The 66,103-nt window shown below is 44.4% G+C and overlaps 1 protein-coding gene across 1 annotated transcript; it reads right to left on the bottom strand.

Moving 5' to 3' along the window:
• Positions 1–29,159: 29,159 nt before the first annotated feature.
• TMEM19 (transmembrane protein 19) lies at positions 29,160–58,459 on the bottom strand. The gene is made up of 6 exons (XM_065415851.1): positions 58,333–58,459; positions 43,334–43,447; positions 37,165–37,302; positions 36,542–36,796; positions 34,141–34,350; positions 29,160–31,969 (listed from the first exon to the last, which is right to left on the bottom strand). The coding sequence occupies exons 1-6, from the start codon at positions 58,457–58,459 to the stop codon at positions 31,806–31,808; spliced, it is 1,008 nt and encodes a 335-aa protein (XP_065271923.1). The 3' UTR covers positions 29,160–31,805.
• Between the last annotated feature and the right edge of the window lie 7,644 nt (positions 58,460–66,103).

Below are 66,103 nucleotides of genomic sequence, written 5' to 3'. Positions count from 1 at the left end.
CCATTAATGTGCAGCTTGTAGGCAAGTATGAGGAGTCATTTTTCTCTGATTTTACACTTGAAAACACTGGTTTGGGTTATAAAATGTTCTTGGGTTTCTTAAAATAATTACCCTGTAAGTCAGTAGTAAGTAACAAGATGATAAAGAAAACAGGTAACAAGAGGAGAGTGAGCTCTTGTCACCAAGGGCAAACAAAGTGTTTCCTCAAATAAGCTCCTTGGGGCAGGAACCATGTTTGCCCGGTGTCTAGACAACTGGACTTGGACTTCCAGGTTCAAATCCTGCTTTGACCACTGACCTACTGGGTGATCTTGGAAAGTCAAGCCACATTCTTGTGCCTCAGTTTCCCTGTCTCTAAAATCAGGGATAGTAATGCTTCCCACCTTTGTAAAATGCTTTGAGTTCTACTGCTGAAAAGAGGTAGGTATTATTACTATGTGTTTGTACAGCACTTACAACAGTGGGGTTCCATTTCTTATTGGGGCTCTTTGAATGGGTACTGCTGTAACAGAGATATTGGATTACATATTAAAAAACTACATTAAAAGAACCATCTTTAAATTACAACATCACACAAGTGAAAGTTCAGCTTCCTTGCGCATATGTATTACAATGCAGTCTTTAATCACGTACTTCCACCCCCCATATTTTTTCCATTAATCCTACACCTGGGTAGAATTACAATTCTTCAGCCTCGTAATTGGCATATGTTTAAGAAATGACATGATAAACAAGACACGCCATGCTGTTGGCAGAACATATAGAGTATAGCAATAGTGGTGATGCAAAACCTGGAGTTAAATGAGAGGTATTTGTTATCACATGCTGAGTTCCTAGTTGCTAGATGTGCTGATTAAAGTACATTTCCTGGACAGTCTCCACTACTGTGACTCCCATGGAGCCTTGGCCAGAATTTAGGGTTGCCTCCCACAGTGGATCCCCTGGGAAAGGGTGGCAGTGGGAGAAGCACCTGTTTAGCCCTAGGGGTGAATCTTGTGCTGGTGCAACTGCAGAGAGTCTTATGAGACCTCCTTTAATAATAATGCCAAGCTCTTACGTCTCTTGACTGGTCTCAGATTATGAGGAATACGTGATGCAAGTATAATTATACTCTTTGATAGTTGGTGAATGTCTCAGTACTTCCTGGATTTAGTCCAGCCGCTTGCTTGGCTACATGATTTACACTGCTTTCACCAGCTGAAGAGGGGACAGGGTGGAGCTAACTTTTCATGATATACGAAGTACCCTCAAACAATATGTTCTACTTGTCATTTGAAATTGCTCCTTAATAGTTATGGAAAAACAAGTATATGTAAGACAATTGCACATTAGACTTTTTCTTTGTGTTCTAAAGATAACTATCAATAGTTATTAACAGCAGTTCTCCCTTTAACTGTATGGATTCTTAGTGGTTGTTTCTATGGAGACCCTAATGACTGAAAGACATATTACTGTGCTTATTAGAAAACAGTCACATCTGTAAACACATTTTTATCAAACAACTATGTTTGCTAACTGGAACTGGGAAGCTGCAAGTCTAGTTGAGAAGATCTGTAGGAATTTGGTTTTTTTAAGTTCAGCCTTACAAGCTATAAAGTAGCACAGAATACTTCGTAAATATATTTGCTCCTTCTGGTTCCATTAGATGCCCTGAAAACAGGCACACATTTTGTAATTTCCAATAAACATTGCACAAGCAGAGATGTGGGGAAATGTTGCCCCACTGAAACTGACAGTAAATGTTTTTGTTCTGCATGTTTTGCTGAGGTCAAAGGGGGTTTTAACTTTTCACCTAGTGGAGGAGTTATGCAAGATACAGATCAAAACTGAGGCTGCAGGTAATTCTGGTAGCCACTGAGCATAGGGGAGTCATCTTCATCCTAGGCATAGTACTAGCCAGAGAGATACCATGGGATACCCTGCTAGCTAACTAGACCAAACAAATGCCAAGGTTGTCCAAAATTCCCCTGCCCAAGCGTGAGGGTTTTTTTTCTAAAATTGTCTCTAGCTTGAGGCCAAAACAAGAGCTTTGCAAAGCAACATTAGACAATATCCTCCCACCCCCCATCCTCTCAGGGTGCAACCTGGAACTGGGGTACCACTGAGCCCTCTGTCTTATCAGCCTGGCTTCCTCTCACTCTGTGTTGCTGTCAGAAGCTGAAGACCACTCCCGATTCTGCACTCCCACTAGGATTCACACAGGCGGGGCACAGCCAGCTGCAGTTACATGAGTGCTTCTCCTAAGCCAGTCAAGAATTGACAATAGAATGAAGCTCCAGCCAAAATACTCCAGCTCTCCAACCTAGGACCCAGAGCTGTATTATCCCACCCTGGTCAAAAGCCTGACCAATATATGAGTTATTACCCAGTCTGCCACTTCTGCAAAGGAAAGTGGATGTGCACCACCTCTTGTTCCTGAGCTGAGATTTTTCCCCAAGCACTTCACTCAAACCACACTGTTTTAGGTAAATTATAAAACAGATTTATTAACTACAGAAAGATAGATTATAAGTGATTATAAGTGATAGCAGACAGATCAAAGTAGATTACCTAGCAAATAAACAAAAACGCAATCTAAGCCTAATGCACTAGATAGGCTTTGAATTAAGCAGTGTCTCACCCTGTTAGATAATATAAACAGTCCACCAAGGTTTCATACACAGGCAGGCTTCCTTCTTTCCTTCCTGGAACCAGGACTTCCCCCAGTTTAGTCTTTGTTCCTCAGGTGTTCTCTTGTGTGCAGAGTGAGGCCAATTGTGATGTCATGTCCCCCTTTTATAACTTCTTCCATATGCGGGAACCCCTTTGTTCCAAGCCAAGTTCCCAGCCCAGTTTGTAGAAAAATACCAGTACCAAAATGGAGTTCAGTATCATGTGATCTAGTCACATGCCCTTGCATGCTTTGATGAGTCATGACAGCCATTATCCATAGGCTGACTGAAGGGTCCCCAGGACAGTTCATCAGGTGAAGATAAGCTTTCCCCATTGTCTTTGTTGATGGCCCATTCAACTTGAATAGGCTATTCCAGGGGTCGGCAACCTCTGGCACGCGGTTCGCCAGGGTAAGCACCCTGGCAGGCCGGGCCAGTTTGTTTACCTGCCACGTCGGCAGGTTCGGCCGATCGCGGCTCCCACTGGCCGCGGTTCGCCGTCCCAGGCCAATGGGGGCTGCGGGAAGTGGCACGGGCTGAGGGATGTGCTGGCCATGGCTTCCCACAGCCCCCATTGGCCTGGAATGGTGAACCGCGGCCAGTGGGAGCTGCGATCGGTCGAACCTGCCGACGCGGCAGGTAAACAAACTGGCCCGGCTCGCCAGGGTGCTTACCCTGGCGAGCCGCGTGCCAGAGGTTGCCGACCCCTGGGCTATTCACAATGTGCTGGCAGGCTGTATGGAAAGCTTTGTGGGTGTTACCCAGGTGCAAGCACATTTGAAATACAGATACATAGGGCTTGTCTACAGTGGCAGTTTACAGCACTGCAACTTTCTCTCTCAGGGATGTGAAAAAACACCCCCCTGAACGCAGCAAGTTTCAGCGCTGTAAAGCGCCAGTGTAAACAGTGCACCAGTACTGGGAGCTATGCCCCTCGTGGAGGTAGGTTTTTCAGAGCGCTGGGAGAGCTCTCTCCCAGCACTGCGCCGCGACTACACAAGCCATGTTAAAGCGCTGCCTCAGCAGAACTTTAGCGTTGCCAGTATAGACTAGCCCATAGTCAATATTCAAAACTCCAGATAAAAAAATGAGACATTCATACAAATAGGATAATCATATTCAGTAAACCCTAACTTTTCCATTGACACCTCATATGACACATTTTGCAGAAAATGCATCATAATTATGTCATAATCATATCATAATCATACCACTCTGATGAATATGGGGTACAGAGTGTCACAGGATGTTCACTCCTACACTAGCCCGGAAAGGGTTAATGTGGCTCAGGAGAGGCTAAGTAACCTGATAACCACACCTGAAGGAGGATTAGTCTTGATAAACAATCCCTGAAAGAGGATGGAGTCCAGATGAACAGGAGCAGACAGGGCTGATATAGGGCCAAGTAGTGAGAACAGGAGGGGGTTGTAGGCAGGAGCTTTGCTGTTGCTCCCTGGAGAGAAAGGGAATTGGGTAGGGCAGTAGGGAAGGAGTGTGCAGTTACTCTTTGGGGCAGAGAGAGGTGGGTAGGAGGAAAGCTGAGGGGAGTATGAGCCCTGGGAGCCTGTCCTGGCAGAAGATGTTTACCCAGAGGAGGTGTAGGGAAGCGAGCCTGTAGAAGGCACAGTAGGAAGAAGCCCAGGGAAAGAGAAGTGCATTCTCCCTCTGAGGGGAGCGGCAGAAGGGCGTGTGTGAGAAGATTTATAATCCCCATAAAATTTGTAATAGTGAAGGGCTTAGACTCCTACTCTGGTGAAATGAAAGGGAACTCTCATTTCTCTCAAAGGTAATGCATCAGCTACTAGGAATGGAGGCCCCAATTTGCAACAGGAATGCTCCCCTAGGTGAGGAAATACTGTCTTGCTATTAGGCAGATTGACTTAACCCAGCAATCATGCTTGGTGGGGATCCAAGTTGCTAATTAGTAACCAGTGTTATGAGCCTGAGATGAGGGTAATTTTTATGTATTTCATCTTGCTCTACCTATTGTTTTTGAGTAGCAGCCGTGTTAGTCTGTATCCGCAAAAAGAACAGGAGAACTTGTGGCACCTTAGAGACTAACAAATTTATTTGAGCATAAGCTTTCGTGGGCTACAGCCAAAGAAGTGGGCTGTAGCCCACGAAAGCTTATGCTCAAATAAATAAATAAATTTGTTAGTCTCTAAGGTGCCACAAGTTCTCCTGTTCTATTGTTTTTATGGACTGAAAATAAACCTCCAGAAATACACTCAAAGCCCTGAACTTTTTCACACAGTGACTTTTTCCAACAGACAGAAAGCCAACCAGTTAATGGCTGTACCTGGTAATACAGACAAACTACTTCTGGTGTGCTTAAAGATGAGCCTATTAATAAAAGCTTTACTCCTAATGGTGCAGTCAAACTAGTTTTAAACTTGCTCAGCCAGTTATTTAAAATATGCATGCTAGCCACAGGATGGTGTGTGCTTCTTTCTAAATTAATACTTACATATGTGAAGAACACCTTTGTTTTAAAGATTCATTAGGTGGCCCTATTTCTTGGCTAAGACACTTGGAGCCAAAATGGACATGGGAAGTAGTTCATCAATAAAAGTAAAATTACCAGAGAGTTCAGCTCTGCCGCCCCTACTCACCTTGAGTAATATCTTGCACCATCAGCATTGGCACTGACAGCAATGACATTTTTCTCCAACAAGATTCTTCTCCTTCCAGATTTCATGTCTTTGGTTGACATGAGTTGAACTACTTGTGGAGTAAGGAACTACACTCCAGGTGAATAAGGGTGGCAAAACTGGCCCAGGGTGACTATAGATTTCCAAAGCTGCTTGTGTAATAGCCACCATTTTAGCCATCATCAGAGATTGCCTAGGGGGGATCTCTAGAGCGAAAAGCATTAGTCTCTGCAGTTGGAGTGAGAGACCCAGGCTTTCAAGCCGAGATATAACAGACCCATCTCCTCTTGTGATCAGGCACAGGGGAGGATGGGTAACACACATTGACCAGTGGAAACTCATTCTGAGATCCACGCAGTTTGAATCCCTGACATATTTCCACAAGGGCTAGCCATACTTTTCATGAAGACTTTTAGTCAAAACCCCAAACTGTTTGACAGAAAATTATCTGCTTTCCATGGAAAACTTTGATTAATGTATTGAAAAAATGAACACCTCAAAACCAAATTATTTCAGCCAAAAAATATATTTCACTGTGGATATTTTGCTGTAATGCTGCGACATAACAGGGATACAGTTCAGACTAGTGGGGGGCTGTGTCACTCCTGCCCTGCAACCTTGGGTGCCTTACAATGTCTGGGCTGCTCACAATCTTCTAGCATGCAAGCCACACCCTGAGTATCTGTGTGTAACTGCAGCCTGCCAGCTACACCCTGGCTCTCACTAGTCTTGGTTATACTGAAGTGTGACCCCATCAGATCCCCAGTACCAGATCTCCCCCTAGAAATGCATGTCCTGTACTCCCTAGCCCGTTCTTGGACAGGCCCAATATATTAAGTCTATTATTCCTTTCAAGGAAAAACATGCCAGGTTATTACCTTAAATAATTACCTAGACACTTCTTTAAACACACTGGATTAGATCAAACAGTAAAATGAGTTTATTAACTACAGAGATTTTAAATGAGTATAAATAATGAGGCATAAATCAGAAATGGTTACAAGAACAGTAATGATAAAATGCTTACTAGTATCTACTTAAGAAACTAACTTAGTTGCAAAGCAAACTTTCTCACTACATATTTTCTAGCAAGGTTACTGACCAAATTCTTCAGGTCAGGACCCATCCCCCAAGTCCAGGGCAAGTTCCTTTTGTCCTTGGGTACAGAGAATGTAATGGGCAAGGGGAGAGTGGGGCACCTTGGGGGTGTTTGTCCCTCCTTTTTATAGTTTGTTCTCCTCCTGAAAAATACTTGCAGCTGAGACCCAGGAGATAAAGTCTATGTGGAAGGATGTTCCTTGTGGATTTCTTCAACCTGTTTGAACTTCCTTTGTTTTCCGTTCCTGCTTGATGACTCTCTATATGACTTAAATGCAAAATAAGGCAAGCACACATTCCTTCCTTTGTGTAGGACAGACCTGACTTCTGCCTGGGCAGGACTGTGGGGTTTGGAACATGTGTTAATAACATCATCCAGGGGGATCTTATAACTTCACATAAACTGTTGTCACAGATTTTACCAGGACAATACTGATCAGCAAATTGTGTTTTCAAATGATATATTACAAGGCATACTTTGTACAAAGATTTATAAGTGTGTAGGGTATGAATTCGGGGTGCATTCCATCACAAATGCCTCATGGAAATTAGTTTGCAGGATTGGTGCTAGGAGGGACTTCTGGGGGCTATAGACTTATTCCCTTTATAGCATTGCCACCCTTACTTCTGCAGTTCTGTGCTGCTGGCAGTGGCACTGCCTTCAGAGCTCATTGCCTGGCCAGTAGCTGATGCTCTCCAGCTGCCTAGCTCTGGCTGGGCACCCAGCACTGAAGGCAATACTGGCTAGGGTTGCCACCTTTTCAAAAGGCAAAAGTGGGACATGTGCAGGAGCCCCACTCCCCTTTGAGGGCCTGCTCCTCCTCTTCTCCTGAAGCCCCACCCCCCTTTGAGGGCCTGCTCCTCCTCTTCTCCTGAAGCCCCACCCCCTGGCCAGGCCAGAAGCTGGAGCGGAGCATTAGTAAGAGCTGCCCAGGGAGCCCAGGCCCTCCACACTGCCCTGGGTGGGGTGCCAGGATGCCTGAAAGTAGCCCCTGGCCCATTTCCACCCCCCCCCCAAGGTGCCGAGGAGAGGGCAGGTGCAGGGTTTGGGGCTTCCCCACCATCCTCTGCTCCTTGGGTAGCTCTTACTACTGCCCAGCTCTGGCTTCTCACCTGGCCAGAGTCAGGGCCTTGGGGGGAGAGGAGGAGCAGGGGGCAGGGCCGCATGGCAAGGGGGAGGTCTAAAGCCAGCCACAGCCTCCCCACACTAGGAAAGGACTGGCACTGCTCTGAGCCTTGGGCAGGCATGGAGCAGCACCACAGGGAATCCAGGATGAATGCTGTCCTGGAGTCATTCAGCCCAGGACCAGGGCTTGAACTCTGCATTTTGGGACTATCCTGCCCAATTCGGGAGGGATGGTCACCCTAGTGCCGCCGCTAGCAGTAGCAGAGGGGAGATAGCAAGAGGAAGTAAACTAAACCCAGTTCTGTGGAGAAGGCACTGAGGGAGCCTTGGGAGCAGCTGTGCTGCAAGTCCCATGCACAGAGCAGAAGGGGGAAGTTTGCAACCACGCTCAGAGGGCTGCAAAACTTCCTGGCGCCTGGAGGCTGGGTGGCATCTCGCCTCTGCTGCTCACAATGTCTGTGCCTAAGTGTGGGGTTTCCTGGGCTGCAGCCTGTCAGCTGGCTCACACAGAGGCACTCGACTCAGGGATTTGCAGAGCACAGCAATTGACAGGGGAGCTATTGGAATCCTCATGGTAAAACGTGCGGCCCAGCTCCGCTCCATCTCCTTCACAGTTCAGCCCTGATGGCTGGGTTTGTGCTCCTTCGCCGCCCCCCGTGTCATCAAAGAGCAGAGCTGGAAAGCAACACTGAAGAAGTGTTCGGCGAGTTGAGCTCTCCCCGAGACTGCAGTAGCCTTCCTCTGCATCCCCCCACCCCCAATTTTCTGTGTAGCCCACCAGAGGGTCCCCCCCCCCCCCCGGAACAGACTGGCACCGCCTCTGTTAGTTCGTTACCTCCTGTCCCCATTCTTCTCTCTAAGTGGACTCCCATGATGCACTGTCTCCCCTCTCCATTATGGGAGACCATAATGGGGGGCAGGGATAGCTCAGTGGTTTGAGCATTGGCCCACTAAACCCAGGTTTATGAGTTCAATCCTTGAGGGGGCCATTTAGGGATCTGGGGCAAAAATCTGTCTGGGGATGGGTCCTGCTTTGAGCAGGGGGTTGGACTAGATCAGGGGTCACCAACCTTTCAGAAGTGGTGTGCCAAGTCTTTATTTATTCACTCTAATTTAAGGTTTCGCGTGCCAGTAATACATTTTAATGTTTTTAGAAGGTCTCTTTCTATAATTCTATAATATATAACTAAACTATTGTTGTATGTAAAGTAAGTAAGGTTTTTAAAATGTTTAAGAAGCTTCATTTAAAATTAAATTAAAATGCAGAGCCCCCTGGACCGGTGGCCAGGACCCGGGCAGTGTGAGTGCCACTGAAAATCAGCTCGTGTGCCGCCTTTGGCACGCGTGCCATGGGTAGCCTACCCCTGGACTAGATGACCTCCTGAGGTCCCTTCCAACCCTGATATTCTATGAATGTGTCACAGGAGACATAGTCTAACCAGGAAGCCCAGCCTCCAGAGAAGATGGGGAGCACAAGGCATCTAAACTATAAGGCCCATGAGCTGAAGCTTTTCCTTTTTTCCTGAGCTTTTGCTGAAAAATTATCAAAATTTTCTATGGGTAATTAAAACAATTTTCCATTTCCTTCTAAATTTTCAACAGGGAAAAACCATTTTTTCAACCAGCTCTAGTTACCACTTGTGTGGCAGCCTCTATCCTGGTCAACAGCCAGTAGCTGAATTGGGAGCCTCCGGAGCTAAAAGTATGAATCCCTACAGCTTGAGCTAAAGAGTTGGGCTCTCAAGGAGCCCATCACAGATCCATGTTCTCTGAGCACAGAAGTAAATGCCCAGTACACTGACCACAGGGTTACACTTGCAGAAAAGCCAAGACTTTCTCTGCAGCCTGTGGGCAGAAATACATTTACTCGTTTGCTCAGATACGCTCATCCACAAGGCCCCTACCCTGTCTGTTTAAATGCTTGTCTACACAGGGCAATTTCCTTGGCGTAGTTATACTGGTATCATTCCCAGTATGGGCACTCTTATTCTGGAATGCAAGTGCCTTTTCTGATTTAGCTTGTCTCTTAGGAAGCAGTATATGCTAAACTGGAAAAGGCACCTTTCTTCTGGAATAAGTGTCCACATAGGGAACTATACCCATGTAACACTACAGTTTAATTATGCTGGTAAATTTTCCCCATGTGGACAAACATTTAGTCTCTCTCTTTCTCTCAAAACAAACAAAAAACCCTTCTGCTGCACTGCTTACAGTGAATAGAGCTGATTTGTGTCATTCCCCTTCCCTTAACCTCTGTGTTCTGGTCTGCCTGTTCTTTGACTGTGATTTCCCACCACTGGTTTAACGATTCGAAAGCATCTAGCACATTGCAGGAAGTACTGCTAATTAGCAATAATGGCAGTCACAGAACAGCAGTCACTTACCACCCACATACACGCTGAAGTCTATCACTGTTCCTTGCTACATTTACAGATGCAGCCACTACCAAAAGATCCTTTGCTTTACAAGATAGCAGGGGCACATGACAGTGGAAAGACAATCATGTAAAGACAAGATTTGGTACAGGGATCGGCAACCTTTGGCACACGGCTCGCCAGAAGAAGCACCCTGGAGGGCCGGGCCGGTTTGTTTACCTGCCGCGTCTGCAGGTTTGGCCGATCGCGGCTCCCACTGGCCACGGTTCTCTGGCCAGGCCAATGGGGGTGGTGGGAAGCGGCGCTGGCCAAGGGATGTGCTGGCCGCCGCTTCCTGGCCCACCCCCACCCCCCCATTGGTCTGAAGCGGCGAACTGCGGCCAGTCGGAGCCGTGGTTGGCCGAACCTGCAGACGCGGCAGGTAAACAAACCGGCCTGGCCTGCCAGAGTGCTTACTTTGGCGAGCCGTGTGCCAAAGGTTGCCGATCTCTGGTTTGGTATATGAAACCTGGAATTGATAACTGAGGCAGGGTTTGGTTGAAGAAAAGCTATAGTCTCCTCTTTTTGTCTTATGTTTCTGACTTTAAGATCAGGACTGTAGTGGTAAGACGTTACTATCTGATGACTACTCAGTGACCTGAATGTAGTGAGTTGGTAGACTAGGTTCAAATCCCATTTAGTACTGCTAACACTAGTTTTGCTTTTGTCCTTTGAGTGACTATGACAGAGGACTGAAGTGAAGTGATGCTGCTGCTTTTAAAAATGACGGCAAAGATGTACCAGGAGGGTAGGATGACAAAGGAGAACCAGTGCCACACAGCTTTTTTCAAATGGGCTTAGTGATTCAAGAACTGCCAGCTGGCCTAGTGGGTGAGGTAATGGATCAGCGTACACAAGAATGAAGCTCATGTAAATGTTTATATTTTACTTTAAAATCACCAGTTCAGAAGCAAATTTAGGGCCAAATAAATCCCTACTGTATATTTCTTTGGAAATAAGAGATTGCCATTTGATTGATAAATCCACTTGTTGGCATTAATAATTGAAATTAATATTAGTATGGGAAACTCCAAACACTAATTTAATCATAAATTCCTTTATTAAATCCAAAGGCTGAATGGTGTATTTATACAATTGGTGTAAACATGCCTAACTAATAAGCAATTTACTACAGCCAAAAAGTAACAAAACAGTTATAAGCATTTGATCAAGATACTCACAAATGGGCTAAACCCAGGGGTACTTAAACCCATATTGATTGGCTCCAATGTGGCCAGCCCAGTATTAGCAATGAACCCTTTAAGAGTTTACTTTTTCTACCCTTTAACAAGGAAATGATGTCATTGCCAATTAATCACATTAGCTAAAAATCAATTGGAGACAATCACCCTTTATTTCCAGTCTTAATCCACATCAGATTTACAGCCTCCTTTCTCCTCCAGGCCTTCCCACCCCTCCTTGCTGCCCAACAGTTTTTTTCAATTGCATTTGGGTTCACATAGTCTTTAACACTGGCATGTGGGTAGGGAAGGGCCACCTTGGCTCATTTTAAGACAGATTCTCTTTGTTTTACTTAAAACCATTTGCTGTCACCCTTATTAGTCAGAGGCCTTCTCTTTAGAAACTTCCCCTTATCTCATTAGCTACTCTTTGAACCAGACATCCTCCCTACTTCATTCCTTCTGGCCTTATAACTTATCAGTTTCAAGGCCTTCCTTCTAATTGCTAGTTAGGGGCTTTCTTTACAACCCATATATTTTCTTAAGATAACTCTAATTCAGACATCAGAGGGGTAGCCGTGTTAGTCTGAATCTGTAAAAAGCAACAGAGGGTCCTGTGGCACCTTTAAGACTAACAGAAGAAATTCCTCTCTTCTGTTAGTCTTAAAGGTGCCACAGGACCCTCTGTTGCTTTCTAATTCAGACTTCATATTTATCCTACACCACTCAGACATAAGGTGTAAATTAACTGTAACTGCTTAGGAAAGACCTGGGCATCATTGTGGACAGCTCAGTGGAAATATCTACTCAAAGTGCAGCAGCCTTCAAACAAAAACAAAACAAAACAAAACAAAAAAGGCAAACACAATGTTAGGAGACACATAGAATGCAATGACAAATATTACAAGGACATAAATCAAATGGTATTCTCTCTTAGAATATTTGGTTCAGTTCTTTCAGCCCATCTCAAACAAAGTTATAACACAGGGGTCGGCAACCTTTCAAAAGTGGTGTGCCAAGTTCACTGTAATTTAAGGTTTTGCGTGCCAGTAATACATTTTAACGTTTGTAGAAGGGGTCTCTCTATGTCTATGTTATATAAATAAACTATTGTTGTATTTAAAGTAAATAAGGTTTTTAAAATATTTAAGAAGCTTCATTTAAAATATAATTAAAATGCAGATCTTATCAATTTAGTGTGATCCTTGCCTGGGATCCTTGTCTGGGGTTCCAGCCACCAGCCCATCTCAGCCCGCTGCCAGTCTGGGGTTCCATTCACTCAGCCGGCAGCAGGCTGAGCGGGCCAGTGGCAGGCTGAGCGGGGCTGGCGGGGGGCTGAGTGGCTCAGTCCGCTGCCAGTCTGGGGTGCCGGCAGCACTCAGCCTGCTGCCAGTCTGGGGTTCCGTCTGCCAGCCCCTTGCCAGTCGGGGTCCCAGCTGCCGGCCCCGCTCAGCCTCCTGCCGGCCTGGGTGAGCAGAACCCCGGCTGGTAGCAGAACTGAGGGGGGCTGGCGGCCGGGATCCCAGCTAGCAGGAGCTGACGGACCGAACCTCAGACCGGCAGCGGGCTCAGCCGGCCCCGCTCAGCCCGCTGCCGGTCTGGGTGAATGGAACCCCAGGCTGGCAACGGGCTGAGTGGTGCCAGCGGCTGAGACCTCAGACCAGCAGCAGACTGAGCCACTCAGCCCGCTGCCAGTCTGAGGTCCTGGCCACCAGCCCCGCTCAGCCCGCTGCCAGCTGAGTGAATAGAACCCCAGACCGGCAGCAGGCTGAGTGGGGCTGCTGGCTGGAACCCAAGACAAGGATCCCAGGCCCTGCTCAGCCCGCTGCCGGTCTGGGGTTTTGTCCGCCAGCTCCTCCCAGCCGGGATCCCAGCTGCCGGCCCCCCTCAGCCCGCTACCAGCCTGGGGTTCTGCTCACCCAGGCTGGCAGGAGGCTGAGCGGGGCCGGCACCTGGAACCCCAGACCGGCAGCAGGCTGAGTGTTGCTGGCACCCCAGGCTGGTAGCGGGCTGAGGGGGGCCGGCAGCCGGCCCCGCTCAGCCGGCAGCCGGCTGAGTGAATGGAACCCCAGGCTGGCAGCGGGCTGAGCGGCTCAGCCCGCCACCACTCTGGGGTTCTGACCGCCAGCTCCTGCCAGCTGGGGTCTCAGCCGCTGGCCCCACTCAGCACCTGCTGCCAGCCTGGGGTTCCCTGGGGGTCCCCAGGCCAGCAGTGGGTGCTGAGTGGGGCCGGTGGCCAGGACCCCGGCTGGCAATGGGGCAGCAGCCAGAACCCCAGAGCGGTGGTGGGCTGAGTAAGCTGCCAGGGCAGGAAAGCAGGGGCAGAAGTAGTCTTGGCACATCAGCTGGCAGCCCCAAGGGGGTTTCTGTGATTCAACCCGTCACAGAGAGATTGAAAAGTTTGGGGTGGTTTCACTTTATAGCGGAAACACACAGCCCACCGCCGCGTGCCATCAAAAATCGGCTCACGTGCCACCTTTGGCACGCGTGCCATAGGTTGACGACCCCTGTTATAGCACATAGAGGCAGGTTCACTACTGAGTAACAAACTAGAAGCATGGAAAAACTTCTAAATGAAGAGTGTGATGTTGCACTCTATATGATTTTATGAAAATATGCTAATGTAACTGGAATATGCTTCATGCAAAAGGTCTCTTGTAAGGTATCATTACAAAGCTTATAGTCTACTGAGTGTGATCATCCCATTTGTATAAATGTATCACTCTTGTATCTGAAACTAGAAATATGAAATATAACTCTGAGGGCCTATTGTAATTTTGCAAAGTGTGGGCCATTAATGATGGTTTGGAATCTTGATGACTCCCATTAACCAGGACAATTGACTGCAGATGGCTGTGTTTTACCTGTAAGTCTTCCTGTATATGTGTGTGCTGGCAAGTGGGTAATGAAGTCTTACAGTGACATGTGATCATGTCACCAAAACTGGAATCCATCTTTAACCTGGTGCTTTTCCATTGGGGGGGGGGGGGGGGACCCAGAGGGACAAAGGATTCCCACCTTATGCAAAAGATATATAAGTGGGTGGAACAGAGAAAAGGGAGAGCCATCATGAGGAATCCCCTAGCTACCACCTGAGCTGGAACAAGGGCTGTACCAGGGGAAAGGACTGTACACAGACTAGGAAGGCATCCAGTCTGTGAAAGAGACTTATTGAAACATCTTTCAGGGTGAGATTTTATCTGTACTCAGTTGTATTACTGTATTAGGCTTAGATTTGCATGTTTTATTTTATTTTGCTTGGTAATTCACTTTGTTCTGTCTGTTACTACTGGGAACCACTTAAATCCTACTTTCTGTAGTTAATAAAATCACTTTTTACTTATTAATTAACCCAGAATATGTATTAATACCTGGGGGGGGGGAAACAGCTGTGCATATCTCTCTATCAGTGTTATAGAGGGCGAACAATTTATGAGTTTACCCTGTATACGTTTTATACAGGGTAAAACGGATTTATTTGGGTTTAGACCCCATTAGGAGTTGGGCATCTGAGTGTTAAAGACAGTCAAGCCTACAGCTGTTAGGGGACATGGTTCAGACCCTGGGCCTGGGTTTGCAGCAGGCTAGCGTCTGGCTCAAACCAGGCAGGGCACTGAAGTCCTAAGCTGCCAGGGCAGGAAAGCAGGGGTAGAAGTAGTCTTGGCACATCAGCTGGCAGCCCCAAGGGGGTTTCTGTGATTCAACCCATCACAGAGAGATTGAAAAGTTTGGGGTGGTTTCACTTTATAGCGGAAACACAAAAGAGGGAACATAGTGAACAGACGCACAATGAAGAGTGATAGAGAAGGTAAGTCATATGATCCTCTTTATACTTTCTCATAATAAAACAAGGGGGCATTCAATGAAATTGAATTTAAACTGGATTTAAAAGGATTTTTTTTAAACACAATGCACAGTCAACCTGTGGAATTCCTTGCACAGAGTGTGAGGGAACAGAGCTTAGTAGGATTCCCAATGTATTGGACATGTATATGGATCATAGGAACATCCAAAGTTACATTGGAAAGGATTAAAGAAACCATATAAACCCTCATGTTTTAGGGAATAGTTCAGCCACTAACCCAGGGGTGTTGTTAGTAAACTTCCCATATGAACAGATTACTACCTAAGGCCCATATTTTTAAAGGTATTTTTCAAGAGATTTAGGCACTTTTACTGTCAATGGGATTTAGGCTCCCAAGTGCCTAAATCCCTTTTGAAAATGAGACTTAGTCTCCTAAGTCTGCTAGGTGTTGCAATGTCTAAATACCTTTTAAAAATATGGGCTCTATTTCCCAGTGTAGGGTTTCTTGCACCTTCCTCTGAAGCATCTGATACTGCCTGTCTCCAGGACAGGATACTGTATGAGATGGATCGCTAGTCTGATCTTCTATTATGCAGTTATTATGGTCCTAGAAAAGTTGGTATAATACCTATAGTATGTTTAACAAACGAGCTCTAAAAGATCCAAGAAAGCACAGGATGGTAGCTGAGTAATTCCATATGTGAGAGCCAAGGGAGTTATGGGCACTGAGCCAGTGCCTTCCAGCATCAGGACCATTATGATGCTCTGCCCGGTTGTGGGGTGATGGACCCCTCTATGGTCTGCTCAGGAAATGCCCTGTTACATCTCAAAATGTCACTTCTGCACAGGGACCAGCATTCCTCACTCTCAAAGGGAGGTTAGATTTGCAGCCCTCCGGCCATTCAGTGTGATTTCCTAGCAGGTCTGACCTAGCTCAGACCCTGTAACTTCATTCTCATTCTGCAGGGAGGGTTACAGTGGTTTTCCTGTCACCAAACTGCCTTCACAAACCAGAATACATTTATTTTAAGACAATGGCATTATAGAGAACATATAAAACAATAAAAGGTCCAAACACATACTTAAGCTTGCAAGAGGTCCCTCATCTTTCCTATGGAGACCCAGGCAGGTTCCAGTCCTTCAAACCCTTCTAGTAGGATTTGCCCCCTTGGTCAGTTTGTTGGATCAAAGTGAGGGCCCTCAAGTCCACTTAAACTCAGTCTCTATACTCCAGTGGTTCCCAACCTGGGGTTCGCGAACCCCTGGGGGTTCGCAGAACGTTACAGGGGGTTCTCCAGAAAAATTTCACTAATGGCGGACAAAGGACCCTGGGCATTGGAGACAGCAGGTGAGACCCGGTTGCAGGACAGACACCCCGAGCCCCAGGGAGAGCGGGGCCGGGCAGTTGGGGCTGGCAGCCCGAGCTCCACCCCTGTCAGCGGGGGAGCCAGCAGCCCAAACCCCAGCACTCTGCGCGGGGCTGACAGCCTGAGCCCCAGGGAGAGCAGAGCCGGGCAGTTGGAGCTGGCAGCCCGAGCCCTGCCCCCCCGTCAGCGGGGGAGCCGGAAGCCCGAACCCCAGCGCACCGGCGGGGCTGGCAGCCCGAGCCCCAGGGAGAGCGGGGCCGGGCAGTTGGGGCAGGCAGCCCGAGTCCCGGCGGTCAGCGGGGGAGCCGGCAGCCCGAACCTCAGTGCTCCATGTGGGGCTGGCAGCCCGAGCCCCGCCCCTGTCAGCGGGGGAGCCGGCAGCCCGAACCCCAGCTTGAGCCCCAGGAAGAGCGGGGCCCGGCCGTTGGGGCATCCATCACACTGAGGAAATTTAATCTTAAATCCCTGAAAATATTCATTTTTAGGAGGAGGTTCACGAGCTTTCACAATTTAGTGAAAGGGGTTCGCGGGCTGTTAAAGTTTGGGAACCACTGCTATACTCCAAACCCTCTCTTCTTCCTCGTCTCCTGAAACAGGTAAAGCCAGTCGCTGCCCCTTTCCCCAGGGGGTGAAGCTTTAGAGAATGGGGAGCTGCATAACTGGCATTGGGATTTTGCATTAATTACCCCTAGATGATTGCAGATTCCACAGGAACACACACATACATATGTAACCCCTGCTGGTCCCCCTCCAATGATGGCAGCTAAGACAGCAAGCACTTGATGAGTCTGCCAGAGCTATGACTAAGCAAGAGGTGTCTTTTAGCTCATTCAGTATTTAGCTTGCAGTCCCAGGTTTGAATCTTGCCAATGACATCAAGGTGGTCAGTGTTACACATATAACCTGTACTGATACGAAGTTCTGCGAATATTCTACAGCACATATCATCTGGCACATCTCAATACAATAGCCTTTTAAGTTTTCATGCTTTTAAGGTCTGGTTCACAAACATGCAGATAAAATCTATAAAGTAGAAACAATAGTCTCAAACCTATGCCTACGTTCATATCTGACAGGCTCCATGTTTGGCTAAAACAGTGTGACTGGTTTTAGGGGAAGAGATGCCGAGAGGCAGAAAATGATCCCATTTCAATTTGCCAGATTTGGAATACTCTAGAAAATCAAAGCCCCAAGGCACTGAGTGATGCCTGGGTCTCTCCACTGAACTGGGGGTGGGAGGGGGAGTGTTGGATTATCTAATACAATCTGAACAATTTCTTGGCTTCCTTTTTTCAGACGGTCTGATAATTTTTTAAAGGCAGATGGAGTTGGGCCCCATCAGTGTCAACAGCTAATTTAAAAGGCAATTGCTGAAACTGGCTCAACCCCTAGATGAGTTGCTTTTCCTTTGACTGTATGCATTACTGTGAAGTACAAGTATACTTTAATTTCATTGACTTTCAACAAGTCTCCTCTGAGTTCCCTGAGATCTTAAAACATTTTTCACCACACACAGGCAGTTTTCAGGCTTCCTGTGTTGCCAGCAAGCAATATTAATCCCATAATTTAATCAGCAATGGTGCAGGGCCTCAGGGAAGTGGCTCCCTGGGACAGCTCCAGGTCCAGGAACTCTGATTCAGCACATCTGGAATGGTAACTATGCAAAAAGTTCTGAAAACCCCACTGTTTGTGGTTTTCACGGAATGCTGAAAGAAATCCGATTGTGCAACTTTTCAGGAGACAGTTTATACTTCAGATAATACTTAGAATAGTTTTTCATCATTGTAAAGACTGGGATTGAAAACAGAATGACTGACATTATAATAACCCAGCAGATGCACCTAAATGTGAGCAACCAAGTTTGGAGGATCAACGGCCTAGAGCGGCAAGAAGCCAGAGGATTCCGGGAGAGCTGGAGCAGTGGGAGAACACCATCTTGGCAAGGGTGGGAGCCTCGGTGGAAGGAAAGAGGACTCCTGTTGCTCTGCATGCGGTATGTGTGAGTCCAGGGAAAGGAGTGTGATGGGCAATGCTAAATGGGGGCTGGTGGTGAACACTTTGGACTCAGACTTGCATGTGTCCGCAGGGCAAGTGAAGGCCAAGTAGCCAAGGAGCAACATATCCCACCAGGCAGAGGTCCAGACTGAGCAGCCAGCAAGCAGCTACCTCACCAGCCTAGTGCATCTCAGCTCTGTGTGTACCACTGGTGGGATTAGAGCCCTTGAAGGTGAAGGGGGTAAAAGGTTTTGGGCACCGCCAGAGCTGGGGGAGGGATTGTGCTTAGTTTTAAAAAAAATGCTGTTTCATGGTTGCTGTGAATTCCCTTCAGTCCCCCATCCCCTTTCGACCCGTTGGTCATTTATATAAATGGTCTCAGAACTTCTCTGTGTGCACTTGGGTCTTTGTGTCAGGAGTTTCTGGCTCCACGTAAGCAAAGGGTGGGGGGAGAGGGGGGAAGGCTGTGCCCACCCTGAAAAGAAAGAGGTGCAGGCTCACTACCTTAGGACCTCTACCAGCAGCTGTGTCAGCATGGGTCAGGGGTTGGTACAATATTTATATAGCCAATTTCACTAACGTGCCTAAAGCTGTCTACTGTATTCGATTTGCACTTCTTTACAACAATCATGTATATTAACCAATTTTCCCACCAGTGAAATTCAGACACCATTAAGGTATAGTAGATGCTAGTACCAGTTTAATATTCTACACAGTTAACTAATTACAGAAAAGTTTAGGACAGAAAATGAACAACACTGCCACAAGTTCCAACTATGGGAACAATTTTTAGGTAATGATCCGGCTGGAATTTGTTCAGGAGCTAATACCCTGTCTTTTCACAAAGTGCTGTGAGATTTTTAATTACAACAATTTGCATATACCATCTCTACAAGATATTACATAACACATCGCTTTATAGTGTGCAACTCTCCCAAGTCCATGGTCCACTCAGCATAGGAGAATGAAGGTGCTATTGCAAAATTATTCATGGCATCAGTCCTGTCTGGGTCCTAGCATCAGTTAGAGCAGCCCACACCAGTAGGAATCAGCATAGCAGAGCTGTGCTCTGCCATGTCTCTGACCTGCTCCCTCCTTCAGCATGCCCTTTATACTGGGAGGGTCACCTGGTATAGGGGCCACTTCCACCAGGTTTACTGAGGTGGACAGCTCCCCTCTAGGAGGGGAATTCTCTACTGGTCATTTACAGCCAGAACATGGTGCAAAGTGGCCAGAGAGTAAAAAGGAATCTGGCCCCTACTGTTTAAATTCCCTGATCAAAGAAATAAAACAGTCAAGCTACTTGAGCTAAAACAAGGAAGCAAAGACCTTCATCTAAACTTCATATGAAGACTTTCAAGATTCAGAAAAGTTTGTATAGCTTTCCCCTTCCCCCATTATGTAATTTTCACTCTGCACTTCCTAATGCCTGCAGGATCAGAAACAGAAGTCTCTCTAAACTGTTATGAGAAAGGATGCTCTAGTCTCACGGTATTTTCCGTTTGACGTGAAGCAGGAAGGAAGTTGGAATTAAAATAGACCTATTGTGTCCCTAGACTCAGTCAGATAATGTGGCATGGGATCACACTCAAGTAGGTTTCTTTGCTACCAGAATTAGATGGCAAGCTCCTCAGGACAAACTGTCATATTTATTCTGTAAACAGCTGGCCTTGTACAAATAATAGAATATTTTTAAAATGCAAGTGTATATCTAGCAGAAATTGATAGGTTCACCACAGAACTGCAGGCACAGCACAGAACTATCCCAGTTTATAAAACTGGTGTGATATATACAAACTCTCCAGCTTGGGAAAAAAACCCTCCGTTTTTGAAGATAGAAAAACTTTAGCACCTGCTGGCAGGGCAGGGGCCACAAAGTGCTACCAGCAACAAAATGCAGGTGTTCCACATTTGTCACACACTACAACAACCTGCAGCGGATTTGTATTTTTTTGAAGGTCAATAAATATAAACACTGATGTCACTTTGCTGCAGAATGGGTTGGGAGGGAGTGTTAAGAGAGGCCACGTCTTTGAAAAAATGGTGGTTGGATGGATGTGTGTCTCTACTAGTTATTCATTTGGAATGGGATCATCCTTTTTCAAGATGAAAAGATAATCCTGCTGTGTTAGGCAACATCTTCTTTATCAATAAAACACCGTCTGCTATTGCTGAGCACTTAGCAGCTGCTTCGTTTGCCTCCAGTTGCTCTGATCTTCTTAGAAGATGTGAGTTATCTACGACAATGATACTGTACAATACTTTCCTGCACTATTGTTGCATGTCAACTAATTCCATGTTTAAAATAAAAAAGATACTTTAAACAGGAAAGCAGCAATATCAAACCAAATTCTGTTCTTTTCTACCGTCCCACCATAGAGGCAAACCAGAACCAAAGCACTTAGCATTCCAGATGCTTGGACACTTTAGTCCTTATTGAAGACTTAGAGATTTTTAAGTTTACTTATGGAGTCAAAGCTTGTTGAGGATACTTCTCACTAACTGCAGCACAGCGCTGGGAACGGTATTGTTATAAAGGGTATGGTTTTAGCAATGAAATTCTGTAACAGGTCATTCAATAAAAAGTGGTCTGGGTAAATTGTCTAAAAGATGGACAATTAAATAAAATTGACACAGAGTTAAAGCCAGTAGGCCTTGTTTGCAATGAGGAATTGTTACAGAAATTATTCCCATCATTAATATCAGAGGTTCAGCTCCATACATTGGAGAAACTTTGGGCACCGTAATGTACCTCTGTGGCTGACTGTGGTAGAAACATAGACTTGCCAGCCATCGCAGTAAAGATCTGCAAATTTTCCTGGGCCTGAAAGCCTTAAGCTAGTTAAAATTGTCACATCAATGCAATTTTGGAATAAATAATTGAGAGCAAATGAACCAGCTATGTCTAGCAAATGGCAAATTCAGAGTAAACAAATGCCCCTTTGGATGTTAAGCTGTATTACTGTCAAACGACATCAGATCAGGGATCAGCAACCTTTGGCATGCAGCCCACAAGGGTAAGCACCCTGGCGGGCCGGGCCAGTTTGTTTACCTGCCGCGTCTGCAGGTTTGGCCGATCGCGGCTCCCACTGTCCGCGGTTCGCTGCTCCAGGCCAATGGGGGCTGTGGGAAGCGGCGCAGGCCGAGGGATGTGCTGGCCGCCGCTTCCTGCAGCCCCCATTGGCCTGGAGCGGCAAACCGCGGCCAGTAGGAGCCGCGATCGGACGAATCTGCAGACGCGGCAGGTAAACAAACCATCCGGCCCACCAGGGTGCTTATCCTGGCGGGCTGTATGCCAAAGGTTACCGATCCCTGCATCAGAGGATTATTCTCTGTAAAGGGAAAGATAATCTTGACTCTTTAACATAGGAATGAAGAGAGGGCTATCCTGGAGTAGATGGGTATGTCTGTGTGGAAATGACAGGTTTCTAGGAGCTAATAGAAGTGGAACCAGAGGAGATTTGTAGAGTATTAAATATAATGTTTAGATTTTGCTGCTTATAATAAAATGAATCCTGTTATAACATACAGCCATTAAGCCATGTGACCCTGAATGTGAGCGTATAAGGGAAATCAGATGGGCCTTGCTAACCATTGCCAGGAAACCCCCACAGGTCAAATCCAAGTGCTTCAGAAAATTAGTTGTGTAGAATATTAAACTGGAGAGGTTGGAAGGTTGTTTGAAGACCACAGAATATGCTCTCAGGAGAAAGTCCAGAATATATACCTTAACACACTTAACACCGCCTTCACCAAATAAGGACACTCTACCAGAGAAGTAGATCATATTGTGGAATAGGCCACCCAAATGTCCCAAGAGTACCTGCTCAATACAGAAATAAAATCTCCTCTGACCACGTACCCCCTACCACCCCACCCTGGAGCTCAGACAGGGTATTATCAAACAACTACCATCCATACTCAATGGGGACCCCGTCCTAATGGAACTCTTTCCTGAAGCCCCACTTCTGCCCTTCAAAAACCCCATAGCCTTTCCTTATCATCAGAAGCAAGCTCCCCACAGACTAGTACATGCCAACTCAAAGCAGCACCAGACTCTGCCAGAACAACAGATGCAAAACCTTCAGGCATATCTCCACTTCTATAATGATCTACATCCCCACAGTGCACCTTTCAAGATCCATGGATCCTACACATGATTATCACATGAGGTCCACCTCATCCAGTGCACTAAATGCCCCAGTAACAATTATGTGGGTGAAAGCAGACTACGCTCTTGAATGAGCTCACACAGGAAAATGATAAAAGACAAAAACACCCTGTAGGTGAGCACTTTTCATAAGGCAATCACTATATCTGACATATCAATCCTCATCCTCAAAGGAAACCTGCATAACACTTTCAAAAGAAGAGCCTGGGAGCTTAAATGCATTACTCTGCTAGATACCAAAAATCATGGACTGAACAGAGACCCTAGTTTGAGCATTGGCCTGCTAAACCCAGGATTGTGAGTTCAATCCTTGAGGGGGCCATTTAGGGATCTGTCTGGGGTATATATTGGTCCTGCTTTGAGCAGGGGATTGGATTAGATGACCTCCTGAGGTCCCTTCCAGCCCTGATATTCTATGTTTGAACCAATTGCAGCTGTTTTTCCATGAACAGTGTGGAGAAAAATATTCTCCCTCTCCCCACTCCCACTTTTCAAACAAGCAAGATATTTAGCACATAAATATCTCAAAAACAGCAAAACTTTAAAGTTCATAAATGGCTAGTCTTCAAAGACAGCAGTTTGGGAAGTTTGAAATTTCTTTAAAAATGAATAAAGGCAGAAATTATTAAAACTTCACTTTCATGGCTGCACAGTAAACATTTTCTAGCAGGATGTTACCATTATGTCATTGGTGTATATACCGAATAGTGCAGTACAATACGTAGAAGCTGCACAAAACAAAGGCATAGCTTCATAGCAGAGCAGCTAGGGTGATCTTTCCAAGATTGAAAACAACACAGAAGTTAAATACAAAGCCATCTATAACACATGTGTAACACAAAATAATTTATTTTTGCATGTAACAGTCCAGTAACAGCATTGCACATAGGTGGCTTTTTCAATTAGTGGTTCTGTTCGTAAACATAGCGAAATGTGTAACATGGCTTGGTTAACATTACAGTTAGACCCTTAATTTTTGCATTTCCTACCTAAACACTGCTGTGTATGTATGGAAACTCTTTCTGAACTGGTTTGCAAGACTATTTCTCCCTCTTCATTCAACCCCCTCCTAAGATCTCTTCCTGTTGCCACAGGCACAAAACATGAGTCAACCAGACATTTATGTGTTATCAAGCATTTTATACATTTATTACATCCAAAAACTTATGTTAAAGGAATGTCAAGGTTACAAAGTCAAAGTCAGGAAATGCCAGAATTTGCCTTTAATTTCCCCCTCCTCTTGGACATGTGCATTACAATACTGTCTTTAATACCACTATTTTTTCCCCATGTGATCCCTGCCTCTTGGGCATTTCTGTGGTGCTCCCACCATAGTACCTGAGTGTCATGTTCTGAGGTGCAATGCAGACCAGGGCAGGGTTTTGTCATCACCTGCCTTCAACTGCTCTGCTGCTGTAGCTCCATTCTCTAGATGCTCCCAGTCAGCACAGAAGCATGCACTGAGGGTCTGGGCAATAAACAGCCCTGGACCAGCAACTCTGACTCCAGCAGCCTGTTACACCACAGCCACACTCTAGCTTCCACCAGCCTTGGATACACCTGGCAAGATGACTCCAACACACCCCAGTCCCAAATTTTCCCAAAACGGTATGCTTGGCAGTGCCCAGCCCTTTCCGGGACCATTCAGAGGAATAACAATGTTCATTTATTCAGCTAAAGAAACATACTGCACAGCTTATCACTTTAACTGGAATTAATAATCACTTCAATTCAAGCACAGCACTGGGGTGGTTTAGATTAAAACAAGTTTATTAACAAAAGGAGGCAAGATTTTGAATCCAAGTTTAAAGGATAGAGTTAGAAGTGGTTACAAGCAAATACAAGTAAAAAATGCTTCGTAGAGACTAAGACTTAACAAAACTACAGTCTTGGTTCAAGGTAAGATCCTTACCACACTATCTTCCAGCAAGATGGCTGACCATCCCTCTGGTTAGGATCTCCCACAAAGTCTAAAGTGCTTAGTCCTTTGTTGTCTTAGGTGAAAGACAACTTGAGGTTCTTTGCCCCTCTCTTTTACAGTCCAGTGAACTTTTGAAATGATTTTTCGGAAAGTTACCCCCCCCCAAAATAAAGTTCATTCAAGCTGTGAGGAAGGCGTCAGGTGGAGAAGGAAAGTCCATGCTGGTTTCTTTCCCTGCTGGTGTTTGCTAAAATGCAAATTGATCAGTTTCTGCCCTCTGCAATGCAAATGAATGACCATTTGTCATGTGGTTGTCGATCAACTCTGATGACACCTGGCTGGAGGTGTCAGCTTGTCCTTCGGGAAAAAAATGTTGGCCCATTCCCAAGACTTATCTGGTAAACACATTTTAGTTCAAAATTTCCTTCATACTTGTGTGATCCCTTGGGCATTTACTGTGCATACACCATGGAAGAATATTAATGATCAGTGTGTTATTCGTTTTCCATTGATACCTTATATGACACATATAAGATACAGTTTATGACATTAATGAACTAGGGTACACTGAACTGGTCAGGCCAGCAGAAGCTCATCACCAGATACCAGTGAGCCCCTTGCCCTTTTGCACTGAGATGCTGTTAGGGTCACACTGAGTGCTTCACAAACACTAGCAAAGTTATCTTCACTGCATCCATGTGAGAGCGGGTGGGAATAATATCCCTATTTTACAGATGGGGATCAGAGGCATAGAGAGATTAAGGCCAAAACTGTCAGACATGTCCACTAATTTTGGGTGCCCAACTTGAGACACTTAGAGACTAATTCTGCAGAGTACTTAGCATTATTATAACACATTATGTGTTCAAAGCACAAGTCCAGTTGACTTCAGTTGCAAGCATTCATCACTTCTGCAAATCTGGCTCCATACTCTCATGTTATGCACCCAGAAAATGAGGGATACACAATTGGTGGCCAACTGTGGACATCTAGGTTTAAATGACTTGTCCAGCATCACGTAGGAACTCTGTGGCAAGAGGCAGAGATAGAATCCAATTTTCTGGAGCAGATTTTAACCTCCTTAACCATGAGATTATCCTTTCTCTTTCTGCAAACCCCTGCTTCATTCACTACTCAACTCTGAAACACTGTCCATCTTGTGCACTGAATGAGGCAGGAGTCCTATAGAAAAAAATTAATTTTGATCATGTAATTACAGGCTATCATAATGAACACACACAAGGGACCCAAATTAAGGTTACAAGGGCAAAATGCATTCTGGCATTTCCTAACTGTTGAGTGCTTGACCTTGCAGCCATAATGTTCTTTTTAATGTATTTTTGATGTAATTTCTGCATTTAAAAAAAAAAGGTGCAAAAAAAATTTCCACTATGTGGAACCATATTTGGTCATGAGAAGGGTTCAGACCTTAAGATCCATACCACAATCTTCTATCACTTGACCTAATGGAGTAACTAGAGCAGTTGTAGGCTGTTATTTTCTATGCAGACCAGACACCAGAGGAGGCTAAGACACACACTTTGCCTGTGGGCTTCTAGCTATTTTCTGACAGGAGAGGAATGTAGGGATTCAGGTGTCTTGGGTTCAACTTCAGATTCTGGAAGGAGTGTACTGTAGTGGCTACAGAATTTCTTCCCTTGTTCTCCCAGCTTCTGTCTCTCCCCTTCTGCCCCTATCCACCTCCATACCTGCCCCAACTCCTGATCGCCTCTGCATTCAAGTTATGCAGCTTCAGTCTTGTCCTCCACATGCCAGTAGAGTGAATGTTGATAGCACAGGAGAGACAGTCACACTGCTGTCAGTTCCTAGTCCAAGTGCCAGAGCAGCCCCTCGGAGAGCTTAGAGCTATTACAGGGAAAGTCTAGTTAAATCCTGCAGCCTGGGATGAAGCGTGTTGTGTGGGGACTCCACATCAACAGTCCAATCAGCTCACAGGGTCTGTGAGGAGCTGGAGCATGCTCAGTGCAGACAGAATCTTCAGAGAATTTAGTAGCCAAACTCTAACAAGCCTCTACTGACCTTGTGCAAACTGCAATTTTTCAGAGGCACATAACTTGGCCAAATTTGGGTTAATTTTCACAGGGACAGTTCAAAGCACATCCCTGTCAGCAGGGCAATCTCCCTGCTAAGTTACAAATCCCCGCTCTAAAGAATGAAGGTGCTAGATCTTCCCAACAAAACAGTTGTAAGAAAATATTTTTTAACCTGGGCAAAAACGACATTTTCCCCCAATCTCATTCTTGGAAACTCAAATATTTCAGCTGATACTTTCAAAAATGTTCAGTCTGAGGGAGACACCCAGCATAGAAAATTTCAGCTTCAGTGGTTAAAGTTTGGCAAAGTCGTATGCAGCTAAAATTAGGGTCTTATAATGGAAAGTAACAGGCAACCATAACTATAGGTGGAACTAGCAGCTCCACCTATAATTTATCAAAAACTGCACATGAACAATTAGTTCAACTATGCTGTCTATACACATACCTTTGCTGAAAAAACTCATTGCCTTGGAACGTCCATGGCAAAAGAAAGCTCTAATTTTCCTTAGGGTCCCTTTTATGACACCCTCAGATGAACAAAGTGCACTCCAAAATAAAGAGATCTCTGCAGTGAATGAATGCCTTACAATCTGTTTTGAAATCTCTCTAGCCTCACTTGGGAAATTTACTTCACAACATAAATTAGCTAAAAGTTGAGGGTATTAATGAAACTGAGCCACAATGCTTTGGCTATCGCTTTTACTCTGTGGCTACAACACACCTGCCATGCAGGATTTTTTTTACCCGGCCTGTGTTGCCAACGTCTTGAGCAGGGGTGGGTGAAAGAGAGCAGGAAACAGCTCAGGAAGGGGATTGTGGAGGCAGCAAGTGGAACCAGTAGCGGGGATTTGATACTGCAGGGAAATAAAACTTCATAACTTTTAGTGTAGTGCAGTTAAAAGCTAAGCAGGCAGGGAAAGGCTCCTCGAACACGACAGCAGACAGTTAGTACAAGGAAAAACGTTATTTAACTCTCCCTGTACACTTGTATTGTAATACAGCACCAGGAGTGTACTGGTACAGCTCCCCTCTGTAGCATTTTCAGGCTCATTTTTGTAGAGCTCTCATCCACAGCATTTTCAGGCCAGCTATCCATACAATGTTCTTGTGTAATCTCTAAATCTGCTGTGTAATACCGTTCTTGGCGGCCCAGAAAAATCTCCTGTCAGACTTCCTGGTATAAATGGGGTCAAAGGGCACCTATTATGCTATCTAGGGTGCTTTGTGGAAAACTGTCCACCACATCATTCTTAAGTGCAGTGGTGGCTTTGATTGCAGAAACAGTCCAGGTCCTCATAGTACCGGCAAGCAGTGGGAGCTTTACCAGAGGTCCTGTTCCTGTCCCTTGCCTTCAGCTACTTCTGCTGGAGATCCTGTGCTTTGACTGCACTGGGACCAGGTATGGGAGTGCCCTGCTCTTCATTGGTTCTGTCAGTGTCTTGTAGAAGCTGCCTTCTGGTGACTCTTCTCCAAGCACTGAACATGCAACTCTCCAAAACAACAATCCAATCTAGCACCTCTGCAGGAGTTCACAAATAAATCTAGGGGAATGGGAAGCATGGGTCCACAGGGAAGTCTTGGGGGAAGGGAGGGGTATGGCTATAACATATGTGACTCCAGGTGTGTGAACTCACTATCTGGTATCAAAAAGAGGCACAGGCCAGCCTGCATTTAAACAGGGAGGTGAGATCCAGTCAAGATGAGCCATGGAGGTACACAGATAATCTGATCCAGGTGTGAAGCAATGCACTGGGGAGACTGCCAGAAGTATAGTAGTTAGGAGTGCGCATATGCAAACCTTACAGCAAACAAACTCATTGCAGAGTTGCTTCTCTTGCAAGGATTCATTACAGCAACGTAAGATGCCAAATTCACTTTTTAAAAAGTTATGTATAGATGCAAGGCACTTTAAGGCAAACTTAAGGTAATTGGATATAACATACCTATGTAGACAAGCCCTATTACCAATCCTGAGCCATCCAGTCTTAAACTTCTTTCATTTTAGAAAGGGCATCAGTCCACTTGATGTGTTAATCTGGCATCCAGATTCAATAGGATGCAAGCTTTCATTTTAAAAAAAAGTTTCAACCTTTTGTTGTAAAGACAACCATCTGAACATGAATTAGTGTAGTCCTATCCTAAACAGCAGATAGGTGAGAACTCTCCCATTCATCTCCCAGTGTTCACTATGAAGCCAATAATGGATATTTAGGAATCAGATTTGAAAATAATGTAGGTGTGCAATTTGCATACACAGTTAACAACTGTTCATACACACCAATTAACTGCATGCAGAAATTGCCAAACAAAAGGCAGAAGTAGTAGTGATCCAGAAAGGGCCATGCATCACTAAAACCATATTCTACCTTTTATAGCTGTTCAATGGATTATCTGGACTCAGAGTAATAATTTAAAAATCAAAGCCCTGGGCCACATTTTAACATGTAATTGGGCCATCTCCCCAGATTGTTTGACATCCCTTATTTAGTGGTTTTAGCTAACCATGTCTCAGTGAAGTGCTCACACACTTAACTACGGTGGATCTCTCAGGCACAAACAATGCTCATTTATGACACTTAGTAAATTAGTACAATTATAAAGCTGTATTCTGTAAATAAATGATTGCATTGTTGTATCCTTAAAAATGCTTCAGATTGAGATACCAGACCAAGTGAAAGTTTTTTCAGCCAGAGACAAGATTTAACACACAAAAACCAATTGCATTGTGTGTTTATTAAGAAAAACTACTTCATATTTATAGTGAAAAATAGTCATTTTCTTGAACATACACAATCTATAAAAACTATACAGATAAGGCTCAACTGACCTCCAACTGGAATTTTTCAGTTTAAGGAAATCTGATCAAAGTATTGGAGAGGTGATTTGTGAATTTTCATGCTGTTTCAGTAAGAAAAAATAAATTAGTGCCAGGTAAATGTCAAATTTTAATTTACAGGCACAGATTAATCTCAAATACTAATCCACATACAGGCATTGAGGCAAAACAAATATTCAAATATTTAAAACAAAGTGTAATGTAATTGCTTACTATGGAAAAACACTATGTGCGCTCAATTCATTTCTATTAATATCTTACTCTGCTTATTTTGCCTCCTTCCCTTTTATCACCCGCCCTTTTACTTTCATCTATTTTCTCTGTGCCTATCCAGACACCTTCTAATGATCTCAAGTGTTAACATTCCATCGGCTTCTTTCTGGTCCCAATAACTACACTTAGTGACATGCACTGGTTTACAGGCACTAAGTCACATACAGTTTCCCTATATTTCTCCTCCTCCTCTCATAAGGGCTACACTTTCTGCACAGCTATTGTGTAAAATACAAAAATCAAAGGCAACATAATCTGCACTACTATGTTCTGTTCAATTTAATAATATCTTGTCCAGTGTAATTGTATCCTGTCCAGAACGGATATTATTTAATAAAACTAATGCTACAGAAAAGGCGAGAATCATTCTTTAAATACGATTCTGTACACTAGAAATTTAATGGTGGGAAATTCAAAAGCACTCAGTGTTGGCCTAACTCTGCTCTCACTGACGGAGGTAAGCCAATACTCTACACTTTTGAAAATCTCACCCTTATCTGCTAAGTGCAAAATTGCTTGTTTACAATTTAATTTAACAGCAATGAAGGCATTTCATACTGCTACGCAAAGTGTTTTTTTTTTTTAAATATGTTATGGATATATGTTCAGTGTTGTGTGGTGTTTTAGTCTTGGGATCCACATTAGATTACAATGGAAACTTGGCTAAAAGCGTCCTTAATCCCTGAAAAGATACCTTTGATTCCTGCAGACAATACAAATATTTAAATTAAAAGCTAAACCCTCTCAAAGTATTTGTATGTTTTCACTTTCTTACCGAACTCACCATCATCTACTTTTTTCTTTCTAAGAGCCTTCCTCTAATGTCTAGTGGCATTAACAAAATCAAAAATGTGTTAGCACAAAATCCTAACTATATCATAAAGAAAAACTGATTTATTTACAGTTAAATTAAATATAATTAATCAGTAAGGGCATCTATGCCTTTCATGTTACAGTGCTTTTCAACAAGAACATTAGGATGCAGTGGTCACACTTAGTTTATTCTCTTTTCAAAGATTCTGCCAAGTCTCCTATACTTAAAACTGGGAATATCCCTGGAACTGGTAATCGCTCTCAGATTGGAAGAAACTTTTTTTGATGCACACATTATGAGTCATATCCTGCAAATGGATCCAGGTGGATGATCTCTATATGGCCAAAAGGATCCACGCATGCAACCCAGTTGCAGGATCTGATTCTATACAATAAATACTAAATTGTTAACTGAAAAACATTTTAGCCTGTCATTTAATGACAAAAGTGAAAACCCTGTAATAGTTTATCAACAATAAAGGACCCAACACCTTGACAGCTCCAGTGAGCAGTAATTTGTAAAGCAAAAAAGTAGTGTTACTGAGAAAGAACATGAAGACCACAACTTGGTGAACGTGCTATTAAACTCCGATTATTAAAGAGTAATTCCACAGTTACAGAACAAGTTACATCTTTTCTAACCAGTTGATTTTGAATTAAAAAAAAATGTAATCTTTACTTTAATATCAATAACTTAATCTAAGAAGTACCTTATGATGCTGCTTATATAAGCTTTATATTCTTGTTTTGCTTATTGGAAAAAGGATAGTTTTGATTTTAAATTTAGTCATATGCCTGAGACATTATGTTATAGCATTACTTTTTTTTACCCATCGTCAAAAGCATGGCAAAAAAGTAATACAACATGGAATAGGCAACTATGCTTATTAAAGTACAATTTTTTTTTAAAGACTTCAATACACCTCTATAAAACCTATAATATTGAGCAGACAATGGGAAATGTATACTAAACTAGAATTCAGTGATTTCATCGATACTACTATGATCTACATTACAGAAAATATATAGTACTTTGTTTGTGGCTTGGTGAACAGTGTTAATAGTAGTTGTATGGCAGACCCAGGTTAGATTTCTAGTTGTATTCTTTCACTCTTTCTTCTGCCAGGTGTTGGAAATGATTTGGAGGCCAACCATTCAGCTCCAGAAGTGAAAATGAAGTGCTTCATGTTACAAAGTAGCAATCTGTGTCCAATTAAGGAGTAGCACTGACAGGTTATTAACAGAGCCTCATCTGGTCCTCTTTCTCCAGAAAGATGGTGGCTGCCCATAAAACTTACAGCCTAAGGAAGTTAAGATAGTGAATCCTTCTGGCTCTGAAAAGGATGCAGAGGACTCCCTCAAACAAGCTAAAAACAGTGTTTTGGGGAGAAACCTTTGATTCATATTAAGTGTATTTGAACTATGTATTAAAAGACTTAAGAAGTTTCACCCTCTTGGCCAGAAACCCCATGCCACACCAGGAAGTAACAAAGCAATGACTACAGAAGAAAAGAGGTTCACTGCATTGTTGTCCAGTATAGGTTTTCCAGATATGTGCTTGGAGTCTTTTGTTTCGTAGTTGACAACCATGCCAATACGCTTGTCAAAACCTGGGGAAAGAAGTAAATAAAAGATAAATTTACAATACTATCATAGTTGAGAGGAAACCCACTAGTACCAAGACCTCAAATGTACATGACTGCCTACAAGTGCTTAGTATATGGCTGTTGAGTCAAACATATATAAAAAGGACAATTAACTAGCCAATAAAGTTAAACTATTATTCTAAACTAACACTAATAGCCTCAAAGAAGGGAATCTAGATTCTATACTTTTAATTACTGTCAGTGAGAAGCTTTTTTAAAAATGTAGTTACTATTTCTATGAAATCTACATATGCAGTCCTATAATAAGAAGCTAATAATAGGGCTAATCAAGAACAAAAAACTAAAGAGTTCTGATATGAATGATGCTGTTAAACAAACAAATGGTTAGAAACAAAGTATGTCTGTCAAAAAGAATTAGTTTTCAATGATAAACGGTGTAAAGAAAATGGTTACTCTGATGGCAAGTCTACTCCTCTTAGATCAGTGGAGGAACATTTGGGGAGGCACGCAGGGAGACCCCAGACGGCCCCCACAAGGGGGGAGGGGTGGAGAGAGAACACTGCCCAGCTCCAGCCCCGCTCTGGCTGCAGCTACGGCTCTGGCCCTGGCCCCAGCTCAACTCTGCCCTCATTCCCTCTCTGCCCCCCGGCCAGCTCCGCTTCTAGCCCCAGCTCTTCTTCCCCCATACACAGTTTTGCCTTCAGCCCAAGCTCCTCTGTTGAGCCAACTCTGCAGTAATGAAAGGGGAGGCACAGACAGATTCCATTACTGGTAAGGGGCGGACACAACAGGAAGTTTGGGCACCACTGTCTTAAATGCTGAAATAGCACTCACTAACATCTCCACTTCCAAAACAACAGTATTTACTAGCTAGCTGCATGGCTTTCCCTCCACTAACCTAGCTACTCTCTACTCTATGTTGTTCTTATGTTGTTGTTCTTACTCTACCTTTGTATTAGCAGCATTTTAACACGGTTTTTCATTAGCTATCCCAGTGCGCGCCTTGCCACTCCACTATTTTGTGTTCCAGGAGAAATGTACATTTCTAGAAAACTGGCAAATGAGGTGTTTGTGTGGGGAACGAAGGGAGGAGGAAGCACCTCAAAGCCGGCCAGACCAATATATGCCAGTATTTCTCTCGTAGCTTTTGAGTATCTCCTAATGCCCAGCATGTTAAAAGATAAGAATATTCACCTTGAACTTCTGTTTTATTGTAAAGAGATGCCTGCAAACACACCAAAGACAACATTTTTTTTTAAAGCCTGTTTGGGAAGCAAATAGCTGGCAGTGTTGTTGCCTTCCAATCTCTTACTAAACTTAGGCCAAAGCCAGAGTTCAGCGGTGAACAGGATGAGGCTACAGAGGCACTAACTTCACGCTGGGGTAGCCTAACTTTTACTTAATACGTGCTACAAAAAGCCAAGCCTCATGTTTATTTTCTAGATAACTTGCCAAACCCAAGAAAAACAAAGAAAAAGACCTTCTGCTCCCCATATAAACATCTTTAGTGAAAGCCGCAATCAAAACCCAAATGCACTGCACAAGTGCCAGATTCTGCCTCCCGTAATCACCACAAGTAGTACCTGACTCTACAACTACTTTCATTCCAATCAAGGTGACTATTTGCAAAGTAACGCATTACTCCACGTGGTAAGGTGGGACAATTTGGCCTTAACTTTACTATGTTTGTGATAGGATAATAGAAAGTAAAAGGAAAGTATTGTCATATAATATTACACACACTTTGGTTTGATAGCAATTCAGTGGAACAAGTAAGAAAAAAAGTACACAAAGCCAGTGTGCACAAGCCAGTGTGCACTACTAGGATCTGACATATTCAAGCAAGGCCTGATAAAAAAAATACCACAATTTTTCCCCTTGTCATACCATTTCATAACCATTTTAATGACTCAAAGATGATAGCAGCCTCAGAAAATTTTGAAATGCCAAAATCAAAAAGTGGGGAGAAGAACGAAGATGGCAGAGGATAAGGGTAAAGATAAATTGCCTTTTCTCCTATCTTCTTTCTGATCTCAACTATTCTATTTACCTTTCTTTGACCACTGTAGTAATCCCTCCATTCTTTCCCTATTTTCAAAACCACTTCCCCAGCCTCTCTAGAGTTAAAAGGGAGCTTTTAAGTTAAGCAGAAAAATAAGCAGAACATTTCTTACCGGTGTATTGCATTGTAGCTCCTAAATATGAATCAATAATTGATCCCAGTAAACCAGCCATTGCGCCAAACACAACGAGTGGCCACTGTGGAGCAGATATATCCAGATCACTCACAAAAACAAGCTGAGTAATGAAGTAAGCCACACCTACTAGCATGCCACCAATGAGACTTGAAATTAGGCCCACTAACGTAACACCTCCATTAGTACCTAAATCAAAGAAAAACGGAGTTGAGTTATAAACCATTTCGGAAGATGTATTAATTGGCTTTAATGGTTTACTTGACAGTAAAGACAGAACTACCTTCTCACTCCCAGAGGCTCTGTTACACTAGCCTTTGTTTCTCTGAAATTTCCAGTAGCAACCAACAGATTGTCTACACTGATGCTCTCACTGTTGTTACTGCTGATGGAGCTACAACCAGTGTTAGCAGTGGTGGGAAATTTTAGAGAAAAAAGGCTACTGTAGACAAGGCAAGAGCTGATCCTTCCTGACTGGCACTGTGCTGGGAAGCTTACCCTGCAAAGTTGCTGCCTATGAACTACCACTTCAGTAATCAGATAACTTCAGTCTCCATGGCTATTAATCCAGAAACTTTCACAAAGTTTCAGTATTACTTATACACTTCAATTTTAGGGGTAGACTGGGAGGAAGATAAAGATATCCTCCCAACCTGTACACGTAACTCTATTCAGCCAGAGTATCTACCATTCAAACTTTCAGAAGTAGTTCATCAAGATATGTTTTGCCCAAAAGATATTTAAAAGAATTATCTAAAAAAGCAACACGTTTAACTACTTACTCAAAAGGAACCCAGTAAGCATTTATGGTGAAAAATATATGAGGCAAACTACTGTCCTCACACAATTTAGAAATCAACTTACAATATTACAATCACCAACTCTCAAATTTAGGGATCCAGATTTCTTTGCTTCAAAAAAACTCAATACTATGAATTGTTTAAGAGTTAGCAATGTCATCAATTAATGGAGACAAGGAGTGGTAAGACAGCAAAGCAGGAAATGAATTGACTATTTGGTTTAAAAGTGCATTTTTGTAATCTTTACATTTAAAACACACATTCTGCTACTGATTAGAAATCTTATCTAGCTTGATTTTAAAAAGCTTTTCACTTCCCCTTTTTTAAAGCAAGTCAGATGACAGTTACCATTCTTTAAACTACATCTACTGCAATCTGAACATACTAATGGTAGTAAAAACAAGCAGTCTCAGAATTCTGTAAGGGTTTTATCTCACAGGATGCTATCTAACTGTAGCTACGTGAAGTTTTTTCATAGTAGTAAATCTGTCAAAAAATGCATTTTTCAGGTCACAAACTATTCATAAAATCAGGTCAAATTTGGTGAATAGTTTTGGTTCAGTGGTTCCCAAACTGGGGTTTGTGAACCCCTGGGGGTTCACGAAATGTTACAGGGGGTTCTCGGGAAAAAATTCCCTAATGGCGAACAGAGCTGTCCCCAGGAACCCCAGGCAGCACGAGGCCAGCAGCCTGGAGCCCCCAGACTTCCAAGAGCTAACCAGATCAAAGCAAGTTTATCTATCACACTGGGGAGATTTAAACTTCAAGACTTCTTATAAGAAATGGAAAGAGAGGTGGATATTTTTTGTTGTTTTTAAAATTAAACAGGCAGCTAGTATTGTTTTTAAAATTATTATGAAGACAAGTTTAAGCTTTGTTGTAACGTGTGTTGTTTGCCTGGACTGCTCAAGACCTGAATGCTTGTGTAGAAGGAACTCTTTGAGTTGGCTTCTTAAATACCTTCATGCTGTTTCACATCTGATACTACTTGATGAAACATAGGAGTCTTGTCTCATGTCTTCATGAGACTTGACATTTTAGTGAAAGGGGTTCACAGGTTGTTAAAGTTTGGGAACCACTATTTTGGATGAAAAAGTCAGAATTTTTTTTTAAAACGTCAAAACAGTTTATTTCACACCATTTCAAAAAACAAAACATTTTAATACATTTTATTTTGACTCTTTGGTTTCATACTTTAGATTTTTTTTTTAAATAAAGAGGGTTAAAAACACCTGAAAATGATAAGATTTGTTTTGGGTCAAACAAAATGTTTTGTTCAACCCAAAATGAATTTTTTTTTCTCCCCATTTTGGCAAGAAAAAGACTGTTTCAGTTTGAACCAAACCAAAAGGTGCTTTTGAATTTTTCTCTCTCTCTCTCTCCAAGCTATTTTTTTATTTACAGCCCATGACAAACAGAATGTGGTAAATACTATGTCAAAGTACTAATATTTACCACTCAAAACTTCACAATGCTAGCAGAATTTGATTTATTCTTTTTATGGATATGATTATATTAAGGGTCCCAGACAGAAATGACACAGTATTAAGACAAGAATGTGTAAATCAGTAAGCCCTTACCTACTGGAACCTTTTCCCATGTTGTTATTAACCTTGGCTCACTTTTACTCCAGACACTGCCAATCTCTGAAGCCCATGTATCTCCAGCAGAGCAGGCCAAAGCTCCCAAAAGGGATAAACACATCCATGATGCAGTGTACTGCTTGGAAAAGTCTATTGGAATTTCACCTGGTCCATTTTCTATCATATATAGCAGAGCCAGCTCCGTAGGGACACCACCATTACAGAATACTTGCACCCAATTCCTCTGCCCACCTCGAGTAAAAACAAACAAAAATATTTGAATATTTTCACTGTAGCAGAGAAACTTGACATTCAGCCACATCATACAGTAGCAAAAGCAAATTAAAAAGCGCAAAAAAACCCAAACAAACCCACACAAACTCAAAAAACAACATGAAAGTCTCGAGTCACAATCACTACTTTTAGTTTATTACTATTAAATGAACCACTAGCAAGCACATTGCAACTAGTCCAGAATGGGGATAAAGAGGATAAGAACGCTTTACAGTGTTCTCTATTCTGTGTACTACTACATAATATCTCTAACTTTCAAAAGTATCAGGTAAGATACAGTATCTATTCTTTACAGATTATCTGACAGTATAATTCTTAGTGTTTACCTTGTTTGAATTCTGAATCTATATGCTTCTTCACATCTTCTTTCCACTTAGTAAGTTTTGAAGAAGTAACAAAAAACATGAGCAAAGCAGTGAAGAAGCTGTAATTTGCAATTGTTAGGATAAATCCAACCACTAACCCTGAAAAAAAAAAAGGGGGGGGGGTAAATCAAGCAAGTTTAGTTCACGCAATCATCTTTTTAAAACAATTAACAGGAAATTATTTTGGAGTCTCAAAAATTATCAATTACTCTTTCATGATAAACCTAAAATAAAATGACAGTGCAATTAGCTAGATCATTACTGTAGTACCTGAAAACTGTCTACACAATTTAAAAAGAGCCAACCATTTAGACTGAAATTTTTTTTTGGCCTTTTTTGCTTTGATGTTTTCCTTTAACATTCCTGAATAGTCCACTAAGTATCTGGACAGTATATGGTTTCTGAAACAGCCATCTGATATTGCCAGGAAACAGTAACACTCATCTATGCAAGATACAAAGAAAATTAAACAATAAGATGAGGCCAAATGACATCTAAGTGAAAATCCCTGGATATACCCTGCCTGGAGTATTTTATTGTTTCTAGGCAGAAAGCAGACAGAGAGCTATTGTTATGTTTCCAGCCACTACTATTTGAATGCTGACCTTAAACACATCTTTTCATGACTTGGATTCCTTTGTTTTTTTTTTTAAATAGAGCCACCTCTTTGGATTATTTGACAGGTTGGGCATTCCCCCCATCCATTCATATCATGTCCTGACAGTTGCTAATCTCTCTCCTTTTTTCTGTTCATTTTCTCTCTTGCTTTTTCTTTTCTGTCTATTATTTCCTTTTTGCCATCCTTCTCTTTATTGCTTTTTCACATGTTAGTTTTGACTTTTCTTCTACTGACTATTTACTTCGGATTTCCCCTACTTACTCAACTGCTCATCCGAAGCCACATTCTGCTAGTAAAAGAAGACAACTGGTGCCACCTGAGGCTCAGCTAGCTCAATGTCACTGCAGTAGAGAAGCTTGCCCTGATTCTCTATACAAGTGAGCTACTCCTCCAGCTGGTTACAGTAGGGGTTACAAAGGGAGAAGAAAAGTGAAGTTGGTGGCTTTCAAGGTGTTGCCTGCCATTTTACCTGCAGATGAAGTACCATATTTGCAGTGTGATATAAAAGAGGGGAAGATTTGGGGTTGTGCTCTTTTACCCTTCTCCCCGACACTGATCCTCATTTCTGCCCTGTGCTTCATGAAATGGACTAGCACCACAGTTACAAGTATCAGAGTTTGGTAATGCTGCTCTACTGTACCTTGGTGTTTCTCCATCTAGTCAAGAAAAGCAGGCTTGAACAGATCATTAATTTCCTTTTTATTTTTGGGAGGCAAGAAAGGAGCACTGCCCATCCTTCAGCAAAGGGAATCACAGAGAACAGTCTGGGTCTGTACCACATAAACTGAAGAATCAAGCAGATAGGCTCCCTCTATGTCTCAGATTGAGGGAATTGCTTTCCAGCAGCCTCCTTCCCCATACTCTTTTCACTCTTCTGGCTATGCATGGATGGAAAGAGACTGCAACCATCAGTCTCTCCACAAAGACTACAGATACTGCAGAGTAAGATGGTGTATGTTATCTCATGTCTCATTGCCATTATTGTAGTGGATTTTATATCTAAAAACAGATTAATTTATATATTGTACTGAAACTTAAAATAATTTTATATATTTAAGTAAGTCTTATTGGCAATATTAACAGTGATTTGTAGTTACAGTAGCATAAACTACTTGCTTAAACAAGTATAAATGACATTCAACACTAAACAACATGAAGCCATGACAGATACTGTATGCTTACACTTATATAGGGTGACCAGACGTCCCGATATTATCGGGACAGTCCCGATTTTAGGGGACTTGTCCCACGTCCCGACCTTACATTGGTCGGGACGTCTGGTCACCCTATATGAGGGGGACCGCGGCAAGCCGACGCTGCCAGCACCATTCACCTTTCCTCCCTGGGCCCTGGGGCAGCACGCAGCTGAGCTCCCGGCGCGGCGGCGCCAGCCCACGGGGCCCGCCGCCCGGCCGGCAGGAGCCTGCAGAGCGCAGCCCTGCCCCGGGCACACAGAGAGTTAGCAGGAGGTCTCACTCTGCTGCGTGCTGCAGCGGGGCGGGGCTTGTAGACTCCGGCAGCAGGCAGCCCCCCTCTGCCCCCCTCCCCTCGACCCGACCCTAGGAAGGGGCCAGAGGGACTGGGAGGGACCTGCCTGCTGGATGCTTCCTGGGAGCCGCTCCAGGTAAGCACTGCCCGCAGCCCCCACCCTGACCCTGTTCCCTCAGCCTCCCCCGCAGTCCCCCCTGTGTCCCCACCCTCAATCCACCTCCCTCAGCCCCCCTGACCCTGTTCCCTCTGCCTCCTCCACAGTCCCTCCCCTCCCCCCGATCATCTCACCCTGCATGGATGTGGAAATCTGTCCCGAATTCCAGGCTGTCGTTAGCCCCTGGGGCAAAAGATCAGCAGAGGTTTCCAAAGGGAAGTTTGCAGGCTTTGCTCAGACCCAAACATTTTCACTTAAATAAATAAATAAATAAATAAATACCCAAACCCATCCTGACACCCATCTGCTCTGTCCAGATTTGCTGTTGAGGCCAAAGTGGTTTGAAAAATTAAAAATCCTTGACACCATTGTGTTGCTTCCCCCTGTGTTGCTCGTTAATCTGATGGACCTGCCGATAATGAATAAAGATGAATGCCCTGGGAGCAATGTGTCAGGCAGACAGTTTGTTAAGTAGGAAAGTGAATGCTGAAGCCCTCACAAAATGCAGAGGCTTTTCTTAACCTGAGAACTGAAAAAGAGCCAGATACCCTGCATGGGTTTGAAAGTGACAAGAGTCAAGCAACTGACCAGAGCAGCACCAGGTTTGAAGTGACGAGGAGGGTCTGTGTCATGAAGTCTGCATTTCCACTGAGGACTCTTCCATCGCCAGGGTAGCGCTGGTGCAGGTCTGCCGCCCGGCACAGCAATGCTGAGAGGTGCCAGTGTAGACCCGACCCACTGTTCCCTCAGCCTCCCCCGCAGTCCCCCCTGTACCTCCCACCCTGAACCCACTGCCCTCAGTCCCTGCCCCCGTTCCAACAGCCTCCCCCACAGTCCCCCTGCTCCCCCCAACCCACTGCCCTCAGCCTTGCCCTACCCCAAATCTCTTCTTCAGCCTCTCCCATCATCCCACCCCCATCGCTCCTCCTGCTGTCCCACCCCCTCAACTTCCCCCCATTCCAGTCCTGCTCCCCTGTCTCATCCCCTCCAGACCCTGTCCCTCTCCCCAACCCTCCCCAGCCCAGCCCCATTGTCTCCCCTGCCCCACCCCACTCTACACAGCTCTCTCTATCCTGTCCCATTCATGCTCCCCATAGCCCCTACCCTACTCCCCCCATCCCAGTCCTGTCCCATCCCCCTCAGCCCCCCCCCAAACTCCCCCAGTCCTGTCCCCCTCAGTTCCTCCACCCTGCTTCCCCTGGTCCATCCCCACACACCCACCGACTTCCTCGACCTCCCTCCCTCCAATACCACTGCCTGGACCCACCCCCGTCCCACTCAGGACATGCAGGAAAAAGAAGCAATAGGCTTAAATTGTAGCAAGGGAGATTTAGGTTAGACATTAGGAAAAACTTCCTAACTGTAAAGGTAGTTAAGCACTGGACAAATTACCTAGAGACGTTATGGAATAGCAGTCATTGGAGTTTTTTAAGAGGTTAGACAAACACCTGTCAAGGATGGTCTAGTGTTGTTATTACTCAGTCCTGCCTCAGTGCAGGGATTTGACTAGATGACCTGTTGATGTCTCTTCCAGTCCTACATTTCTGTGATTCACACTGAATTGCCTTGTGCCACTGTCTAGTAGTAGTGGCACACAGTTCTCTGACATGCAGGTTTATAAAACTGTAGTTAATATACAGTTTGGAGCATAGCAGTTTTAAAGCTCTGCATGTTCAGACCAACTGAGCTGAAAATTGTGATCTTGTATTCAAAACTATTAAGATGTGGGCTGAAATAAAATCAGCATGAATTGCTCAACAATATCAATGGAATCAGCATTGCGCTGCTATATATTGTAAAACATTACAGTGAAATCTTGCAAGTATTACATAGCATGCTGCCTTGCCCAAGTGGTAACTAAGCATAACATCTTCCTGTTTCAATGTTCTTAACTTGTATCCCATAGCTCCTAGAAGTTGTTTTTTTTCAAACACTGAATACTGCTAAGTTATGAGTTTTAACAGTTTTTTTTTTCTTTTAAACCACAGCACTGAATGTTATTCTAAAATTGTTTTCCAAATATTCTTAAACTCCCAGTTTATCCCCCGCTGATGTTCATTGTGAAAAGTATTGCAGGTCTAATAATAATATTTGGCACTTTTGTAATTCACTGTCCAACCTGTGTTTTGTGCCCTCCTCTGGTGGATTTTTAGAGGATAACTGTATAGCTACCAGCTAAGGGAGTTATATCTTGAACTCAGGTAGTAGAAGCTCATGCTTTTAAAGTCTGGATGGCTCGGGTTCAATCTTTGGTGACTAGCTATGATGGAGGTTGCTACACTTATAATCCCTTTAATCAGAGGTTCTGAATGTGCTTTGTTGTAGGCAGAGCTAGCCTATAGTTAAGCAACCGAAAATTTAGAAAGGGAAGTGTTGAAATGTTGGGAAGCCTTATAATTTTGCCAGTCTGGAACGAACATCCCATCTGAGGGATGGGGGCGGGGAGAGAGGAGAGTGAGACAGGACCAGGAAACTGGGACAAGGAATCCAGAGCGGTAGTGGGGGGCAGTTGAAATCAGATGAGGAGCTGGGGCGGGTTAGACAGCAATAGGATAGACATAGACTGGAGGGGATGGGGAAGAAGGGTCTTTGACTACTAGAGACCACTCCATTCAGGAGCCTGGAATAGACCCAGGATTCCTGAGTTTCACAGTTCCTCTTCTGTCAGCAGATATCTGTGAAACCCAGTGGCAAAAAAAGTGTCTCATCCCCCTATAGAGCTGATCTATCACATATAGGATGACAACCTACTGCCTCTGCCATCACTTACTCCATTAGCTCAAGTGGCAGAAGTCTGTGCAGTGGATCTAAAGGTTCATCGGCAGGGTTGGAGCCAGGCGAGTTTCACGATGATTCCACATGACAGAATTTCTGGGGCAGTTCAGTTTTGATTTTTACAAAAAAACCTGGGGAAATGCATACAGAAATAGGGTGACCAGATGCCTAAATAGGGGAATCTCAAGCAGGAGTAGAGAGGTTATTTTATCTCTGTATTTGGCACTGGTGCAACCACTGCTGGAATACTGTGTCCAGTTCTGGAGTGCACAATTTAAGAAGGATATTGATAAATTGGAGAGTGTTCAGAGAAGAGTCACAAGACTGATTAAAGGATTATAAAACATGCCTTATAGTGATCGACTCAAGGACCTCAATCTATTTAGCTTAACAAAAAGAAGGTTAAGAAGTGACTTGGTTATAGACTGTAAGTATCTACATGGGGAATAAATAGTTAATAATGGGCACTTCAGTCTAGCAGAGAAAGGTAGAGCATGAGCCAACGGTTTGAAGTTGCAGCTAGACAAATTCAGACTGGATAGAAGGCATATCTTTTCAATGGTGAGAGTAATTAACGATTAACAATATACTAAGGGTCACGGTGTTTTTCTAAAAGCTTTTTCTAAAAGCTATCTTCTAGGAATTATTTTGGGAAAGTTCTATGTCTGTGCTATACAGGCAGTGAGACCAGGTGATCACCGGATCCCTTCTGGCTTTATAATCTCAGAACTAGGTACATCAATTCACATGCAAAATTCTCATTGAATTCAATAGGTGTCCTTGCCCTGTGGCTTGTGGTGCGGGCTGCAGCAGGGGCCGTACAACCCCTCTCGCAGCTTCCTAGGGCCCCCTCTCATGGCTCTGTGCACCTGTGTCTGTCATTGCTGTCCTCTCCCCTCCCCCCGCCCCGCTCGCCCAACGTGTCCTGATATTTCACTCTTGCGATCTGGTCACCCTACACTTATATGTTAACATTATTATTGAATTGAGAGTAGGAAGCCCTTAAAAGTGCACAGAAATGCAAAAATTAAGAAAGGCACATTAGTTTATATATTAAAATAGTTCACTTAATATTCCCAGAAAATACATACCCCCTAAAGCTCCACTGTGATCCAGGCTCTTTTTCTTAAAGCCTCGTGAAGCAATCATTAGTGGAACCACAACTGAAAAAAGCCAACGCCATGGAGAAATAGGCCGTAAAGTACCTGAGGAGTTAAAATAAGTATTAAATAAAATGTTACATACTGGCCTTCTGAAGGATAGAAAATGGTCAGAATAGCAATCTTTACTAATATGTATTTACATTCTGAACGAACAAATCAGACCTGCTTTATTTTCCTCACCCCTTTTACAATTCAGAAGAGAAATACTTTAACTCTCTTTCAGAGCACCACATTGAAATGGACCATCATAGAGTTCCTTTTTCCTTTTGTTTAGCATTCACATAAATTAATCCACATAAAGAGAAAGTATTCAGATTAGTAATAAAAACTTTACCAATCAGAAAAAGAACCAAACTGCAGGGAAATGACATTATTTTTAAATTTCTAAAAGGGAATTACAGACAGTGAAAATTAAAATTCAAAATGCAAAACTAACTGAAGCCTGATTTTAATTTTGGTAGAATGGATGATGTAATTATGATTTTACAGCAAATACATAAAGTCACTAATGGACGAATGACATTATGGGATCTTTTTCTTCCTAACTTCAAGTAAAGACATACAAATAATACTTTGAAAATTTAAGTTTTCTAGGCTTTATATTATTTTATTACTTTTATGCAGAGATGGCAGGACTACATTTGAATAAATAAACTAATACACAGAAATCTTTCGAGTACCTTATATTCTGATTGGTTCTCTAGAACTATATGAAGAAGTTTTAACAATATATTTTATAGTACATTATGCAATGAATACAAATGATTTTGAAAAACATTTCACCTAACTAAAAATTGCGTTGACAAATAATCTTGGCAATTTAATGAAGTATCCTGAAGACTGGTTAAAACAATTAAAATTAGAATTATAAATATCTAGATGAACATAATGTGGCAGAGGTAAACCAACATGGTTTATGTAAAGGAAATTTATGTCTCTGGAAACTCCTAAAATTCTTTGTATGTGTCAACACAAGAGTAGATAAAAGAGAACACACAGATAAATGTAGTTGGACCTTCCAAGAGCCTTTGACATAGTCACGTACAAAAAGATTATTAAGGGAATGAAATATTCATGGAGTGGGAAGTAAAGTCCTATAATGGTCATGGATCAGAAATTGTCTAGATATAAAACATGTAGTAGGAATAAATGGCCAATTTTAACTTTTCCACTCAACATATATATGAACTTTCTATATAAGTATTCATTCATAGTCTATATTTATCTTCAAAACATTCATTTGTATTTGATCAACCTCTTATTATCTAGGAATTTATTTTCTTCAAATCCTGTGGTAACCCATACATTATAAAATCTACTTGATCTTAATATAAATCTATCATTTCTTCCACTGCAATGATTAATCATACTATTATTTGTCTATGCCAGTAATGTTGGGGATCTGTCCTTCTCCAAAAATGAGCTATCACACATCTGGCTGGAAACACTAATTGTATTAGCAATGAATTTTTCCCCAAATCAATAACCTCCTTTGGACTATTACATATATAGAATCATTGTTGGTTTTGTGGTTGGCCTAATCTTGAAAATTCTAGCATTTTCCTTCAAAATACCATTACAGGGGGGTCCCCGGTATAAGTCTCCCCCTTATCCGTTGTTTCGCCTATCCATCGCTCATCAATAGGGGAACGTGTTCCAATTCACGTTGGTCCCAATCCGCGTATCCATCATTTGCAGTACTGTACTGTGTAAGTTGCAAATGAGAGATACGTCAATCGGGACCGACATGAATCAGAACACATTCCCCTATTGACAAGGGACGGATATGTGACAGATATATGTAGCCATGGTGGGCCGTGGCTCACCCACTTAACATCCAGGCCCACCCCCCATCCTCCCCAGCCCTGCTCCCACCCCAGCGCTTGCCCCACACCACCCACCTGGCGCTTCAGCCAAGGAGTGGGGTTGGGGTACGGGGCTTGCCCAGCTCCAGTGCTTCAGCTGCAGAGCGGTGTCAGGGGCTTGCCCCGCTCTGCTCGCCCAGCCCTCCTGCCAGCGAGTGGGTCAGGCCACGGGGGCTTCCAAGCCCCTGACCTGCATCCCTGGCTGAAACACCAGGCGGAGCAGAACAAGCCCCCACGCACCGACCCCGCTCCCCCGCTGGAGTGCCGGGCGGAGCGGAGCAAGCCCTCGCTCCCCAATCCTGCTCCCCAGCAGAAGCACCGGGTGGAGCGGGGCAAGCCTTGAGCGGAGCGGGTACGCACATTTTTACGAGGTCCCCCCCCCTTTTTCTGGTAGCCCCTGGCCAGAGCATCTATCACTCTCCCTCTCCCACAAGGCCAGCTAGTGGAGGGAAGAGGTGGCCAAATTGCTCCTACCCCTCTACCCCCTGTCATAGCCCGCCCACGCAAGTGTCCCCCTCCTACCTATGCCACTGCTGTACCAGTGGGTCCCCGGTATACATTGTTTCGGTATCCATGGCCAGGGTGGATAAAAATCAATGATTTTTTTTAAAAAAAATCAGATTTTTTTTGATAAAATGCTTTTTGAGGAAAAAACCTATCAAGATAGTTTTAATTAAGATACATTATAGCTCAAAGACATCTCATCATGGAATAGGGATTATAAATTCTAATTCTATAGTATGAGACAATATATTCATGTAATGTTTAAGAAAAGTTTTGTAAATGAGTTCATGGATTAGGGACCCAATTTTATGGGGTTCCAGGAGCTTCTGTATAGATTTAGCTTAATCTTTACCCAATGGGACTCAGTGCTCAGTCTAGAAGATATCATCAGAGATGCTTAGTTTTGCAGTTCTCAAACTGTGGATTTGTGTCTCCAGAGATAACATGCTTGTTAACAGCTAAAAATGTTTTAAAATAAATAAATAATTAGTATATAGAGGTGAGAAATAACAGACCTCAACCTTATTGTCCCTCTGCAAATTTGTGTACACAGCGTCAATCCCTTACCTCTCTCTAAAAGTGCAAAGTTTCAAAACGTTCAATGAATAGAAGATTGTTTGGGGGCGGAATAGATCTGGACAAAGAGAAGAAGTCTGGAGATAAATGTGAGAAGCGAGGGACAGGCAGTAGAAACAAAAGTGAAACTGTTCAAGCAGCATATTCCAGAAGTCTTGAGATCTTTCTGAATGTAGACTTCATTGATTTGAGATCTACCATACCATTCTCTCACTGAAAGGGAAATGGCAGCAGGCCGTAAAAAAGACCCAGTTTGGGAATATTTTAATGAAGTTCCTCTACCTGTGGGTAAGACAGGCATGTGTGCAAAATGCAAACAGTGCAACAAAGAAATGCAGGGCCTGGTTACCCGAAGGAAACAACATCATGAGAAGTGTTCCTTCTCAGGAGGAAGCTGCATTGAAGATGATGAAAGGAATATGTCTGAACATGCAGGATCTTCAGGTTGGTAAACTTTTATTTCATACTTCTTTCTCAAGGACTGCCTATTTTCCTTCTGGACTATTCTTGAATTCTCATGTTTGACCAAAAAATATAGTTGTTACTCTATGGTACTATCATTTTAGATGCAGTTGTGATAAAAAATAAATAGCTGAAATAGGCAGATCTTTCTTTTACAATTTCACCTTTAAAGTAGTACTGAGTGTCAGTAAATGCACTGAGTAATACTAAATGAGCAGTATGGTAATAATAAAGTAACTGCTTTGACTTATTTTGTTTAGGAGAATCCATCCTCAACATACAGGATTCTGAAGACTATCCACCTTCAAGATCACCATCATTTTCTATCGTTTCAGAGTTATCTGCCAATGATAGTGTTTCAGTCACATCATGTATGTCACATAGCCACAGTATAACACCTGTAGCAAAAAGAAAAAAAAATCCATCATCCAGAAACAACCATACATAAGTTTGCGATAAGCAGATTACAAAAAGAGGTAATTGATGAAAAATTTGCCCGTTTTGTTTATGCAACAAACTCTCCTCTCCGTATGATTGAGAACCCACACTTCATTAACATGGTTCAGTCATTAAGACCAGGATACAGTCCACCCAACAGAGCAGATGTCGCAGGCAAATTGCTGGATAAAGTGTATGAAAGAGAAATTGAGCAGTGTGCAAAAGGTCTAGAGAGTAAAATTGTTAACCTGAGTCTTGATGGGTGGAGCAATGTCCACAATGATCCTGTTGTACATGCTTGTGTGACAACAGAAGAAGGGAATGTCTTCCTTACAGAAACAATTGGTACATCAGGAAATGCACACACAGCAGAATACTTACAAGAAGTAGCAGTAAAAGCTATAACAAACTGTGAAAAAAAATTCAAATGTCTAGTATGCAGCTCGGTCACAGACAATGCTGCAAATTTATCCAAGATGAGAAGAAATTCTTTAGAAGAGAGCAAAGAGAGTCCTAAGCTAATAACATATGGTTGCAGTGCTCATTTGATGCACCTCCTAGCCAAAGACTTCAGTGTGCCAGAAATAAAGGCTAATGTTGTTGAAATTGCAAAATACTTCTGTAACAACCATTTTGTAGCAGCTGCTCTGAAAAAAGTGGAAGGAATCAAGCTAACTCTCCCACAAGACGTGCAATGGAACTCAGTAGTGGATTGTTATGAGCACTATATCAAGAAATGGCCTAATCTGATGACAGTTTGTGAACAAAATCGTGAAAAAACAGATGGCACTGTCAGAGCCAAAGTTCTCAACATTGGGCTTAAGAGAAATGGTGAACACATGCTGAGTACCCTGAAGCCTATTTCTGTAGCCTTGAACAAAATGCAGGGAAATAGCTGTTTGTTGCTGTTGAAATTTCGAAGGAACTGAGGGGGATCTTAAAAAGAGAAGTATGCAATGACAGAGTTAAATTACAAGCATTAAAAAAAACGAATGGGACAAGCACTATCTCCAGCTCATTTTCTTGCAAATATTCTCAATACTCGGTACCAGGGTCAAACCTTAACTGCTGAAGAAGAGGAGTTGGCTATGACGTGGACATCCAGCAATCATCCCTCTAAGAGGGTGGTGAAGCACTGGAATGGGTTACCTAGGGAGGTGGTGGAATCTACTTTCTTAGGGGTTTTTAAGGTCAGCCTTGACAAAGCTGGGATGATTTAGTTGGGGATTAGTCCTGCTTTGGGCAGGGGGTTGGACTAGATGACCTCCTGAGGTCCCTTCCAACCCTGATATTCTATGATTCTATTCTATGATAATGCCAACTATAATAAACTTTAGAGGTAAGGGTGAACCATTCAATTAATATATGTTTGCTGATGATGTTTTAAAGAAAGTCACACCAGTGAACTGGTAGAAGTTACTTAAGCACTTGGATTCAGAGACTGTTGAAGTGATAATCTCACTTTTAACAGCAGTAACTTCTTCTGCCGTTGTAGAAAGAATAATTTTCTTCCTTTGGACTAATTCATTCAAAATTGAGAAATCATTTGGGACCTGAAAAAGCAGGAACGCTTGTTTTTCTTTTCCAGATTATGAACAAACAGAAAAATGAAGGTGAAGACGACTGAGTTAGCTGCAGAAGCCAATATTTTAAGTTTCTCATGTTGACCTGGCTGACAGGCGATTTAATTTTGGGGTTTTTTTTTAAATATTTCATTTAACTATTTTAGTTAACAACAATTTTAACAAAAACAAGCCTGATTTTAAAAAACTGAATGTTTAACTAAATTCAAAAATTCATATGCTTGTTTTGTTAAAATATTATATGTTTGCTGCTGAAGAAAAAAAATCCAGAATACATAACGTTGTTGTTTTAGTTAAATAAAACAATTTAAATATCTGTCTGGTGATGTTCTCCTCCTAATACAGCCTGGCAAGAAAATCCTCCAAATATTAATGGTTAACCTGTTGAATTGGAAATAGTTCACCACCCAATGACTTCATAAATATCTGCTTCAATTACCTTTGGTAAATGAAATAATCAAACAATCATTCATTTTCTGGTATAGCTGTAAAACTAATCTGAAAAGTTTTCAAAATAAATCATTTTAAAAATGTATAGTGTGTACCTTCTAAAAATGAAACCTACATCTATCTCTGAGTTGTGAAGAATATGTATTAAGGTTATAACAACCAAGAAGAATGCACTTTTATGTAGAAATCCTTGATTAAATCGAGTCTTCCTGACTAGTGATTTAAATCAATTTGATTTAAATCAAATTTACCCTGTCCATGGTCCTTTTCAAGAACACAACCCTGATTTACACCAGGGATCTGCTGTATCTTAGGACTCCCCCACCAGACATGCACCCTCCATACCCTTTCCAGCACTTAAGACTCCCTTTTGTATATATTTTCCTTATTTTCAAGATACCTCAGTAACAATTCATTATATAAAGCAAAGATCAGGCCCTTCAAGTTGGTCTTTCCCATAATCAATGTTTTTATTCTCATTACTGGTCTCCTGAAATTCAGGCTTTCTACATGGGATTAGTGCTTTAGTTGCAAATAAGACAAAACTGATATATTAATATTCCCCATGAGCTGATAGGATTAAATTCCATAATTGTATCATTATAGAGTAGCTGTCTGATGGTTACCCTTTTCCATCCCACATATTATATACTGGATTAGATAATTCCAGTGGAAATTCTGGATTGTATTTGATGGGTGTAAATGGGGAGGGAAAGGGACTACCTCTTATCTGTATACAATTCCAGATCCAAAGTGTCATGACACATGGATTGTTCTCTGTGTGTTGATCTTTTAGGTCAGTGTTTCCCAAACTTGGGACGCCGCTTGTGTAGGGAAAGCCCCTGGCAGGCCGGGCCGGTTTGTTTACCTGCCCCGTCCGCAAATTCTGCCGATCGCAGCTCTCACTGGGCGCGGTTCGCTGCTCCAGGCCAACGGGAGCTGCTGGAAGCGGCGGCTCGACCCTCGCCGCTTCCAGCAGCTCCCATTGGCCTGGAGCAGCGAACCGCGCCCAGTGGGAGCCGCGATCGGCAGAATTTGCGGACGGGGCAGGTAAACAAACCGGCCCGGCCTGCCAGGGGCTTTCCCTACACAAGCGGCGTCCCAAGTTTGGGAAACACTGTTTTAGGTTATTAAAAAAAACCCAACATGCTACATTTATCTTTAAAATTCTGTTATTCAATTTTCACCCAGTGTTTACTGGCACTATGATACCAGGCTAACAGTGATCTTAATTGAGCCACCAAATAATATTTTAGTGAATTTGGTACTGCCAATCATCCTTCTAAACTAGGTCTATATGAATTTTCTTCTTTACTCTTGGGAACTTATTGTCACATACAATTTAATAATTATTGTTTACATTTCTTTGAGTTCTTTTTGATACCCATACTGTTAGGGCCTGAGATAGGATATTAATTTTTGACAACATAAAGCCAAGATAAATATAGTTTTTCCCAATCCAACTCATTTTTCAGTTTTAAAATAATGGGAGGAAAATTAATTTCGTATAGCTGGCTAGGAAAAGTATTGACTACTAAGAACCGTATTTGTTTAGATCACACAAACTCAAATGTATCTTGCAGCTGTTTAATTACAGATTACTACAGCCCTGTATTTAATATTTCAGATTTAGTATAATTATATATATTGATAGACAACCGAATTCAGTAATCTATTTTAGAATGTAAATCCTAGATTGTACAGATTAGTAACCATTAACATCACATTGCTGACATACAGCACTATTTCATGTTCCATTTTAATTGGAATAGGTTATGCTATAATTCTAACATATTTTTGTGCCGGGGCTCCATAAATAGGGCAAACAATGGAGACAGAAGAAAATTTGTTTGGCTCCTCTTTGTAGTTGAAATACTTTGAAGTGTACTACATTGACTTTTATCCTAGCAGCTGGAAAGTCATAATACATTTATTCAAGTCTTCATACTGCTTCCAAAACCCATCTTCGATCATGTTTTTAAAATAAATCACACTACTTTATCAAAGGCCTTCTTAGTGGCTAAGGATAGCAGTAGACTTTCTTTTTTTATTTTGCAGGCAATGAAAGACATGGACAAATATTAGCTCAATATCCTTGGAATAAGCAATGGCCAGGGACTGACAAAAAGTGATTTAAAAATTAAAACAAACATAATATATTCTTGGTAGGATTTTTTAAAAGGATTAGACATTTATTATTCCTATTTATACAAATAATGAGAACATCCACAGTTGCAAAAGGATAAAAAATAAAGAATGTAAACCCTCATGCTTCAGAACATAAACAACCACTAACTGACAAGTGATAGAAAGAAACTTCCTGGTGAGGGAGATTATCTTATAATTTGCAATTTCCTCTGGAACATCTGGTACTGGCTACTATCAACAACAAGATACTGGACTAGATCCTGTCTGGCAATTCCTGTTCTTTTCTCAAATGGTACATTAAGATATATTTTCATATATATTTTTGAGAACTTTCATTATGCGTTCTGTATGCCTGCACTGTTTGAGAAGCAGTACCTACAACGGAACAATCAGTATCTCTAAAGTTTGTTTTTATGCCATCTGAACTGTCTTACATTTATGAACTTTTTTTTAACATAGTGGAGAATATAGAAGTACTCAGTTCACACAAAATCACGTTACAGGTTATAGCAAAATCACATTCGAAAGTTCCAATGACCAGCTCTTCTTTTCCCCTATTGTTAAGAAATGCATTCTCATTATCATTGCAAATATTTCATCTGACAGGAGTCTTTTCATAAGGCATTGTGACTTGTGTGGACACTCAGATTTATTTATACTTCAGGTTGAATAGTACATGAGGTATTTTTTGTGTTTGTTTTTAATCAGCAATGATGAACTTCCTTTCACTTTACCTTTCAGATCAAAAACTCCTATCAAATTAAACACATGACATTATTACCACTCAAACTTTTGGCCATAGGTTTACTTGCACCGCAGCACAAATACGAATATAGAATATTTCATTGCTTAATTTTGCTGTTTCTTTGTTTGGGCATCAAAGTGTTAATTCCAGAAGAATTAGCTCTGGCCACGGGGGCTGAAGCCGAAGAAGTCACGGAAGAAGTCTGTTAAAGTCACGGAATCCGTGACCTCTGTGACAAGGATGTTAAGAAAGCTCCAAACTCTACTCTTGGATACTAGAGAAGGAAAGAAATTACTCCTAGTCCTATCAGAGCAATTACTGTGTAACACTGTCTGATAGATTACCTTGATGATAACAAAGGGAAAATACTATATGGGGTAACAGTATTATCACTAACCAAAGTCTCTCAATATGAAAAGCATAAATACAATGCATTTAAGCTAATTTTTCAAAATATTCAAATCATTGCCCATGGCAGACGAATGTTGACCAGTTAATTTACAAAAAGGATCAACTTGTACCCATTCAGCCAAACATGTTTTTCTACAGTGACTACAAACATTTTATTGAAACTGAATCCATTAACAGTATTTAGCTATAGCACCCTGATATTCAGTCAGGATACAACCTCTGATAAGGCTACTAGATTAGCAGCAATATACCAGCAACCTTCATATTCTCTTATTACTGTTTTGTTTGGATATTAAATTGGAAGTCCAAATTCCATCTTAAACACAGTCAAAAAAATTGAAGTATGATAGGGAATCATGTTGCTAGTATAGCATGATACTATGAAGCAATTTCATAGTTAAGAATCAAGAGATTTGGCTTGAAATTATTTTTGAAATGCAACATTTAAAATTTTACTCATCAAAACTTGGCATTTAAAGTTTTGGGTCTCAGTCCTGCAAGAACTACTGAATGGACATAGGTATTTTTAGTAAAAGTCACTAGCAGGTCACAGGCAATAAACAAAAATTCACAGAAGTCTGCGACTTGTCCCTGACTTTGTTAGTCCCAGCCCAAGCCACTGCTCCAGGGCTGCTGCTTTGGCCACGGTGGCTGAAACCAAAGAAGTCACAGAGGTCCGTTAAAGTCATGGAATCTGTGACAAAACTGTATCCTTAATCATGACCTTTGACATCAGCTCTTAACATGAGAAAAAGCAGTGCATGGCCAGCAGAGCTCAAAGCTCTGCAGGTGCAGGGGTTCCTGATCCCCAAGGGCTCAGGGGTATTACAGAGCAGGCACATTCTTCAGTGATGTATCTGAAACCTGGCATGACATCAGTAGCATAGCTAGGGGAGGTGCAGGGGAAGCAGCTGCTTCCCCTTAGCACATTTTCCAAAAGCAGCGCCTTAGTTAGGGGTTACCATGGCGCCAGTGGGCGGGGCCCACGCTCCACTCTGAAGCTTGGCCTGCCAGGCCACTGCTGGGCTCCTGCAGGCAATGGGGGGCAGCACGGCCAGAGGAGCCATTGGGGGTGGGGGGGGACACGGGCACGGCCAGAGGAGCGAGGGGGCCGCTCCTCGGCCACCGTACCCCACGCTCAGCGCGGCCCCAACATCGTTGCGGCCGCCTGCGGCGGCTCAGGACTCAGCGGCCAAGCGCTCCCTGCCCCTTGCTAATGCAGCAGCAGCATCTCCCGGCAGCAGCTCGCAGCCCATTATACAGGCGGGGGGGGGGGGGGGGGTAGGGTAGGGACCGACCATCCGCTCCCTGCTCACGTCACGTCCGAGACTCCAGCCCGCTGTGTGTGGGGATCGCCCTGGGGCAGGGGTGCAAAGCGGTTACAGCGCGGCCCCGCCCTTCGGGCCACCACCGTGACCCCATCCCCCTGCATCACGCCCCTCCCCGCCCGTTTGCTTGGCCCCGCACCCCTGCGCAGACCCTCTAGCTGCCGGTTACATTCCAACCGCCTGGAGTTTCCCGTGTGCCTCTCCCCTCCCCCTCCCGCAGCAGCCGCCCGGCGCGGTGTCATGGCTTTCTCCGAGGTCACTCGGCAGCTGGTGAGTCCCGCCCGGGGGCACGTGAAACTTTCTCGCCTCTTCTCCCCCCCCCCCGACTGCACCCTGAAAACTTCCTCAGCTGGGCCGGGCTGTGCCCGGCCCCCTCTCCCCGGACCAAGCCCCTCCGAGGGCGGGGGCACAGCATGGCCGCAGCACAATGTGGCCGGAGGAGCCGGGGGGGGGGGAGGAGGCCCTGGCGCGGCCGAAGGAGCCAGCCAAGGGAGTGGGGCGCGGAGTGGCCAGAGGAGGAGCCAAGGGGGGCGTGGCCAGAGGAGGAGCCTAGGGAGGGCGCCTTTTTTATGTTTTCTCCCCCTGCACTTAGAACCTGGCTACGCCACTGCATGACATGAGTAATTAACATATGGAGGGAGGCCTCACATCTTGGAGGATAAAATTAGGGAAGTAAACAGATCATTACGCTGAAGTAAACAGGTCAGTATGCTAAAAAGACAATGTCTGGGCCAGCTACAAAAAGAGGGAGAACAGCCACTGAACCATTTACTAACAATGGACAAGATAAGTTAGGACTGTAAAAAGAGGAGGATAAGAGTGCACAATGCATGGTCAGAGCAGGCTGCAGAAGGACTGGTTCTTGCAAAATAACCAAGCCAATCCAAAAATGTATGATGCAATGTATAGTCAATGTAACGTGTAAATATATATAAATGAAGAGGTTTTTGTGTAACTTTGGATGTGTGGTATGCCCTATACCCACGCCCCCTACCCTTGAGTCTGATCAACTCTACATAGGTTTGCTGTATACCAAGTAAAGGAACTTGAATGATGAAATATGGAGTCAAAAGACGTTTTTGGATTCCAGAGAACTGAACGAGGTGTTGGATTCCAGAGAACTGAACGAGGTGTTCTCCCACAACTGGACAAATTGTTCTGGATAAGTAGGGCCTTTCATTTTTGGCTTTTATTGTATTTAATTTTGCCTGGGAATCCATGAAATGAATCTGCCATGCGCAATGATTTGAATATTTTGAAAAATTAGCTTAAATGCCCTGTATTACTATAACAACAAAAACAGGTGAAAATTGGTGGAAAAATCTATTAATTTTTCTGGGTAAATATTGGGGTTTATTTTGATGGACGGAAGGACAGGGGGGAAAAGTATTCAGTAGATTAATGCTTTGATGAATGGAATTCAATGTGATTTGCTGCAGAACTAAAACAGAACTCAAAACATATTGAGTTTAACAAAACAATACATCTCTAAACCCAAAATAAAACTTTTTATTTGAATAAAGTTTACTGTTTAGACTTAGAACTATTAGCCTATAAATATTTATATTTAATAACTGGGCCACGCCATTTGCAGCGACACACTTAACTTCATCCTTTTCTCCTGTTTTTGTTTTTTTTCCAACTTTTGAATACTTCCTTGTGTTCTGAAATGTATTCTGATACAGATTTTCATTTTCTTCCCATTTTAGAGGGAGATCTTTAAACCGTTATCTGCTAACAGCTTTAAATATATCTGTGGTGGGTGTGAGATTCATCAGTAAGTTCAGATGCGCACGCAGTTCAGAGCTTATGTGCATGCCTGTTTGTATCTTCTAAACCAGAGGTTCTCAAACTGTGGTCCGCAAGCTCCATTCAGGTGGTCCACCGATAGTTCCCTCTAAGGTGCGAGCCTGGGCGGCCACACACAAGAGAATGAAGGGCCACCCACTTAATTAGTGGAGCCACGCAGGCATAGCTCCACTAATTAGGTGCCTGGACCTGGAGAAGACACACATGTAAGGTGAGGTGGTGGCCTTGGGGGGAATAAGGGGTAGGTGGGAGGGGCAGTAGGATGAGAAGAGGGGGTGGGTGGAATTTGGGACATGCATGGCTGTGGCAGCCAGAGAAAGCGGCGACTGCCCTCCTTCTCAGCCTCAACTCTGTGGCGGTGGAGAGACCCCGCTCCTTCCCAGCTCTGGGGCTGCCAGAGTGGGGGAGAGAGGGAGAGACCCTCCTCCTTCCCAGCCCCAGCTTGGGGGCTGCCACAGCCGGGGAGAGAGGGCACATCCATTGCATTAGAAAGGTAAGACTACTGATATTAAAATATGAATGTGCGCTTTTATTTGTAGAACAAAAAATATTAATTATTATTAAGGTTTTTTTTTATATAGTGCTTTTATCCAAAGCGCTTTACAATAGTTAGCTAATGGCACAAACAACATTTGGAAAGATCATTAAGTGGTCCACCGAGACACTCAGCTCATGGTCCCTGGAAAAAAAAGTTTGAGAACCATTGTTCTAGACCAGGGGTTCCCAAACTTGGTTCACGGCTTGTCCAGGGTAAGCCCCTGGCGGGCCCGCGAGATGCTTTGTTTACCTGAGCTGCGCAGGCCAGCTTCCCGCAGCTCCCATTGTCTGGGAACGGCAAACCACGGCCACTGGGAGCTGCGACGGCTGTACCTGCAGACGCTCAGGTAAACAAAGTGTCTTGCGGCCCGCCAGGGGCTTACCCTGAACAAGCCGCGAACCAAGTTTGGGAACCCCTGTTCTAGACTAATACATAGCCTTACTTCAACTGGCAGCTTTGCATGTACACACAGACTAACGTATTATCATAATACATATATCCCATGCAATGTACTGTATTTTCCTAATAAAACAAGTTATTTTTATTTGAATGAAACAAAAGTAGGGTGAAAATCGGAAATAACTGAATAATACTTTTTGTAAAACCTGAGATTTTTTCGGTAAAATTTGGTTTAAACTGAAAACGAAGGAGCTTATGAATAAGCCAATTGGAAAAGGTCTCAGAGGGAATCCCAACAAATGATGCATGTCTTATGGTATGCAAAAAGATTCATAAAACAGAAGTACCCCTTCTTCTCCTCTGTACCAGAGTGCAAAGCAAGTGCTTTAGGAGATGACAGGAAGGGAGCCTTGTTGCTATGGGCCTCCACTTGGGCATACCTAAGATGTGTAAGAAAAAGCCTAGTACTTTCCAGCATCAGCCAACACAAAATTTTCTATACAGACTTGTATGGCTACTGTGCATGCCAACTGGTTTTAAATTTACACGGCTTCTTATATTTCTTTTGAGAAAATAAAAAAATACCCACATAAAAACTGTTCCGTTAAATTTACTAAATATACTATTACTCACAGAATTCATACATGTGGTTAAGGACAATATAAACATGTGGCAATTCACTTTACACATTGCAGCCACCTTAACTCACAACCAAAAGAAATACTTATGAATTATTTCAACAGTGTTGAAAGTCTTTGTAATTAAGTATATAGTTAGCGATGCAGATGTTGAAAGAATCTGCATGTTGTGATTCTGAGTTAAGGTAGCAGATGGAAGGTGTACAGTCACCAGACATAATCACTAAAAGGATAATAGAACATTTATGTAAAGTATTCTTTAATACTCTCCTACTACAAGGATCCTGACAGGTATTTTGTCTACAAGTAATAATATTGATTGAAGAAATCTTAACTTAACAAATTAACAAAATATGATCTAATATGATCTATTAAAGGATTGGCACATCTTGCTTCTGGAGGCGGAGCTCATTGCACACACTGCTTGAATTCCTCAATTCCCCCCCCACAAGCTCCCAGGGCCACCCTCCCACCTCCCTCCATTTTAGGAAGTCCATGCAGAAACCCCTCCTTCACGCCAGGGGCTCTGTGTGCCCCCTTTCCTCCCTTACTAGGATCCCCCATTTTCTCCCTGTACCACTTGTCTTAGTGCCCCCCTATCTACCACCTGTCTCTGTGCCCCTCCCTTTATGTTCTCCCTACACAATTATTTTTTTCTGTCTGGGAGATAAGTCATTCAGGGCAACCACATTTTAAACTCTAGTGAATCAATGGGCAGAGCTCAGATGGGAGGTACTATGCTGGAAGGTATTAACGGCTACCATCAACTGGTTCTTTGATCTATAGACCATTACAGATCTCACTGAAGCTGACAGGTCTCTAACCACATGCCAGGGGCCTCTGTGTGTCCTCCACTGATTTTTCAATTTTCATCAAAATCCATAGGGTCCCACTGATGACTAGAACATTCTCTAAAAGTCTGGAGTTTACTGGAGGCAGTGTTCCAAAGTTATCATTTACTAACAGAGACAGGCCATCAAGTTGAGCATAAGGCTTAGCTTTGCTCAGCCATGTAGGCTGGCCACGGACTTACCATAGTATGTACTTGCTGTCATGGACACAATCCAGAAAGATAAGGAAATACAAATAAGCAGGCTCAAAATGACAATATTTGTCATCATTTTGATAGATTCTTTGTAGTCCTCCTGCTGGTATGACATGGGAATTCAGAGGACAATTACCTATGGGAAGGAAAGAGCAAAAAGGATCAGACAAACAATTTCAATTGAAGAGGCATTTTTGTTAAAAACAAAGTTTAATGCAGAGGCTGTGTCTTGGGCCCTAGCACTGGGGACCATTCCTCAGATCATTGCTAAGTTAAAGACAACTACACCCCCACATGGCAACGCCCCGCCCCACAACAGGGGAGCATCTCGAAACTAACCCAGCAAGAGGGAGCCTCTCCCAGCGCGCACAGGCAAGAGGCACCAAGTCCATGTCACCACCCGTAAGAAAAGAGGGAGAGTCAGAAAAGGCAGAGCAAGTTTGTGATCCCCCGCCCATGGGAGCGTGTCGGGTCTGCGAGCCCTTCCCCGCACGATGGGGGGTCGGCGTGTGTGGGGGTCGGGTCTGCGGGCCTTTCCCCACACGTGAGGGGTGGGTCGGATCTGCGGGCCCTTCCCCCACGTGAGGTGTTGGGGGGGCGGGTCTGCGGGCCCTTCCCCCACAAGGTGGCGGCCCGGCTGTAGCGGCGCCGGGGAGGGGGGGCCCGCAACCTCACCCTCTGCCACGCACGGCGGGCTCGCTGTCCTGCCCCGGCCGCTGGGCGAGCCTCATGCTCGGTCCCCGCGCGGTCGAGCACCGGCAGCGCCAGAGCGACCCCGGCTCCGCGCAGCCTCAGGGCTCCGGCCGCCACCCAGCCGCGCATGCTCCGTCGACTGCAATTCCTGCGCTTCCTGCCCATCTGCCTCCGCTCAGGGAAACACCCTCCGCCAGAGGCGCAGCACCGTGACCGCGGGCACTGAGCCCCCTTCCCCCACCGAGCCCGTGACAGCGGGGACTGGCCCTTCCCCACTGACTCCGGCCCCCCCATGCCTGTGACAGCGGGTTCTGACCCCTCCCGGAGTCTCACCAAGTACGTCTCCCCCGTCCCCACACCTGTGACAGCAGAGACTAATCCCCGCTCAGAGCCCGCGCCCCATGCGTGACAGTGGAGACTGACCTGCCCACCGAGCCTAGCCCCCCACCCGTGACAGTGGGGAGTAACCCACCCCCGCACATTGAGCCCATGCTCTCCATGACTGTGGAATTAAACCTCCCCCCCAACCAACCTCATTCCTGCCCACCCTTGTGGCAGTGGGGACTGAGACCCCCACTGAGCCCATGCCCTCCACACCCACCAGTGACAGAGGCAACTGCCCCCCATGAGCCTAGGCCCCCTTAATCTCTGTGACAGCAGGACCAACCTCCCCCACAGAGCCCATGCCCTCCTGACAGCAGGGACCGTCCCCCCCACACACCCACCAAGCCTGGGCACCCCACCCCTGTGATAGCAAGATCTGATTCCCCCCTCCCACTGAGACCATCCCCCCCAACCTCAAAGTAACAGTGGGGACTACCCACCCATGGAAACTGTCCCCCCCCCCAAAACTTACACACACACCGCCCTCTCCCATCAGTTACAGCTTGGGCTCCGGCCCCATCCCCTCCTTGAAACTAGAACTGAGACCTGGGGCTGTTTCACCCCACTACAGCATGGAACCCATGACCTCCTCCCCCCTCTCTTCAACTAAGCATCAAGTCTGTGCCTCCATCAGTCCCTTCAGTGAGAGCTAAGGTTGTGCTCCCCTCTCTTGCACTGACTATATGCTCTCCCATCCCCTCAGTAACAACTGGGGTTGGGTCCCCACATCCCCTCTATGAAGGTGATACCTGGGGCTGTCTCTCCCACCCCACACTGAGCATTGAGTATTTACCTTTCCCAATACTTCAGTGAGAACCAGGACTACGCGCCCCACTCCTTGCGATGAGTCTGTACTCCGTACTGTCTCCTCAATGAGATCTCCATCCACCCTCAGACCTGGGCTGTGTGCCTCATCCTTTGCAATGAATATTGATTCTATGCCCAACCCCTGCTCCACTCACTAAGCACCAAGTCCGTGACACCGCCTACTTTATGCACTCCCATTCAGTCAGTTCTGGGGCTGGTCAGTACTGGCTGTACAATTTGAAGCCAAGGATCTCTAGAATTCCATACATGATTTATATTATGGAACAATAAAAAATTAATAGGTAACAATCTCACTTACCAATTCACAGAACAACAATGACAGGATGATGGCATCAACGTAAGGATTCGAGCATGAAATCATGGGGGTAGTAGTGATATCTCCAAATGTCCTGAATGAGATTTTAAACTTGTTGAAACACAGCAAAATCCTGTAGCGTCAGAGGGAAAGACTTTAACACCGCCTTACAATTAGCTTCAGATGAGTGCAGACCAACCCAGTCTGGCAACTTTTCTGAGTACATGCCAGAATTGTTTAGAGAGTGCCAGATGATCAGCAAAGAAGCCAATAAGAGTTATTAAGAGAGGTGCTTTGTGACCACACATATTGCATGGGCGGGGACCTGGCTATGAGTGCATCTGACTCCAAGTATCAGAAACTTTGTACATCCACAAAGCAAAGAAAGGTATGAAATGCCAGAACCTTCTGTATATTCTCCTTCCCCTTTGGGGCAGATAGCCATCAAATATACAAGATTTTTGGGATCATTCTACAATCTACACAATTCTGAAGTATCATTCACAGATTCTACATTGTTATATACACAGCCCATATAATAAAAGGCCTATATCCCACAAATACTTATACAGCTGAGTAACTATACGCAAACAAAAACAAGGAGGGGTCCTTGTGGCACCTTAGGGTATGTCTACACTACGAGGGTAGTTCGATTTCACTTAAATCGAATATGTGGAATCGATATTGCAAAGTCGAACGTGTGTGTCCACACTAAGGACAGTAATTCGACTTTGTGAGTCCACACTAACGGGGAAAGCGTCGACATTGGAAGCGGTGCACTGTGGGCAGCTATCCCACAGTTCCCGCAGTCCCCGCTGCCCATTGGAATTCTGGGTCGAGCCGCCAATGCCTTCTGGGTAAAAAAAATTTGTCGAGGGTGCTTTTGGGTAATTGTCGTCATCCGTCCGTCACTACCGCCCTCCCTCCCTCCCTGAAAGCGCCGGCGGGAAATCAGTTCGCGCACTTTTCTGGTCAGTGACAGCGCGGACGCCACAGCACTGCGAGCATGGATCCCGCTGCGACCATCGCTGCAGTTGTGGCCGTTGTCAACGCCTCGCAGCTTATCATCCACCTTTACCAGAGGCAGATGCAGATAAACCAGGCGAGGAGGCTACGGCACCGCGGTGAGGGCCTGAAGTCTGAGAGTAGCACAGGCCTGTCAGAAAGCACGGGACCCAGCGCCGAGGACATCACGGTGACAATGGGTCATGTGGATGTTGTGGAACGGCGATTCTGGGCACGGGAAACAAGCACGGACTGGTGGGACCGCATAGTGCTGCAGGTCTGGGATGAATCCCAGTGGCTGCGAAACTTTCGCATGCGGAAGGGGACTTTCCTTGAACTTTGTGAGTTGCTGTCCCCTGCCCTGAAGCGCAATGACACCCGGATGCGAGCAGCCCTGATTGTCCAGAAGCGAGTGGCCATAGCCCTCTGGAAGCTTGCAACGCCAGACAGCTACTGGTCAGTCGCGAACCACTTTGGCGTGGGCAAATCTACCGTGGGGGTTGTTGTGATGCAAGTAGCCAACGCAGTCGTTAAGGTACTGCTCTCAAAGGTAGTGACCCTTGGAAACGTGGAGGTCATCATAGATGGCTTCGCCGCGATGGGATTCCCAAACTGCGGTGGGGATATAGATGGAACTCACATCCCTATCCTGGGACCGGAGCACCAGGCCAGCCAGTACATCAACCGAAAGGGCTACTTTTCAATGGTGCTGCAAGCACTGGTGGACCACAGGGGACGTTTTACCAACATCAACGTCGGATGGCCGGGCAAGGTTCATGACGCTCGCGTCTTCAGGAACTCTGGTCTGTTTAGACGGCTGCAGGAAGGTATTTACTTCCCGGACCACAAAATAACTCTTGGGGATGTGGAGATGCCTACAGTGATCCTCGGGGACCCAGCCTACCCGCTAATGCCCTGGCTCATGAAGCCCTATACTGGCGCCCTGGACACTGAAAAAGAACTGTTCAACTACCGGCTGAGCAAGTGCAGAATGGTGGTGGAGTGTGCTTTTGGCCGTCTCAAGGGGAGATGGAGAAGCTTACTGACTCGCTGTGATCTCAGCGAAACCAATATCCCCATTGTTATAGCAGCTTGCTGTGTGCTCCACAATCTCTGTGAGAGCAAGGGGGAGACCTTTATGGCAGGGTGGGAGGTTGAGGCAAATAGCCTGGCTTCTGATTACACCCAGCCAGACAGCCGGGCGATTAGAAGAGCCCAGCGGGACGTGCTGTGCATCCGGGAGGCTTTGAAAGCTAGGTTCCAGAGTGAGCACGGTTACCAGTGACTTTTCAGTTTGTGTACAGAGAAGCTGAACCTGCCCCCGTTTCTTTGCCCAGTTAATGTTGACTATCCTCTCCAGTTACATACCCCCTTCACCCCCTTCCAAAAAAATAAAATCAGTTTTATTTTGTTAATGAACACCGTTGTCTTTATTACTGTTTTCGCGGGAATGTTTTAAACCTGGGACGCAGACTGTGGTGGGGAGCGGGTGTGGTGTACTGATGCAAATGATGCTTCTAAACTCCAGGAATGACAGGATTCGCAGTGGTGGACTGGTTGTTTCAATGGAGCCTGCCAGCCCTCCTGAGCGGGACTGCGTGTATGTGGGGGCTATGTGACTTTATGGCAGGGGGAGGAGGGTTACAGATCCCCTGCTGCGTGGCTCTGTGATCCAGGAAAAGGACCGCTGCATAAGATCTGTAACTGCCCTCCCCCGCCACAAAGTCACAGAGCAACCCCCCCCCCCACAGAACATGAAAACCACCTCCCAGACTGACCAGGGTAACTAGTCACTGCACTGTGTATGTGCCCTCCTGCTGGACCTGCCCCCGCCTCTGTACCCTGCTAAAGGTGACTGTCCTGTCCAATTACCAAGCCCCTTCCCCCCCTTCAGACTCTCCTCCAAAAGAACATGATGGAAACAGTAATGAACAGAAAGGTATTTTTTATTAACAACCACACATGAAACTGGGGGGTGAAACTTGGACGGGGGCTTGGGTGAGGCGGGAAGGAAAGGACTTTTAAAATTTTGGGGAATGACAGCCTTCTGGTGCTTGAGCAGTCTGCAGGAGTGGAGTGAGAGTTTTCACGGACTCTGCCGCCCCTCCTTCTTTGGACTTTGGGCGAGGGGGGTATGGGACTTGGTGGCGGGGGAGGGCGGTTACTGATAGACTGCAGCGGGGCTCTGTCCTCATGCCTCCGTTCCTGCAGAACATCAACAAGGCGCCGGAGCGTGTCCGTTTGCTCCCTCATAAGTCCAAGCAGCGTTTGAGTCGCCTGCTGGTCTTCCTGCCGCCACCTCTCCTCACGTTCCATGTGTGTCCGGTGCATTTGGGACAAATTCTCCCTCCACTGGTTCTGCTGTGCTGCCTGGGCTCGGGAGCAGCCCATTAGTTCTGAGAACATGTCCTCTCGCGTCTTCTTCTTCCTCCGCCTAATCTGCGCTAGCCTCTGGGAGTGTGATGCCAGGCTGTGTTGGGAGACAGTCGCAGATGTGGCTGTGGGAATGAGAAAAAGGTAGTGAATTCCTCCGAAAGATAAATGTAGTTGTGAACAAAGAACATAGTCTTTCTCTGTGAACAAGACCATGCACTGCACCTATCACATGCGCACTCAGGACAAGGTCGAATTTTCGGACCTCGCCTTCAGTGCCTGGGGTCTTGCACTGCCGATCTGGGAAGCGGGGCAGGACACCGGAATTTCTGTAGCAGGCAGACATGGTAAGCCGTAGATTTGTGGCTGCTTAAAACTTTAATAGTAGCACTGGCCTCCTTTCACATTGAAAGCAATGCCAGTCTCTGCTGCCAGCAATCGGCCAAGCATGAACTCTGCCCCTGTCCCACCCCCTCGCGGCTGTCCCAGGGAAAGATCTCTGTATGCTGCCCCTCTCCCGCCTCCACCGCGTGGCTGTAAACCGGCGGTTACAGTTCTGTAAAGGAACGGGCAAGCAGTCCCAATACTAACAGTCCCCTACGTAATTCAAAGCAGGTCATCATGAGCGACATCACAATCATGAGGATCTCAGACAGCGAGAAAGAACGAATGCTTCGGGAAAGCCTGCAAAGACCAGGGCCGTATGCCGCCATGCTGTGCAAGGCTATGATCCCGGAGTACTTGAGGATCTCCTGGCGCGGAAACGTCTCCTACTTCGGAGGACCCAATAAGGCCGCTCTCCCCAGGAACCTGATGAACAGGCTTTCCAATTACCTCCAGGAGAGCTTCCTCGAGATGTCCCTGGAGGATTTCAGCTCTATCCCCGGTCATATAGACCGCATTTTAATATAGCTGCACTGCCAGGGACTAAAGAGTGGAGCGGCTTGGGCAGCAGAATCATGCAAAACCGGACATTGTTAGATTTTTTTTAAATAGTTGGGACTGAATAGTTAAGCGCCTAGGGCAAACAAATCATGAAAAACACATTGTTGTTATTGTTAATATTCCAGTTCTGTTAAAAATAAATGTTTATATGTTTAAAACACTTACTGCTTGATCCTTCCCCTGAATCTGTGTCCGGGTTAAATGCTGGGGACGGTTGGTAGGGGATCTCTGTAAGGGTGATGAAGAGATCCTGGCTGTCGGGGAAATCAGCTTGGTAAGCGCTGTCGACTGCCTCGTCCTCCTCATCTCCTTCCTCATCTTCCCCGTCCGCTAACATGTCCGAGGAACTGGCCGTGGACAATATCCCATCCTCAGAGTCCACGGTCAGTGGTGGGGTAGTGGTGGCGGCCGCACCTAGGATGGAATGCAGTGCCTCGTAGAAACGGGATGTGTGGGGCTGGGATCCGGATCGTCCGTTTGCCTCTTTGGTGTTCTGGTAGCCTTGTCTCAGCTCCTTGATTTTCACGCGGCACTGCGTTGCATCCCGGCTGTATCCTCTCTCTGCCATGGCTTTAGAGATCTTCTCATAGATCTTTGCATTCCGTCTTTTGGAGTGCAGCTCGTAAAGCACGGACTCATCGCCCCACACAGCGATCAGATCCAAGACTTCCCGATCAGTCCATGCTGGGGCCCTCTTTCTATTCTGGGATTGCACGGCCATCTCTGCTGGAGAGCTCTGCATCGTTGCCAGTGCTGCTGAGCTCGCCACGATGTCCAAACAGGAAATGAGATTCAAACTGCCCAGACAGGAAAAGGAATTCAAATTTTCCCGGGGCTTTTCCTGTGTGGCTGGTCAGAGCATCCGAGCTCGGACTGCTGTCCAGAGCGTCAACAGAGTGGTGCACTGTGGGATAGCTCCCGGAGCTATTAGCGTCGATTTCCATCCACACCAAGCCTAATTCGATATGGCCATGTCGAATTTAGCGCTACTCCCCTCGTTGGGGAGGAGTACAGAAGTCGAATTTAAGAGACCTCTATGTCGAACTAAATAGCCTCGTGGTGTGGACGGGTGCAGGGTTAATTCGATGTAACGGCGCTAAATTCGACATAAACGCCTAGTGTAGACCAGGCCTTAGAGACTAACAAATTTATTTGGGCATAAGCTTTTGTGGGCTAAAACCCACTTCATCAGATGCATAGAGTGAAAAAACCAGTAAGCAGAATATATATTATAGC

Source organism: Emys orbicularis, chromosome 1 (genome assembly GCF_028017835.1).
Source record: "Emys orbicularis isolate rEmyOrb1 chromosome 1, rEmyOrb1.hap1, whole genome shotgun sequence".
Taxonomy (NCBI): Eukaryota; Metazoa; Chordata; order Testudines; family Emydidae; genus Emys; species Emys orbicularis.
This window is presented reverse-complemented; position numbering and strand designations above follow the sequence as displayed.

Excerpts from the sequence above, each read along its gene's own strand:
- TMEM19 (XM_065415851.1), bottom strand. The coding sequence starts at position 58,459 with ATGTCATACCAGCAGGAGGACTACAAAGAATCTATCAAAATGATGACA. Across the intron at positions 43,448-58,332 it reads GACAGCAAGTACATACTATG|GTACTTTACGGCCTATTTCT; the intron begins GTAAGTCCGTGG and ends TTAACTCCTCAG. Across the intron at positions 31,970-34,140 it reads AGCTACAATGCAATACACCG|GTTTTGACAAGCGTATTGGC; the intron begins GTAAGAAATGTT and ends TTCTTTCCCCAG.